The 72,089-nt window shown below is 43.4% G+C and overlaps 1 protein-coding gene across 1 annotated transcript; it reads right to left on the reverse strand.

Moving 5' to 3' along the window:
• Positions 1-23,313: 23,313 nt before the first annotated feature.
• INKA2 (inka box actin regulator 2) lies at positions 23,314-51,127 on the reverse strand. The gene is made up of 2 exons (XM_083617552.1): positions 50,221-51,127; positions 23,314-25,266 (listed from the first exon to the last, which is right to left on the reverse strand). Exons 1-2 carry the CDS (start codon positions 50,287-50,289, stop codon positions 24,220-24,222), a joined length of 1,116 nt encoding a protein of 371 aa, XP_083473678.1. The 5' UTR covers positions 50,290-51,127; the 3' UTR covers positions 23,314-24,219.
• Between the last annotated feature and the right edge of the window lie 20,962 nt (positions 51,128-72,089).

Consider the following 72,089-nt stretch of genomic DNA (forward strand, 5'->3'; position numbering starts at 1 on the left):
GCTACTGTTCTTGGTTGTGTTGTATGTTGCTGGTTCGTAAGAAGCAGTTGCCAATCTAGTCAACTTCTGTATATGGAATGGGGAGTGCAAGGAATGCCATCTTGTACTTTACTTCAGGCAGCAAAATTTCTTAGGTCAGCCCTATTATGCCCTTTAGTACAGCAAATGTTCCTTTGGATTGTCTTGTTGGTGGTGGTGTTCTCTTGAAGGTTGTTTCCTACACAGCCAACTTCTCAATTGACATCTTCTTGGTTATTTTTGGGCCTTGTGGCCTCAAATGCTTATAATGAGGAGGACACAAGTGACAGTGAACTTAAAACCTTTGCTTGAGCGGATGCAAAAAACCCCAAAGAAATTTAAGAGAAGGCCCAAGCAGAAAATTGGGGGGGGGGATAACTTCCCACCAAGAAGGATTTTGCCCTGGTGTAACTTTTCTTGCTCTCAACAAATGGCTGCCAGCTCCATTGTATAAATAATAGCATCCATCCCCCGTCCACCCTGCTTTTGCAGCTTAATCATCCCATTTTCCCTTTTAATATTAATTAAACATTCCTTGGGGATTGTTTGCATCCTAATTAAATCGGGAGCTCACGAAAGCTTCAGAAGGAAACAAAGCGAGTATTGGGGGGTGGGGGGAGAAGGAGAATTCCACATTTGCAAAGTCAGCTTGTGATAGCTTGAGAAAAGAAATCAAAGTTATTTGAGTGTGCGCACATGCGCGCGCACACACTTCAACCTTCATCCACTGGAGATACTGCCTGGGCTTTGAGGAATGTGTTTTTGGGTGAAGGAGGGGGAACAAGAGAGAGAAACAGGGGGTCTTAATTTGAGGGTCCAAATGGTTGCCTGCTCCTCTCCCCCCACCTTTCAGTTTGATATCTTTGGCAAAAACCCACGGATGGTATCAAAGGGCCAATTAGCTGGCAGCTGCTGTGGAAGGAGGGAGGGAGGAGGAGAAGACAAAGGGATGTGAAAAGAGACAGATGAATATATATATTCATACTAGGAATGACAATCAGAACGATAGCAGCTGGGAGGTGAGCCCATCCTGTAATAGTAGGTTAGTGAGGAAGTCTCGTCTCGCCTTATGGTGCTACATTAGGGATGAGATATTCATGCCTCCCTGTGTCAGGAGGTTAGGCAGGCGCTATAAACATCGTCTCCAGTTCCTCCAATGTGGCTGCCTAACCTTAGTGTGTGTGCAGTCCAGAGGAATAGTATGTTAAATTTCAGTGTGGGAAATAGCTTCCAGTTCCCCACTGGATTTAAATCCCACAGTGTAACTTAATTTGCCTCCAAGGCTTAATTTGAACAAAGGATCTGCAGGGGTCCACACCACAAGGTCAAAGCCACTAGGAGACTCTAGTGCCTCTGAGCATATGCCAAGTGCATTTTCTCTCTTTGAGTCAGCTGTGCAAACAAGTGATCCTCAGGCATGATGGTCCCATCTGATTCTACTCATGTGTGGGACTCGGCATCAACAGAGCTACAGAGAATTGAGGGGAGAGTTTCCTATATAGAGGGTTGCAGTTTTCAGGCAGACTGGGTGAAATCTGGCTGCCTCTCACCACTTTAGGTGAGGGGGGGCAATTGGGGAGACAGAATCCATCTGTGGAGATATCTCCCAAAAGAGGCATGCCTGGTACCAATAACATTTTTAAAAATATGATTATTTGCACCAGGCATTTGCAACCTTTCTATTCTCCCAGGCTTTAAAACCATTTTAACTAATTCAATATTGTTTTCAATTGGTATCGTAATGCTGTTTGAAGATCAGATTGCATGGTTTCATTGATATATTTGTACTCTTTGTAAGCTGCCCTGGAAACATTGCTGAAGGGTGATAGGAAAACTAGCAAACAAACAAACAAACAAACAAACAATTGTCTCCATTGGTTCTTCACCTATGGGCTGAACTATTTCCTACAGAGATTCTTCCCACGGAAGAAGAGTTATGCCCTGGTAGCTTTCCTTGCATAGTTTCTGCCCCAGGTGTCCATGAGGTTGAAGGATGGTGTTCCCCACCATGTTATATTAGAGTGAATGTCCAAAATCTGGTTAATGCTGATATTTATATGAGAATGCTGTGCATTTCGGAAAACCTTTGTGAATTCCTGCAAAGAGATATACATTTGCCTCCTTTTCAGACATATGCAAGTGAATGTCAATAATCTCAGTGCGATAGTCATCCCTGCATTTCTCAATTTCCTCACGTTTATGCAATTTATCCACGATGCTCAACATTCATCAAATTTAAGACAATCACAACAACTCTGTAAACAACAAAGGAAAGAACAAAGGACATGTTCAGTGCACTAATGATATGCTTAAAATACAAGCAAATCGTTTCAGGTTTGGTGAATAAAGTGAAAAGCCATCCTTCATTTTGAACCTTGATGAACAGAAGGAAATTCCCCCCAAAGCAGGAAATGGAAATTAGTCACAATAGTCTATTGGACAGTTTGAGTCACTCAGGGCCAATCAAAACACTCCTCACGTCTCTCAAGCCTCGTTGATCATTGGTATCATAGGGATCTACTGAGAAGTGCATCTCAAATTATGCAAAGTACTTAAATCCAATGAGAGGGTGTCCTCCACCCTGCTTCTACAATATAGTTAACTGAGCAAGAAATAGAGCAATAAATAAATGCAGTGCCTTTTTGTTGTTGCCGTTGCCTGAAGGTCATTGCAACTCTTTGTGCACAAGTTTGTGTTGATGGGAATTTTCAACATACCAAAGATTGTGTTTATCCAAGCTCTATGAAAAGCTACAGAAAATTCAAGATGTGGGCTTGAATCAGTCACACACCAAAAACCCATTAGTAGAATGGGTGGTTTATATGGAAACAGTTCATGGACGATCTGATTTGTAGCAAGTTATGTTTTTACATAGAAAAAACATGTTTTGGTTTTATGTTTTGAGTTTTTTTCTTTTTCCAACTGTCTTCCTGGCTCTCTGAGGTCATTCCCACCTGCTCCCTTAAGAGCCTCTAGAGAACTGACTTCTTCCCCTTCCACATCCTCAATATATGTATCTCTCCCGCCTCCGCTGCCACTTATTTTCCCACACACAGCTGAACGTTATTCACGCAGTGAAGTCAAGCAAGAAAGCATACTTTGTCTCAACGGGAGCAGCCGCACGGCAGCACCCACGAGAATATTTTAGGATCCCACATGAGTCAGTGGGAGAAAAGTTCCTGTGAAGTGGAAGAATAAACAAATACCATGGCTATGAGCAAACATTTGACTTGCAGAAAGTTCTGAAGCTGATATTTCAGGAGCATCTGTATGCCATCAACATTTTACAGATGAAAATTGGGACACAAAAATGTCACCCATAAAACCTTTCTCATCAGTCCAAAGAGCATAAACCACTGAGCCTCTTGGGCTTGCCGATCAGAAGGTCGGCAGTTCGAATCCCCATGACGGAGTGAGCTCCCATTGCTTGGTCCCAGCTCCTGCCAACCTAGCAGTTCGAAAGCACGCCAAAAAGTGCAAGTAGATAAATAGATAGCGCTCCAGCGGGAAGGTAAATGGTGTTTCCATGCGCTGCTCTGGTTTCGTCAGAAGCGGCTTAGTCAGGCTGGCCACATGACCCGGAAAAACTGTCTGTGGATAAACGCCGGCTCCCTCGGCCTGTAAAGCGAGATGAGCACCACAACCCCAGAGTCACCTGCGAATGGACTTAATTGTCAGGGGTCCTTTACTTTACCTTTTACCACCATACCACCTGCAACACTGACCTACAATGCTGAGCAATCTCTACTTACCGGATGCTGCAGTTAATTTGCAATAGTCTTGGTTACAAATTCTGGTAGTTACCGTACTCCTTTTAAAGCCCTAAACTATCAATGACCCTCCAGATATTGTTGGGCTTCATGCTCCCATCAATCCCTGATAGTTCTCTTCTGCCTCATGTAGATGTTTCTGTTTTGGCAGACATTTGACCTGCCAAATTGTAGAAGTTCTAACTTTTCCTGGTTTTTTAAATAGTCTTTATATGCTGCCACTTGTCGCCATTATGACTGTTGTCTTGGGCTGCATACAAAGCATACATTTAAGGCACATAGCTTCCCAAAATGAATCCTGGGAGCTATTGTTTACACCTCACAGAACTGCAGTTCTCGGCACCTTAACAAACCACAGTTTCCTGGATACTTTGGGGAAAGCCATGCACTTTAAATGTGCTTCAAATGTATGGCAGCCCTGTTTAGGGAAGTTTTTAATGTTTGATGTTTTATCGCATAGCCAAGTAAGATTGTCTTCCATAAACACCGGTGTTAACAATGAGTCTGTAAGTGACTGTGGAGGCCAATTCTGGATCCACACGTCCTTCCACCAAAGGGACATTGGTTTCTGGGCGGGAATTGATCATGGTGTGGATTTGCCTAGCGTGCCTTCCTCTTAGCATGTTTCTCCCTTGCGTCCTGAGTTTGAGTGTCTTCAAAGCCCATGACACCTTTGGTAAAGGCTGTTCTCCAACTGGAGCGCTCGCAGGCCAGTGTTTCCCAGTTGTCTGTGTTTATAGTACATTTTTTAAGATTTGCCTTGAGACAGTCTTTAAACCTCTTTTGTTAACCATCAGCATTACGCTTTCCATTTTTGAGTTCAGAATAGAGTAGTTGCTTAGGAAATGTAGGGTGTGTGTAAAAGATATAAGCAAAGGTTTGGATCATAAGTTGTCACAAGTGCAACTCCACCGAACAACTGTAGGTTGCTCTTGCAAGAGTGTTGTTGAGCATTCCATAGTTGCTTGTCTTGGATCCTCCCTGTTCTCACCCAGCAAAAGTCTCGGGTGGGTTTGCTCCCGCAATGAGCCTTGTCAAGGCAGTCTGCACATTTTCTATATAGTTTTATTCCCAAGGCAATTATCTGGAGCTGCTGCTGCTGTACCACCTGTTTTCCCTTTCCTTGTGCAATCAAAATGGTAATTATTAGCAATCTCCATGTGTGAGTGATAGAAGGGAACTCAACCTCCTGTGAGCAAGGGTGCCTAGAGGCTCAGTTGTCAGATTCTTTCTGCTTGCACCACAGGGGCTCACATAGCAGAGGGCACTGCAATGCCTCTGGCAGACTGCTTCTGTCCTGTGTGAGGCAGGCTTGGGCCCAGTGACACTGAGGCCATGTTTCCTTGCCTTCGTGAATGTATTGGCTCCACCCATACCTGGCTGAGGTGGGAACGTTATTGAGATCTAGTTCCATAAAAGGTGGTAACAGTGGTGTTGCAATGGGGTGGTTGCTTGGAGTGTGGTTTCTTGCCATTGTTTTTCAAAGTTTTCCTTTTCTCTGGAACTTTTGTGTGAGGAGTGCATAGGATCCCATTGTTACTTTGAGGTGACAAAAGCTGGTTGCTGGCTTGCTTGGACCATAGGATTGCCTGGCCAGTTGTTTTTGCTGCTATATTGCATTGTTATATCACTTCCATAAGTTTTGTTAGCCACCTCAGTTTTTTTTAAAAATAAAATAGAAATATTTTAATTAAAATATATTATTATTTCTTATTTCCACTTTTTATATTTCACCTCTCTTCCCAGTGGGAGCATCTCATTCTCCACTGTGTTTATCTTTATTTCCCCCCTCCTGGTCTGAGTTCCACAAAGCAGGATCAAATGTGGGTATTTTGATTCACTTGTCATTGTTTTGAAGATGCTGATTCATTGCCAAGCTGAGTCACATCCAATTAGCCTTGTGACATCAAGTCACAGTTTAAAATAAATCAGTAGTAGCAACAGACTTGCTGGGAACATAATCCCTACCAAGAGCGATAGAGAATTTCCCTATATCTGCTGGAGTGCTCAGAAAGGAAGACATAAGATATGTTTGCACAAGAACTGGTGTCTGTGTGGTGGGGAGTAAATGACATATTACTGGCCTTAGGCATTTTGGTGTCATTGGTAAAATGTTGAAATTGAACCATCTCAAGTTCTCCTTTGTTTCCTCTTTCTTGCTCAAAGAAACTACCTCGTCCCTATGTCCCACTTTCAGGTCAACTTTCAGGCCATTTGTGTCTCAAGTTTGTGTGTCAAGTGCCTCTAGGTATGTGGCTTCCCCATAACTATGGCTTCCCCATAACTATGGGATATTCTTCTCCCAGAAAAGCTCCAAAACCTGCATTGATTGAGATGTACACCAGTAACTCATGGAGATTCTGGTTGCTTAGGGCCCTGCACTGCTCTCTGGAAATTAGTTTTCCACAATTGGCTGAGAGTGGTGGTTCTAAACAGCAGCTAGTAAGTGCTTTATTATCCAGCAAAAAAAGCCTCCCATTGTTAATGTCCTTCTATTCTGTTTTCTTAGAAGTAATTCCAGCTTAGTAAAGGTCCCCTGTAGTGTTTTTCAGTAATAATAAATAATAATAATAAAATTTTATTTATATCCCGCCCTCCCCAGCCAAAGCTGGGCTCAGAGCAGCTAACAACAATAAAAGTAACACAGTTTACATAAAATCACAATCAATTAATTGAAATACATTCTAAAATCAATTCAGAAACAAATTAATGGCAACCATTGGGCTAGAGTTCTGTGAGGATTACCAAAGGAGGGGGTCAGACTGTGCCTTGGCCAAAGGCCTGGTGGAACAGCTCTGTCTTGCAGGCCCTGAGGAAAGATGTCAAATCCCACAGGGCCCTAGTCTCTTGTGACAGAGCGTTCCACCAGATCGGGGCCACAGCCGAAAAAGCCCTGGCTCTGGTTGAGGCCAGCCTAACCTCCCTGTGACCTGGGACCTCCAAGATGTTTTGTTTCTTTCTTGCAGGTTCTGTTGGTTTATTACTTCCTGCTCAGAGCAATAACAGCCCCATCAGAAATTCCCTCCATGTGTTCCCAGACAGATGGAGTATACTGGGGAGGGGGGAGGGTACACATGCTGAACCCCCATTCCCAATGCTGGCATCCCCATTGATTCTGTCCTCTTGGCTTCCCCACATTCATGAGAAAGTTTGAAATAAGAACTATGCATGTTCGGCTGTAAGAGGCTTGGATTTTGTCTTACACGTGGAAGGAAGAAGCTCTGATTCCTTTTCTTTCCTTTCCTTTTCTTTTCTTCTCTTCTGTTCTGTTCTCTTCTCTTTTTTCCCCCTTTCCTTTTCTTTTATGATAATGCTATTTCACAATTGATTGGGATGAAATCAGTAATTAAAGCACTTCCTTCTCCAGTGGAGAAGGAGAGAACAAAAGCTGAGTAATTAATGTACAAACAGAAGGCTATCCACCAGCACTACTGCAGTTGTGCTGAACAGGAAGCAATAACAAAGCAAAAACTGACACTGGACAAGCTGGCATTATAAACTGGATTATAAACCATTGTTGAAAAAAGATGGGGGCACAGAGAAGATACTGATATGAAACAGGTTGGCAACAACTTCTGTAAAAAGTGAGTGAACAAATTATGGCAATGCAAATGAAACAAGAAATGTGATAGCAAACCTTGGCTATTGTTCCTCAAGAAATTATTATGAGTGGCTGTAAAAATATTTTTTCATGAAAATCATGATACAGAAACTCCTTATTGTCTGCAAAGTATCTGACAGCCTCCTTGATTATATACAATACTGAACTCAGAAAAGTAGTTCAAGAAGGGTGTAAACAATGAGAAAGAACTGCAAAAACAACATCAGTCTTTCAGAATTCGCATACAGTATACCTGTATACCTGTATACCTGATGCACATGCTATGAGAAGCTATGAGAAAGCAGCACAGCTGAGGAGGATCAATTTAAAAAAACAGCTACTCTTGGAGATGTAAGGGAAGTAGCAAAATGCATTACATAAATCTCTAGTGGACAGTAGCTTTGCCTAATGGAGTGGACAGGCTGATAATAGGATTTGCATGCTCAGCTTCATTGCTCTCTCTGCTTCAGGGGATGGTTTTTCTGTGGCTAAAATGGTCAAAAGATAGTAAATCCAAGGTAATGGGTAGGTTAGGACAACAAATGGTGATCAGCACACAATCACCATTTGCGGATTCCTCCCTTGAAAGCTTATTCTGTGGAAGATCACAGTATGGTTCATAAGTCTGAAGACCAAGTATCCAGTCAGTAGTGATTAATTCTTAGTGGAGGGACTGTATGGTAATGGAAAGAGCAGAAATACATATCATGAACATGCTTTTAATGAAAAGGCTAGTGTCAGGCTGTTTTTATTGTAATTATCGGTATACTGTAATTTATTTTTTATAAATGTTTATATTTTTGTGTGTTTTTATCAGTTTATTTTTATCTGTAAGTTGCCCTGAGTCCCATCAGAGAAAAAAGTGGGCTTTGTATAAACAAACAAACAAACAAAATGAACAGCAAGATTACAAAGCTCACCTCTAAAGCAAGTAAGACAATAGGGCTAAATCAGTTCATAGGTTAAAGGTTTGGACTTTGGGGGGTTGAAGTTGCAAAAAAGACTAGAAAGAAGTAGGGTTTTTTTGGGGGGGGAACACAGCATAATACCTGAGGGAAAACAATAATGCAGTATTTGGTGTGATGGTGGGGCACTTGTGTGTGTGTGAGAGAGAGAAAGAAATATGGTGTGGAGCGTCAGGAATAAAATAGTGAGCAAATGGTGTCAATACCAGGGGAAAGTTGGTGTGAGGGCACACTATGAGTCAATAAATGTTGAGAAGATTGGATAACATATTTGGAGAACATATTTGTGGCTAAAATGGAAATTATTCCATATTCATTTTTTATGCAAGCCTATTCCCCTTTCACGGCCACTTGTCCTATTTTATGCCATTTGCTTTTATAAAAATAAATGACAAGGCTGCTCTTCTTTTAAGCCTGGCTAGTGAGGATTTTAGATCGATCACCGACAAATGATACAACACGCTGTGTTTCTGTTAGGAAATACTCTGGAGCAAACAAAAAAGCCTAATTAAGCAAGACAGATTGTCATGTTAGTTACCCTTTGGTTCCAGATGTTGCATTAGTGATGTTGATCTGATGTCACATGTGCATCAAAGCCTTATGGGAATGTCCAACAGGACCGGCTTGCTCATGTAGATAATGTGACTTGCATAGAGCACTCTCACCTTCGTTTCTGCTGCAGTGGGGTGATTGTAGGACCCAAATACACGTGATGCTACATGCGTCACTGACGATCACATCCATGTTTATTGTTTATTTAGCAGCAAGGGAGGAGAGGATGGATTTTCATCAAGACTATAATGTGCAGATAGGGGAGGTTTATCCCTTCCCTCACCAGTCACACTGCCATGGAAAATGGCAATGAGCAATTGGGAAAGCTCCCACTGTTGTCAATTGCAGTACAGTGGTACCTCGGGTTAAGAACTTAATTCGTTCTGGAGGTCCATTCTTAACCTGAAACTGTTCTTAACCTGAGGTACCACTTTAGCTAATGGGGCCTCCCGCTGCCGTTGTGCCGCCGCCACGCGATTTCTGTTCTCATTCTGAAGCAAAGTTCTTAACCCGAAGTACTATTTCTGGGTTAGCGGAATCTGTAACCTGAAGCATCTGTAACCTGAAGTGTCTGTAACCTGAGGTACCACTGTATTGGGAGGATGAGGGAAGTACCCAACATGTTGCTCTCCAGGCTCCATCAGCCCAAGTCAGGACAGCTCTGGGTTAAACTTTCCTCCCCTGTGCACTGCAGTGTAACGAAACCCAATGAAATGTGTCCTCCTTATTATTAAACAGACAAAACGTGATTGCCAGTGAAACACTCAGCATCACGTGTAGACCCTCAGAAGGCTACGTGAGGATAAGCTCCAATTCTCCTGCATTTGCTTGATATCCTTCTTTCGTATCCAGCTTTGCCAAATGGTCATTTCAACGTTACCTGCGTATTTAATACGTAAACTATTTTGACCTCCCTTTTCTGCCGAGGCGCAGTGGTTTTTCTGCTTTAGTGATCAAAGCACAGTGATGTGCAGCTTTACATGAAATGTTACGCTGGCAGAATGTAGAGCCCATTACAATCTTGTTCCTTGGGAGCAAACATGTTAGCTGGCACAAGCTGTCGTCTGCGGCGTAAAGAATTATTGGGTTGGAAGCAAGGAGAAGCAGTCCTTGCCCTACATGCTACTAGAGGAAAACTCAGCCATACACAAACCTCGCATGATGACTACCAGGCTGCCCGTCCTCCTGCCCAATGCTTTCAGGTTTTATAAGTCATAACACTGCCTTCGGGAACAACTACTTCTAGGAATGTAAAAGGAGCTTTGCTGGGCCACACCAAGGATACATTTAGACCAGCATTATATTTCCAACAGTGGACAGACAGATGCTTTGGGATACATACAAGCAGAGCATCAAGGCAGCCTCCCTCCCCACAAAGGCAAAACTATGTTTTAAAATTAAGCTGTATAATTCCTCTTTTAAAGTCATGCAAGCTAGCATTGCCACATCTAGTGGCAATGGATTTCTCTACTTTCACAACCTCCTTTACCTCAGCTGCTTCCACTCTGCTTCGCTCAAAGCGCAGACTTCGGAGATCCTAAGCATTAAGGCTCTAAGAAGTTTCTTCCTTAGTGTGAATCCTTTCTTTCCTCCTGTACCTCTTTTTTGCCCCTTCACCATAACAACAACTAGGTTATGGGGACCTCTCTCAGTGAGGCTCAGTTTAAGGCATTAGTAGTAGCATATAAAGACCTAAATGACTTTCGATCCAAGCACCTTAAGGTGCAAATCCCTCAATATCAACTATGTTGGTCTCCACGATCAGCAGGGGACCCTCTATTGGTGGTACCACCACTGGGTGCTGCCTGGTTGGTGGTGACCCATAACAGGGCCTACTTGGTGGTGGTTCCCTGATTATGGAATGCTCCCTGATGAGATGTGTCTTGTTTCATTATAAACATTTTTTTTGGGGGGGGGGAATTAAGCATTCCTGTTCACCCAGGCATTTGGTGGCTGAATGACAATGTTCCTGGCAACCTTGAAATCATTAGCCATGAGGTTATGTGTCTATTTTTTTATGATGTGTTTAATATTTTAGGTTTTTAAGTAAAATATAAATACAATTAAAATATCTAAGTTTTAGTTGCATTGTTTTTGGTTATTTGATGCCCTGGTCTCCTTCTGGGTTGAAATGCTAATGCTAATAATAATAATATGGCATGACCCAGAATGGATTTTTTTAAAGTATCGCCACAAGCTTTGATGCTGAATGAGACTGCTGGCATTCCCACCATGTAAGCAGAAGTCAACTGGAATGCAGGGTGGAGAGCAGTGAAAAGAAGCAAGGAACTCGCTATGGCAAGAGTTAAATTCTGATGAAGTCCTACTTCTTTATATGCCAGAGAGCATGCAAAGCAAATTAATGGAATTGCTCAGTCTGGTGTAGTGCATGAATCCATTCTCCGCTAATGCATAAAGTAAAAAATAAAAAGTAGAGCATAGTACATGGCGTGCCAGAGGGGATGGGCTGTGCTTTACTGATCCTAAAAAGACATCTGAGAACTCATGAGCATGAGCTTGCTCCAGAGCAAGAACTAAAAGAAGAATAAATAAATAAAAGAAACAAAACAAAACCTTTTAGTGTCCCTGTGTCTGTGCAGATGCCGATGGAGATAATGGAGCAACTGCAGCCCAAAGAAGTAAAAAGCCACAGAAGCATTAAAAATCTCCATCTTGCAAATTGCTGGCTTCTTAAAAATGAGTTTAATGTAGTGCAGGCAATCCTGGATTTTGACCAAAGAGCAGGAGTATGGCAGTAGTATTGGTTGGTACTTAAGCATCCTGTCCTGTGCCAGTTGTGGTCAATGTGCAGAATCACCTGGCTGCCTACTAGCTACCGAACAGTGTTCAAGGTTCTGTTACCAAAATATATAACCTAGAACAAGTTAGGATCAGGATAGTGAGGCATCTGATCAAGACTTGTATTTTAAAATGAGCTTAAAAATATATATATATTTGCAGATGCTTGTGTGTTTTAATGCCAGGCAGAAGACCAGCTGTCTAAAAGACTGGCAGATGTTTATCTTCCTGTTCAAGGGCCCCACTGATCTATAGCAGTATTTCAGGGTTGTAAAAGGAAATTAGAGGCTGGGAGCAAAAGGTCACACTGACCATACAAATTACAGAATACAATCAAGCTGCAAAAACACAATTAAGAGTTGGTAAATAGTAAGAATTATTGTGCCTCCCATTAAACTTGAGCCACATTTTCATAAGGTTAAAAGGGCAAGAGCTAATAGAAACAGCAGCTGGCTAGGGAAAGAGGCTTCTCTCTGAAGCTGCTTTGAAGCTTCAGAGAACTTAGAGAACTTAGCTTTTACTAAGTTCCTTTTTACTTTGAAAAGGCCTTTGCTTCTAAAAATCTACATATGTTATGTATGAAATATATTGGCTTAAATGTAATTATGCAAAGGATTTAGAAAGTAAGAAATGTTAGATTCTTATCTTAGATTCTTATTTCATAGATGGTGTGTGAGAAGGTGAACCCAAGATCTCTTTAAGATAAAAATTAAAAAACCATGCACCATCTGTTTTAGCCATCTGTTTTGCAGTGAATAGGGCAATAGGGCAAAAGGTGAAATGTTAATTAAGGTGCCTTATAGAGGCAAATGTAAGATATATGACTACTTATTTGCCATTTATAGATAGAAGGAAATATAGCTCTTTGTCTCCCATAAAAGGCAATAGGAAATGGGTGTATCTTTTATGATTGGTTCTAGCAAACAGCCAATAGGAATTTCAACCAGGCTGATTGGACAGAGGCAGCCAAAGGAGGAGCAAGGGGGCTGAGCTGAGGAAATATAAGTGCTGACCATCAGGGCTGGAGAGGGCAGAGCTTTGGTAACCATATACCACTGTGTCTCTCATTTATTTGTCTGACAAATAAATTATTATTTTAATTTCTCTATTGCTGCGTTGAATATTTCATTCCAGCTAAGCGTTAACCACAAGCAGGGTGCTACAATATATGTTAGGCTGCTTTTCTTTGTACAGAACCAGTCGATCTTTCTGACCATTGGAGAAGGCCCATGTGGTTGTATTGTGTCTGGCAGATTACTATCTAAAAACAACTCAGAAACGGGCCTTTTCCACAGTGGCACCAGCTCTCTCAAACACCCTCTCCTGTGCAGTCCAAGAGGCATCAACTGTGACATGTTTTAGATGCTTTAAAAAAATTGTTTCTTTATTCAAATATCTTAATGTTTTGATTGTACTGCTCAGAATTTTGCTTTCTGGATTTTTACTGAGATATCGGCAGTGTGTATTTTATTTATATGCTTTTTATAATTGCAGGTATATGCAGGTTAATTCTGTGTCCAAGGTGGCTGTCTATCAGCTCTACCTGGTACACAGGCTGAGACCCTACCTGCCCACGGACTGTCTCACCAGAGTGGTGCATGCTCTAGTCATCTCCCGCTTGGACTACTGCAATGCACTCTATGTGGGGCTACCTTTGAAGGTGACTCAGAAACTTCAATTAATCCAGAATGCGGCAGCTAGACTGGTGACTGGGAGTGGCTGCCGGGACCACATAACACCGGTCCTGAGAGATCTGCATTGGCTCCCAGTACGTTTCCGAGCACAATTCAAAGTGTTGGTGCTGACCTTTAAAGCCATAAACGGCCTCGGTCCTGTAGTCCTGTATACCTGAAGGAGCGTCTCCACCCCCATCGTTCAGCCCAGACACTGAGATCAAGCGCCGAGGGCCTTCTGGCGGTTCCCTCATTGCGAGAAGTGAGGTTAAAGGGAACCAGACAGAGGGCCTTCTCAGTAGTGGTGCCCGCCCTGTGGAACGCCCTCCCTTCAGATGTGAAGGAAATAAGCAGCTATCTTATCTTTAAAAGACATCTGAAGGCAGCCCTGTTTAGGGAAGTTATCAATATCTAATGCTGTATTGTTTTTAACACTCGATTGGGAGCCGCCCAGAGTGGCTGGGGAAACCCAGCCAGATGGGCGGGGTATAAATAATAAATTATTATTATTATTATTATTATTATTATTATTATTATTATTACAGTGGTACCTCGGGTTAAACACTTAATTCGTTCCAGAGGTCTGTACTTAACCTGAAACTGTTCTTAACCTGAAGCACCACTTTAACTAATGGGGCCTCCTGCTGCCACCGCACCGCCAGAGCACGATTTCTGTTCTCAACCTGAAGCAAAGTTCTTAACCTGAAGCACTATTTCTGGGTTAGTGGAGTTTGTAACCTGAAGTGTATGTTACCTGAAGTGTATGTAACCCGAGGTACCACTGTATTATTATTACTTCACAAGCAGCTTCATTTTTTAATTTTAAGTCATCTATCAGCTAATTAAATAAATAAATAATAAAGTAATATTGCCTGCTAATGCAGACACTGTTGTTTGTACACACATAGTTGCACACCCCTCTCTATCTTCTACCCAGAGGCCAGCAAGAAGCACTTTTGGGGGGCAGGGGGGCAGTGCTGTCATGTAAGAGCACGGTGCCCAAAAATGTGCACTTTGGAGCACCGCACAAGATTGCAGCCCCCCCCCCCCCGCAAATTGCTTTTTCGGTGTGGGATTGCGGCCCCCAAAATAACCACCATGCTCTTGCATGAAGAAACAGGATGTCCTGGTTGAGGGGTATGGAAGTACTAGACAGAACTGTTGCAGCTGCATTCAGCCAGCCCTCAGCAACCCTATCATTTTGTTTTGCCAGAAAGGACATTTTACCATTAAACCTGCGTGTGCCTGTTGAATTGGGTGAGTTTTTGTCCTCCTTTGTTCGCTGTTGCTGATGACCAGTTCTGCCATTGCCTCTGTAACAGAATATAGCTCCTTCTGATCCAGGGGCTGATAATATGCCCCGAGACTAAATGGGAAGGTGTCAGAGTTAATAAGGCAAAAAGGCAAATCAGGATAGAACTGCTGAGCCTTTTAAGTTCACATTTTGCTAGCCTTTGACTCAAGGGGAAATCCCCAAGAGGGCACTGTCACCTGAGAAGATCTCTCAGTTTGCTTAAGTGCCTCCGACTAACCATTAAAGTCAATGCAGCATTGCATAAAAGCAAAGTGCTGGCCTTGTGTGACCTGTGAAGGAAAAGCAGGAAGCCATGCCAGGCTGGTAATTACTGCATTTTATTGACTTGAAAAAAGGATAAAAAGGTCTGATTGAATGAGGCTTCCGTTGTCTCACAATGTCACCCATAAAAATTGAACAAGCAAGAAAAAGCACAACTTTCCCTTTCCTTCAGCCAGAGTTTGCTTGAGGAGTTCCATTACAGTGGAAGAAAAATAATTTTGTGTGAAATTGATTTGCAGATTACTATTCCTTTTTTAAATTTAATGTTATTATTCCAAGTCTTCAGGAGACCATATGTCTTAACATCAGATTCTGGATGTTGGAGGAGTCTCTAGCTTCAATGGGATTGGTATGGAAAATAAAGAGACTTTTATGTGTCCAATTGATCCAACATGCCCTGTAAGAAACACATTCTCTCAGACCTTGTGTGTGGAACATGGGATATGCCAGCCGAACCCACCTGCCTCCTCCTTTCCCCCTATACTTGAGTGAGGCAGAAAGGCAGACCTGCCCTCTCTTTTTCTGATTAGCTCTATCATGCCCACATTGCAATTGCCAAGAGAAGCCATTTGCATTCACAAGTCTCCCAGGCACATTGTGCCGTTCAATTCAGTGGCCAGAGCTGTGCAGTTAAGTAGCTAGGCTGGGAAGAAATGCCATGTGGTAATAAGCATATTTCATTTCTTCCCCAATCCTCAATTTGAAACACCTCCAGCTGTGTAAGAGCTAGTGATATGGACAGGTTCCAAGATTTGCCTTGTAGCTGGTATTTTTTTGGGGGGGGGAGGGGAATCTGATCTGATTCTGAAACCCTCTGGGGTCTGTCTGCTTTGATCTGTGATTTGGGTTCTGAGCCACTCTGTATAAAATGAAGCCTTGTTCCCACCCCGCACCCTACACTCACTCTTTTGGGGAATAAAAACAGTTATAGTTTTTCCCCTTTTGCTAGAAGTAGCTGAAATTTTCAGGCATGGGAGACCTTTCAGAGTGGATTAAGCCTTCAAAATTGCAAGTTGATGAGCTTTTTGGGGTGAGCAGAGGGAGCAACGGGAATCACTTTCCTTCATAATCCATATTAGGGTAATACATTAGACAAATGAAAAATTATAAATCCATATTAGTATCATGTATTTGAATGGAGAGAAGTAGATATTTCTTGTTTGCTCTTTCTTCCCTTAAAATCAATCCTATACTGAAGAGGCATTTCTGTGAGTTCAATCTATATTATCAGCCCCATTATCCCCCACATTACGCTCTGGCCCCCAGTAGGCAGCCCTGTTAAGGGAAGCTTTTAATGTTTAATAGACTATTGTATTTTAATATTCTGTTGGAAGAGTGGCTGGGGAAACAGTATTATTATAAATGATGATGATGATGATGATGATGATGATGATGATTACATGGGCTTAACAGACTCATGCAACAGCAGCTATTGCATTGCGTTAAAGTGTGTATAAAAGAGCATCACAGTTTTCACTATAATGAAAGATATAAAGTTTTATATGACTGATTCCTCCATCACCCTCACATCACTTTGTCTATAATTCAGCATGTTGTCTATTCCTGGAGCAGAGCATTGTTCAGCATATATTTGCTGGACCTTTTGTTTCCATTTGAAACCAAATTGAATAGCATTGCAGCTGTAGTTGCACTGCATTACTCCTGTGTGCAAAATTCACTGCAAATGCAGCCACCACTCCTGTCTGGCACCTTAATGCTCACATGTGTTCTATGACAGCAGATGCATCATTTCATCATGAACAGCAGAAATGGCTTTGATGGCATTTATTCTGATTTGCATCTTCTAATTCTGGCGAGAGGCTATGAGAGTAAAATGATGGGCTTGTAAAACTATGGCCAGCTGGCAATCCTACAAGGAGATATAAATTAAATTAATGAGAGGTGGCTCATGGGCCATACGTTGCCTCTATTTAGCAATATCTGCGAAGCACTATATTTTTCATTGTCACACAGAGTCTCCATTTTGCACAAGTAAAACGGCAGCGATATTCTTTCTGCCCCCTGCAAAAAAAAATTCCTAGGGCTTTATGTATCTGGGGAACCTGGCTGTTGACGTTCTAGTTGCCATCTGCAAAGCCTCCTTCTTGCTATCCTGAGACTGAGTCACAGCAGAGCTGCTGTTCCTTGAGGCGTAATCCATAGGGAAGGCCTACGGAAGCTGCCCATATAGTTACTATATTAGGACTGCTTCCAAGGCAACTCCCAGCACTGATGTTTCTCCATGGCTGATACAGCTGAAGAAAGGAGAAGAAATACTTACTTCTGCCGTGCACTTTAGCTTACAGTGTTAGGTTCAAATAAACCAGGAACAAATCTCCACTGGTGCATCCAAGGTTGGGTAAATCACTGTCTCTAAGTCTTGCAGAGTTGTTGTGAGGAGAAATAAGATAAGAACTGGAAAGATATGTGCCTGCCAATGACTGGTCCATCCTAAAAGTCAACTGATGAGTCAAAACCACAGCAGCTGGCTCTGGATTTCTGATGGATGGAATATGATGACAAGAAATGACAGTCTAGAAGGAAAGGGGTGAATTTTGATGAAAAGAGATAGTACTGTATTTCATTACAAGCTCCCAGAGACTGAATTCAAATCCAAATCCCCACCCTCCACCACCTGCCTCAGGATAAAATCGATGGCCACAGGCTGATTGATTAATATTGTGTTTCTCCAACTGCAGAGTTGACAGGACAGAAAGCTGGTGGTGTCACAGTCACTGTGCTAGGACAATTCCAGGCCACGTGGACGGATTACTCCTGGCATTTATATAAATGTATGCCCCACCTTTTATAAATATCTATCCCACCTTGACCTAAGGAGGTTAAGATGTCATTCATGGTTCTCCCCCCTTTCAGTTTATGTTCACAATAACACTGTGAAGTGGGCTAGGATGAGAGGCTGGCCCAAGGCCCCCAAGTGAGTGGGGATTTGAACTCTGGTCTTTATACTTTATACTATGGCACTATAAATCATGAAATGACCCTGGTGTGATAGAAAAGGGGCAAGAAGTCCTCTGAATGATTCCTTCCTGACCAGAGTATTCTGAACCCATTCACACAACCAGATCGCATGTGGAGAAAATGTTTAGCAATTCCTGGATCTATCATTTGGTCTGCAGGCACCTCTGTGAAGCGTGCCTTGTTCACTCTTGCAGTCTGATTGTGGCACACTGTGCTTGGGATTATATGTGTTCATTTGAAGGCAGCTATTGTGTGGCAGGAGGTGCCAGTTTTGGGAGAGGTTCATAATGTTTCTCTGGGCCCCTGTAATCTTGCGATCCTAGAATTTTATTTGGGTGGGCATCATCAATATTAAAGGGATGTTCAAGCTCTTTTTATCATTTGTTCTTGTGGCAGCAAAAATAGGGGGGATTCTAATACACCCGGAGGCCTGAGGTTCATTTATTATTCCTCACATAAACTGTGTGAAATAAGCCAGGGGTGGGGGAATGTGCTGTAATTAACGGGGTGGGGTGAGAGGTAATGGTGCTATTGTGTCGTGTGCTTTGCATTTACAAATCCTAACCAAGATGCAGGAATCTGATGGTGCCTCATTAAATACTTCTGTCAGGCTAATTAGGCACGTCCCTTCCCCAACAATGCAAAATCATTTTATGGAAATAGCATCAGGCAAGGGAAAAGCCCTTTATTATTATTTCAGGGAAAGTCACGAAGGCAGTGAGACAGCAATTAATGATGCCTTCAAAATATTAAATAGGGGGCCCCCAGCCGAAATCGATCAAGACGGTCTGTGAGTTGAGATTAGATGGAATTTGCAGCCAAGCCTGTGCTTTCACATTGTTCCCCTTCCTCGTTTGTCTCTCAGTCTGCACAACATTGTCAGTACTGACTCCCCTCTTGCAAGGCTTCTGCCAACTGTCTGACCCAGACTCTGCCAAAAACTATAGCTGTGACTCACAAATAATTCCTCCAGTATAAGCTCCATTAATTTCAGCAGTCCTTAACCCTTCTTTTAGCTTGAGTTATTAGATTCCATCTCAAATTGCGATTCCCATCAATTTCAGGCTTGATTTTTGTGACCCCAAAATTGGACTTGAGCATGTGGCAAATTTAAAGGGTGTTACAGCAGCCCATCTCCGATTCCAGCCAGTTCAATTTTCTATGTGGGATGAGGTCAGAGGGGAACATTCTTAAAATCCTTATAATAGACTTTTCTTGGTCCTGTAGTGAAGCAGACAGATGGCTGCTTCGGTTCACAACCATCTATGATGTGCTGTGAAGTCGCACCTTGCTTTGGGGTTCATGAGAATTGGCTGTAGGTTGGCCAATTAAGAGGAGTGCTGTGCTCAGGTAAAAGTGACATCTGGAATTGTCTACTTACTACTGTCCTAAATTCTGTGCAATACCCTTCCACCTTCCCTTCATTGTGTCACTATCCAAGACCAGCCCAAGATACTGTGCTTCCTGAAGAGAAGCACAAGATCATGCCTCTCCCCATTCCAAGTACAGAACACAACCTGGCTGGCAGCTGAATCTTACCTCAGTACTCAGTGAACAGACAACATTATCCACTGTACCCGAGGGCCACAGGGCATACATGGCAGGACACATGGTGTATTAAATTCTAGTGTCTGACAGAAAGAAGCAGCCAGGGAGCTCTAGAGGAATGGCCAGGGGGCCTGCTACCACTGCCCTCATTTTCCCCCCACACCTGCTGCCTGAGGCAGCTGCCTCATTTTACCTAATGTTAGGGCAGGCGCTGTCGCCAGCTGTCCCTTGAGAACTAGTAGGGGGGAAATGCTTCACTCAAGGATTGTGGGAAATACTTCACTCAAGGATTGTGTTGTGTATGATGTTCATGGCGCAAGGTCTTGGGTAGAATACTAGAATGGGCACAATACAGAGGCGAGTGCACACCTCAGAAAATTATGACTCTAGTCTAGACCACAGTGAGCCTCGAGTCCCATCAGATTAAAGCAGACCACCAACAAACTTCAGACAGTCCTGGTTAACAGGAGTTACCCAGTCAACAGCTGCAGGAGCTGTACAGTATCAAGGGAACAGACGTTCTGTGCAGTGTTGGAGCCGACGTGCGGGATGCTTGTGAACTTCTTCCCTCACAAGCTTTTAATATCTTCCCATAACCAGGGGAAATGTAATCAATATGGCTGTCTGAGGGTCTCTCAACTGCAACCTGGCGCAGGGTAGAGTTTCCATTGGCAATCTTTTCTCTCTCTTATATTCCCCCCTCCCGTGGCCCCACCAATATCACATAAAAGGGAGAGTGTTCTGATGCTTTTCGTGCAGCTGTCAGGGAAAGGCAGGAGAGGCCAAAGGTCTCTTTCTCAGGAGGAGTTCCAGTTGGCTTCCTTGTCAGACAGGAGGGAAACAGTGCTTGCTGACAGCTGTTGTTATGGGGGCTTTTGCCATTTGCGAGGAACCACGTGGCACAGCAAAATCGGCTCACATTACCTTATTTATAAACCCTGGAGTCGCAGGGCCTGCGTGGAGTTCTGTTGGCTGTGTGTGAGCAAGCAGGCAGTGGAGTTTACAACCATGAGAGACAATGACAGAAAGCTGTTTTACATGCCATGGGAGTGGCTCCCCATTTTCTTCATGTTCCGTGTAATGCTCTGGAGGTTTCATCCTCTTATATACAAGGACCCTTTGTCCATAAACGTTGCTTACAGCAGACTTCCCTAACATGGTGTCCTCTGGTCAGTTGATGGACTCCAGCACCCATCAATTCCACCCACGACTGTCTATGATGGAAGCTGTATTTCAACATCATCTGAAGGGCACCATCCTGGGGAAGGTTGCTTCAGTATGTCTCTCAAAGTCCAACAGCCACCAACTGTTAAGTATCTTTCCTGCTCACTTTATATCAGGGGTGGGGAACCAATAGCCCCCCCCCCAGAGGTTGTTGGATTACAACTCCCATCACTGACTTTTAGTTATGCCGGCTGAGACTGCTTTGAGTTGGCAGTCCAGGAACATCTACAGAGCCATAGGTTCCCTGTCTCTGCTCTCTAAACTGCTTGCAGGGTCCGACTACTTGAATCTCCTGGAATTTCACAAAGGCCACCATTTTTTTATTTATTTCACCATTATGTCTGCATATTGGTCTTTTACTGGGACAGGCTCTGCAGTGAGGATTTGCACCTTCAACATGTCTACTTTTGTCCTTCCTTCCTAGCCTTTAAAAAGCAGTTGAAGACATTTATATACTCCATGTTTCAGTAGGTCCACGTCTGGATCATTGTGTATCTCTTCTCTTCCGTTTTTAAAATGATTTTAAGATGGCATGGGACACAGAGTTCACCAATGCTCCATGGATTTATATTGTTGTTGCTGGCATCCATCTGTCTCAAGAGACAAACCACTGCGAAGGCACAGAAATGGCCTCCCCGGGGTGCAAGCCTGGGCAGTGTGTATGGAGGCCCTGGCTGCCCAGATGACAGGACCACCTCCCCTCCACCCGGCCTTGTGGATGTGGTCCAAGGGAAAGCAGAGTGATGCATTTAGGACCAGCTTGACTGCAAGTTGCTGCAAGGTGGTATCCAGCTGTCTTAGGGACTCCTACTTCAGATTTATGTAGGGTTTACTCCTGAGCCTTTTCTTATCCTGAAGATATCCCGCAAGGTAACGGAGGTTTAGGATCAGAGTTTTCCTTCCCCTACATGGGCTACCTTCCCAGGTTGATGAGCCCCATCTGCCCCTCACTTCCCTCTACAGCACATGCAGAAACCACCTTCTTGACCACTGGACCCACTATTGGTCTCATCCGCTCAATCCGCCGGAGTCTGTCTTTGCATGCAGGGGAACTTCCTAATTCACCGAGGGTTTGAAATCCATTATCTAGTCAAAGCTGTTTCTGGGGTGTGGCTGCTGTCGCATGGACAGTTTCTAGCAGCCACAGGTGAGAGCTGAGGGCAAAGGTGGACAAACTACCCCAGAAGGAGCACAATGTGTCCCCCACCAGAGGTACTACCCCCTCCCTTAACTGCTCAAACACTCCTGATTATATACACCCTGAAATATATCTTTAATTAAAGCCGTAATACTCAAATTAAGCACCATGCAGATTTCTGTGATTCTTTCTGCCATAGTTTAGGGTTCAAAAAACAAAAACAAAAAGACTGGGCTGCTCCCCCCACCTCACAGACTCCCCTGTGTCTTTTCCCCATGGATGAAAACACAGGTTGATGAGTTTGAATGGGAAAATGACCAGAGGAGACAAAGTTCAGCAAACTTCTTGTCTTCCCTTCTCCTATTCAGACCTGCAGCCAGTTCGGCCTCCTTTGGGCTGAGGACAGAGAGTGGAAAAAAGAATCATGGAACTTCAGCGAGACATGCACGTTGTGCCTGAGCTAGCAGTCATCCACTTACCTATACTGACCTTAATGCAGCTGGGCATTTTCTTATGAAGTACTTGTACGTAGTAAGAAGACAGTAGGTACAGTAGTCAGTTATTATCAGCATATGGTTATTAACTATTTGGGGCATAGAATGCATTATATATAACGAAATGATGTCCATTAATTTGGGAAAGCAAAGAATGAGAAAGGGTTGCAGTTGTTGGAAAAATGGAAAGTGTATCATGCCTGTGTGCCCATAGTAGATCCTTCACCAGCTTTTGATTCCTTGTAAGGGCAAAAAATAGTGCTTGCCTTGTGCCTATGTTTAATTCATTTGTAAGCGGGGGGGGGGGGGCGGCGGCTCTCAGTTATAGTATCCTGGTGGCTCTTCCAACTTGACTGTTTGTCTTAGTGGAACTGAAACAGGAACATGATTTTATTAGACAGCACTGACATTCTTTTTTAAAAAACCCACGTTTCTGGCCCTCTCATTGCTTAGCAAAGTTTAAAGGAGTACATTAACTGCATAGTACTGTTTGGTTAAAATAAAATCAAGATTAGAACAACTCAAAATGTAGGTGTAAGTTCTGGCACAAACTTCCAGGTTGTATGAGTCAAACTGACCCCTATTATAATCTTAGAAAGAAAATAAACTTTGGTACACCCATTCAGCTTCCCAGGATGTTATGCCTTCATTCTTTTTTCCTAAAGTGTCACAAACCTGCGTTCTGTTTAAGTCATCTGCTCTTCATTTTACAGATGGGGAATGCAGGGCCCAAGAAAATCGGCCAGGTGTTAAGCAGTGGAGTTTGGGAATTCAGGGCCAGTCCCAACATCCAGTGAAACCATCACCACAGACTTACCACCCATTGTCACTTTTTCAGTTTTCTTTCTGAACCCTCAACTTCCTGCCATCAGAGACATGTGACATGCGGCTTCTTCTCCGCCTACAGAACCAAGGCATAATAAGAATTGTTCCACAAGTTTCTCACAACGCACAAACAGCCCCATCAAGCCATACGTGGAGAGAGGAACATCGCTTTATTAATAACAAACTCTTGGGAGAGCTGACCGCCGGAGAACTAATTTCTCACAAGACTAAACTCGTACAGAGTAAGAAATGCAAAATGAAACAATAAAGTCAAGGAAAGGTCTATTGCAACTTGGGACCTCAGTGTGGCATCAGAGTTTAAGGCTTTGAGGGCAAAATGAAGAGGTGAAGCATGTTTGGTAACCCTAAAGTTGCAGCGATGGGTTGGCTACTCACTACATAGCACTCCTTAGACACATTCTAGTACAGTACAGATCATGAGGGGTGAGCCAGAAAAAAAACGCTTTAGAAAAAGAACAGTCAAAACGCAATGTGGTTGTACAAACTTCACTCAAATCATTTCCCACAGCCTCTCTTCTTCTTCTTACAAATCCAACCCTCACTCTTAATTTAATTATCAAGTGCTTATTCATTTGCCCGGAGTGTGATCTAGGATTTAGTGCACACAGGAAAAAAGCAGAGTTAAATTGTAAACACACACACACCAGCTTGCACACACACACATACTGAGACGTAACATTCTCTTGCTACCTGAATCAGAGATGAACTGAAAATGTTTGGCAACCTTGAAGCCTGTGAAAGTGGGAGTCTAGAGGAACAGCTAATTAAGATGCTGCTGTGCCCCCCTCCTTCCCCAAATTGTGAAAGATTCTCTTAAGCATTAGTGTGGGGAGTTTCTGCATACAAACTGACTTCCTTTATCCAATAGATGTTAGTTGGGAAGTGATTTGTGTCAATGTATGGAGATCAACTCCTCCTCCCTTTCCTCACCCCAGTCCATGCACGCCAGATCTCTTTTTCTTCCACCTTTCTCGCTGTTTTATCTCCTGATTGGGGCAGAACAGTGGAGGCAAAGGAGATAACAAGTTCTGGGAGTTCAGACCCATACAGCTGTGTTAAAATCAAACCCTGACTGAGTGTGTTCTATTGTGTTGTGGATCTTCTTGGTGCAATGTTTGGCCTTGGCCTTGCCTGTTTCCTTCTTTTGGCACCTTTCTGCTTTGTCGTGTGAGTTTGCTAGGTTCCCATGGACCGGGAAGTAAAAGGTCCCCTTCTGTTTGCTTGCCTTTTTGGGCCTCTTTAAGATTTCGGCCTCTTTGTCTTCTGTCGGCAGCCAGCAAGGCTTCTCCTTCAGCAACCTGTCTCGATCTGGCCGGACGCTCCTTAAGAACTTCTTAAAGATATTGGCTGTGAGGGAAAACTTCCTGCAAAACTCCTGGGACCTGCTGCTTGACAGGGTTGTCTCGTTTTTCTCCACCTTTTTGTCTATCTCAGGCAAATCCAACCAGTTTCCAACCAAATCAGCAAAGATGTTGTCGCCCAAGATGAGAGGCTGTCGATTCCTGCTCTGAGACATTAGCGAAGAAGTCCAGTCGTTAGTCTCATCAGAGAACTGACATTCCCTGCACCCCGATCTACTCTCAGACCAGCTGTTTGTGTCTTGGGAAAACCAGCTTCTCGTCATGTGCTCACTGGACGACTCAAATGTCCTCGGAGAATGGTACTCTGCCGTGCTCACTGTTGATGAATGTCCGCTCGCATGATAATAGTCCTCACTGCTTATGCTGTTAAGGGAAGAAGCCATGTATCCATGGCTACTGTCTGGCAAAGTAATGCGGTGAAGCGGGCTGGCGGATTGTGACCCCTGAGTAGAGCACGAAAAGGCTGAGGAACTGCAGTCCTGCAAGTAGCTTCTTCCCAGCAGCTTCTCGCCCTGTCTGCTGGCTTCACACCTTGCCCTTGGTGCCTCCTTATTGTTTTGACAATATTGGTGCTGGCCGATTCCAGGAACCTGGCTTGGATTGCTTGAGATCTCCAGCTGTTCCAAAGCTGTCTGGACCTGGAGGAGTTTCAGCTCCTGCAGAGCACCCATCATGCAGTTCATCTGTTCATGTAGCCCGTCTCCAACCTCCTTCATGGAAAGCTGTTAGGAGAGGGGGGAGAAAAAGAGGATTTCAAATTAGTGCAGAAGAAGCCAAATGACAACAGCAGGTCTCACTGAGACAACAGAGAAAGAGAAGTGAACTCTGTTCTCTTCCACTCGTCTGGCTTTATATAGAGATCTATAAATATCATGCATTACTAGGCTGGATTCTTTCTATGTTTTCAGCAGGATACAGAACTGCAAAGAATTTGAAAGCTGTATAATCTGATCTGGTCGTTGGTACAGTTTTTATTCTATCTATCATCTATCTATCTATCATCTATCATCTATCTATCATCTATCTATCTATCTATCTATCTATCTATCTATCTATCTATCATCTCCTATGTTTCAGCCAACCAGCATTTGATTGAATTTCATCAGTTTCATTCTTCTTCAATGTGCACAACAAACTACTTCAGTATTACAAGTCAGCTCCCTGGGCAATTCCCAGATACTGAGTAAGTAGCACATAGTCCTCCACAGAGGCACTGTATGCCCATAATTTTTTTTGCAGAACTGTGATCTTTCGTTTTCTATTTTTCTATGCTGCCCCAGGCTCCTTTCGGAAGAAGTGCAGGATATAAATTCAGGGTTGCTGTTTTTTTAAAAAACTTTTTTTCATATCATGCATGCAATCAAGCATCAAGATTCCTTATAAAAAATTAACCCTATTACCCTGAGAAAGTGGCCTAGTTCTTACAAACAGCAGATGAAGTGGCAAATCTGGCTATGGGCAGTACCATTTCAAACTATGGGCAGGGGCTCCCATGATTATACACTCCATACAAAAAATTCCATGCACAAAGGCGGCTAGTATGTCAGGAGGAAGACATGATGTGCAAAGTTCTGCATCTGCAGGGAATGTTTTTGTATGGAAGAACATTCAGTGATCTGAGCCTGTACCTTAAATGTGAAATGGTGCAGTCCAGATACAGACTTACCACCTTATCTGCTGTTTGCAGAAATGTAAGTCATAGCTTCATATACTTCTGGCTAAGAAATGACAAAAATATATTATCAATGACAGTGATTATTATGACCATCATCAGTAAAGGGGATTATTGCTTTAAATATGCACACAAGTTTATAAACTTAAACAAGAAAAAAGGGGGGGTTCCCCCCGCCCTCTCCTGGGTTGCTTCCAGACTAGACCTATCATTAGCACGGATTTCTTGCTACCTTCCTGCCATGCTAAACACGCCGGCTATTTTCTGCAGCTTCTAAATTCTCCACTCTGCCCTTTCACTGCACGCTTTCCCTTACAGAGAAACCAGATCTGATTCCCAACGCGGCATCATAAAACAAACGGGCCATACTTCCTAACAGCTGCCTGCCACTATACCCTCTTTTTCTATCTTGCACAGAGCTGCAGGGAGAGAAGCTGGAACTCTTTGATGTGCTTAGCTTTTCAACCCGTTTCACGGCTGAACCTGCATCTACATGTCTGTTATCACCATGCGTTGTTCAAAAACTCACTGCATTCTCTTTAAGTGAGGGTTTGGGGGGAGCGTCTCTTGCTCTGCAGCTGCCCCTTTAACACCCATGCGCAAGGCTGGCAGCTCCATTGCCAGGCATTATCTGCCATCATTTCACTACATTAGCTCTGCTGCCTGCCAGTTCGGCTGTTTCCTTGGGAGCAGAGAATGCAAGATCTCGTCAGGATCAGAGAGGCTCGTACCGTGCTGAAACCGCTAAACGCACCCAGAAGCATGCAAGTGCCTCTCCAATAACTAAGGCTCAAAACTGGACCTAGAGAGGCAGCTGAAGAAGAAGCAAGAAACCCAGCTGCCTGCCAGCATATCAGAGCAAGGAGCTGCCAGGCTGAGAGGATGCTTCTCCTAACTTCTGATTAAATTTTAAAAGCCCTCTCCTTCTTGGCTAGCTCATAGCCAAAGCTGCAAAAACCTCTGCCGACTTTCTACACAAGTGATAAGCGTGTTCCTAGAAAAGAAACAGCTCTTCTGTTACCCACATGCAGAACCTCCTGGGAGCCCATCTGTTCTCTAAGCCTCAGAGAAAACTATCACCTTACCTCTTTCCAGATTTGCTGTAATGCCTCTCGTCCTAACCTTTCCCTGCCTTATTAAGGGAAGCCCCCTTTTATCTGGGGCTTTGCAAAGCTGACTTTGGAAACAGCTTGGCCCCTCATTGGACACTTCCCATCAAATCCCCTCGCAGGCCAAGTGGTGTAATCAAGCAACGAGGAGTGACAATGGGTCCTGCAGTAATGACTGGGGCTGACAGGGGAAGCCGGCATATGCTGGATGGCTGTGCTGTTCACTTCATTGATTCAATTAACTCCCCCGTTTTTTGGAGGGGGGAGGAAGGAGGGGTATCGTCACAAAGCACGCCTCATGTGACAAGGACCTATTAGGAATTATTAATATTTCAGGCGCGCTCATTCCCAGCGTCTGTCTCAAGAGAGGGAGATGATAACAAAGGAGCATAAGGGTTGAGTCCAATGGTCCAGATTTGGCACTCTCCCTACTATGGCCTGAGCTTAATTCCTAGCCAGGAAACTTTTCTCTCCTTTCATTTTTTCCAAATTCCAGTGGCAGAATATTTACCCAAATTTTACTTCTACCCCATTCAGCTAAAATATCATATGTAACCAGGCTGGGAACAAGGCCTTTCATTGGAGGTTTTGGGCAACCATTGTCAGTCACGTCAAATGGTCCTGAGCATGACGGACGACTGATTGGGCTCAGTAGAAAGAACTTGTCCAAGAACTATTTGGGTTTTCTTTTATGGGCACAATGAGATGAATACACACACACAGTGGTTTTTTCCAGGGGGTTCTCAAGGGTATGCAGTACCATCACCTGGTTTTCGTTGTTAAAAAGTGTGGCACTTACTATAACAACTTCATGGTGAGTACACACACACCAGTGTGTGTGTGTGTGCATGCGCGTGTGTGTGCGCGCGCACACACACACACACACACACACACAGACTGGATCTAGCAGTGCCAAAAGAGGGCACTGAGTTTTGCAAACATTTTCACACACACCCTTCCAAACGAAGTGTGTAGTTTTGGGGTAACTGTGCTAAGGATGCTCAGAGAGAAGACATGACGTGGTGCACCTGCAGCAGGACAACTGGATGCCTACATCTGCTCCAGCTGCAACAAAACATGCCTCTCCTGTATCGGTCTCTACAGCCACAGCAGGTGCTATAACCTTCCAACAGTTTGACTTCACCCCCCAAAGGTGCAATCCTTTATTGTCTCCCGGGACAGATGGATGCCAGCTTTATAGTTCCACTCTGATGTTACAATTTTTTTTTTTAAAAAAAAACAAACTTCAAACTTCACTTGCATTTTGGCATAAATCCTCAGAGAACGCGCCTGATGCTGCTGGAGGTGCTTTTAGCAGAAGTTATGCAAGGCTTGTTACATAAGGCATCCCGCAGCAAAATGTCTTAAAGCACTAGAGATTCTGTGTGCCATTTTGAGGCAGGGTGTGCTGTGAAGTGAGCTAAAGCATCTCAGTTAAAGCTGCAAGGGAACTCAAAATAATGGCTAATTAACAACGGGTCCCTAAACATGTCTTATTCATTGTTATGCACTTTTAACTAGCTGACTCCAGGAGTAATTGCTTCCAGCTGTTAAGATGAGACATTTAGGACCAGGATTTGGAGGCTCATCTCTTCGCCACAATCCTCCCTGCTTCTCACCATCTCATAAAGCCCAAGGAATGCGGAAATTACTGCTCCTTTTCCTCGCTCTTCTCACTGCTTATTTGCAAATCTGTCCACTTCAGCTTCTTTCCTTTCTCATTGTCCCCCATCTTAAGTTCAGTTCCCCACATTCCAACATCAGTGTGTGGATTTTTTGAAACAAAAACCCTAATAAGTTCAGAAGAGCCTGCTGGATCAGGCCAATGGCCCATCTAGTCCAACAAAGCGGGTTCTCCATCATGGAGAGCACGTGTTGCGATGGGAGCAACCATGACATGCCCTGTTGCTGGGCGGGTTAGTTTGGATGGCCACAAATTTGATTGGGCACCCCCAATGTTGCTGGGGGAAATTGATGGTTGCAATTTTGTTTGATTGATGGGGGTGCTATATAGGTCCCTGTGCGCAGCATTGAGCTTCTTCTTTTCACTGCACACATCAGATTACCCGCCCACCCTCCCTTTATTTAGGGTTTGTTTGCGCTGACCTTGCTATGCCTGTCATGGGGTCGTTTGCTTTGGAGCAGGAGCCCAGTAGGAATTTTACCATTTGGCTGATTGGCTGGTGCCATTTGGGTTTTGCCTACTGTGTAGCAAATCGTCACAACTTGTAAGTTGCGGTTAAGCATTGGTTAATTTTTTGGTTGGTGGAGGGGATGAGGTTGGCTGTGCCTGCCCCTTCAATGCTGCTGCTGCAAGGGTATTCCGTTAAAGGACTCCAGAGGCTTGCCATGCTTTTGTCCGTATCCCGGACAAAGAGCTAGGGCCACGCAAGAGCCCCAGGGAGCATTTGGGGAGAGGTGTGAGCTTGGCACCCAGCTTTATTCTCTCCCCAGAATTGTTTACCCTTACTGACTTCTGCACGGATGTGGTTGTCAGTTCTGTTCCTACCTCCAAGTGGGAACAGATAGTTGCTAACCAATGCCTAAGCAGCCACTCACATACTGTAATTCAATAAAGTTGTGGCCAAAATTATGTCAAAACCCAAAACAAAAATGATGTGTGAACCATGTTTTTATTCAGGGGTGTCTTGGGGGTCCTTGACACACAACCTGTTATCACAGAGACCAACCAAATGCCTTTGGGAAGCCTGTGCACAGTGTGAATGCAGCCCTGAGAAGATTGAGTCCAAGTGTTGTTTATTGTTTGAGAGTTGGGATTTGGATGCTAGAAACAGTCCATGGCCTTTTTGCTATCTTGTTTTGCCCCTTGCCGCCCTGATCTGACCCTATTGCAGAGCCTGACAGTGAGATCCAAAGACATTGGGGTGCAGACATAAACTGAAAGCCCTGGGACCGTTTCTTCTACAACATCTTAGTGGTTATCTTAAGGCAGAGAAGGCAGAATCCATACTTGTGTTGTTCTCACTACCAACTTCTGCAGCCCAGGCCTGAATGCAAAGGTCATAATTAATTGAAGAGCTGGCATTTTTTTATTTAGGTGAGCTTTATATAATCAGACACAATAGTTACATAAAGTGCCCTGAAGATAAACTTCCCATCAAGCCAACTGACAGGTATATAGAGTGGCATCTCCTGAAAAATTTAACGGATTTACTTAACTAAAGGAATTTTCCTGTGCTACTTGCTCTGAAAATCTTACACATGGGAAATGTAAGAACCCTATATTCCATATGCTAGCTAAATATCTTTTGCAGGAACAAAACAAAGTTATGAAAGCAAAGACGCAGAATATTCAGTTCTATACTCCTAAGGTCTATGCTAGTTTTAGACGAGTCCTGGCCCATTTTGTTCTCATTTTGTTCCTAGTTGTGTAATTTTCTGAGGATGAGACCTGAGGCTACACAAACTGCAGAATGGCAATGGACTTAGATATTTGTGTATATAGGAAGAAAGTAGTTTCTACTTAAAAGTTGTTTTTCCGTTGACAAAAAAACCCCAAAACATTTTTCTTGCCTGTTGTTAGCTCTACTGATTTTGGCTTACTTTCAGCTAAGAACCAGAGAAAAGGCACACAAATATGCTAAGCTTTTTTTTTTTTTTTGAATGGCTTACCATAAGTTTTTTTTGTTTGCTTGGCAGCACTCAGTAGTCTTGTAAATGTTTACTGCTTCAACTTTTGATTCACCTTACAACTGTATAAACAAGTTATAGGCTGAGATGAATTCAGGCTCTGGTTTTGAGGTTCTCACGATAAATGGCTGTATTGGAACTGCTTTGCAAATTAATTCCATGAATTTTATGCTATGTGTACTTACAAATCAAATAGGCTGTATCCAAAGCAATTGTGTTTTTGCACGACTGTAGCAATGAATTCTGCTTTGTGCAGTCTAACTTCAGAAGAAATGGGAATGGCAGGAGATGCAAAGGAAATAAAAAGGGAAGAGCTCAAGAGGATGTCATAGTGGAATTAGATGGCAGAGGTAGCCAATACAGTGCCCTTCAAATGTTGTTGGACAGCTCCCATCATCCATGAAGATCAGCCATACTTGCTGGGGCTGATGGGTGTTGAAGTCAAACAACATCTGGAGGACACCAGGTTGGTTACCCCAACAAAGCCTGCACTTGAATATGCAGATACTATCCCATGCCTCCAGAATCAGGTGGGCCTATATTAATCTCAATGTAATATTTATTTAAACAAAACAAAACATGTCCTTTCTGAAGACATAAACACAACTAAGGTTAACATCTTCGTCCATTTCAATTTTCTTTTCCCACCTTAACCAAACAATTCAAGTCTTTGGAAATGAGAACCTCATTTGAAACACTTGGTGTCTTATCTCCCTGCCGATCTATTTGTTTTTGTAAGAGAGCCAGAGTTTGCAATGCTTCCCTGGAATTCAGTGTCAGCCGATCCCCTTGAGACAAATTTGTTTTTGTTTCCAGCTTGTCACCACATCTGTGCTGCCCGGGACCGTGGTAATATTTTGGTACAGATGGAGGAAAAGAGGGATAACACGGCCCAGCTGAACTAGAAGCCAGAAGAAGCTTCTCATAATTGGAAGGAAGACAGATGTCCAGCCCCTGGATGAAAGAGGTGTTGTGAGAGGAAGTTATTGTTAAGTGAAACCCTGGGAACAGGAAAAGGGGGATTGCCATGGCAGCTTTTAATAAAGAGGGGGAGGAAACAGAACCCTCAACGAACAATATTTGGATTATTCGGAAAGGATGCTATAATCAGCACAAAAGGATTTTACAGAAATGACATCAATTCCATGGGGGTGATGTTTCTTGGCAGTGGCGGGGTGGTGCTGCTGCATGGATAAAGTAATTGATGCAGGTGCTGCATTCAAACAAATCTTCCAGTGAAGAAGTATGTATATTGGAATTTGCTAGTAGAAGACAAAAATTAAGAAAACAAAATGGACAATCCACTGCGTCAGCCCCTTTGAAACGAAAAAATGAAGAGAAACATGTCTGAGGACCACCTTGATGATGAGCCTACCCACTCTCTGAATTGGTTTGGTGCATTGTAAGTGCAAACGCAATATCAACAAAAACATAAGACTTGAAGCTGGGTGTTCTCAACTCTGACCCACTCATCATCTATTAGCTTAGTCCACTACTCGGGTTCATTCTAGATGTCATGGACAAACTATGTTTTGACCGTCGTGACTATGCTATGGACCCACTCACATCCTCCTTCCCCCCATGTGTTTGGATTCCCTCTCGCTTCCTGGATTGTTATAGCTATAGCTTGTAGTTGCATTTAAATCATGCAATCTTTGATTAATCTGATTAATTTGGCTCCAGACCAGAATTGGACCAGACAGCCCTACAAATTGAGGACTGCCTTTATACAATAGGAATGACCACCCTATTAAAGGTAAAGGGACCCCTGACCATTAGGTCCAGTTGTGACCGACTCTGGGGTTGCGGCGCTCATCTCACTTTATTGGCCGAGGGAGCCAGCGTACAGCTTCCAGGTCATGTGGCCAGCATGACTAATCCGCTTCTGGCGAACCAGAGCAGCGCACGGAAACACCGTTTACCTTCCCGCTGGAGCGGTACCTATTTATCTACTTGCACTTTGACGTGCTTTCGAACTGCTAGGTTGGCAGGAGCAGGGACCGAACAACGGGAGCTCACCCCATTGTGGGGATTTGAACCGCCGACCTTCTGATCAGCAAGTCCTAGGCTCTGTGGTTTAACCCACAGCGCCACCCGCATCCCTGACCACCCTATTAGGGTTTTAGAATTACATGCATTGAAAATTGTACACATTTTTTAAATAAAAAAGTATGATTCCTGATGCACATTTTTATCAGTTGAAAGCAATTTATTGAACTAACTAATGAAGTGCTGCAACTATATATTTTAGTTAATTTCTAAACCTTTTAAAAGGCAAACATGCACACTTACACTCTTGGGTGCAGATCTGCAGATATCCGGAGGTGTTAAAGTCAGTGATGCTCTCACCCTGCAGCAAGGGTACCTCCTCATTATGTGTGATTAAGCTGATGAGTTGCTTCTGGGTTGCACTAGTGCTAGAAAGTCAGAACTTTCCCCCCTCTCACCTAAATTAATCCTACAATTAAGCTAAAAAATTGTGATGCAGCTCTATGCAGTCCCAGTTTTACATTTCCCTTGGCGTAGATTCACTGAGAAGTTATATCTTGCATGATTTGTGGAGTGTCAACAGAAAAGCTATTTCTTTAATGTGCGTCTCTCGAGTGACTCAGAGCTAACAACTAGTTTCAAACTGTTTGGGACTAAGTGTGCCTTGAGTAATTCTCTGTAGCTTTGTAACAGACCAAAGGGAATTTAGCCAAAGGGTGCTAATCCCATTTCCCTGCATGGTAATCCACAGGAGCTTTTACCTTTTAGTCATATGAGTCAAAGGTAGTTTAAGGTTGGCGCCACATGGATAAGCTACAAGCTGCATTTCCATGACCTAAGGAGGAATGGCGAAGGCAGGGTAGCTGACTCAGCTTTCTTCCTGGCCTTATCCAGACCTTATCTGACTAAGTATGCAAAGCTACTCCCTCTCAACCCTTCACAATGTCTGATACAATTGCCCCTAAGCATACACTAACAAGCAACAATTATTGACTTGTCTAGGTTTCCTGTTCATGGTTTCCTTTTTTTTTTTATAATATATTTATTGAAGTTTTCAAATAAAGCATATATTAGATAAGCACAACTTATCATTGTCCATTTAACATCTCTCAATTGTTACATGGGACTCCCCCACACCTCCCGCATACACTTACATCATTATTAAATTAATTTCAAACAAATTATCATTTAACTCATCTTAATTAATAATCTTAATTTGGTTTGACATATAATTCAGCCTTAAATCTAATTTAATGGTAGACAATTGTCTGCACTGGCATCCAATTCAACACTCAGCCAAATTACAATATTTTTGTAAATAAATCTTAAATTTCCTCCAGTCTTCTTCCATCCTTTCTTCTCCCTGGTCTCGAATTCTGCCGGTCATCTCGGCTAATTGCATGTAGTCCATCAGTTGCATCTGCCATTCTTCCACAGTGGGTAGCTCCTGAGTTTTCCAATTCTTGGCAATTAATATTCTTGCTGCTGTTGTTGCGTACAAAAAGAATGTTCTGTCCTTTTTTAACACACTCTGGCCGACAATACCCAGGAGAAAGGCCTCTGGTTTCTTAGTAAAGGTGTATTTAAACACCTTTTTTAATTCATTATATATCTTCTCCCAAAAGGCCTTCACTCTAGGGCAGGTCCACCAGAGGTGAAAAAATGTTCCTTCATTTTCCTTACATTTCCTCCTGTTCATGGTTTCCAGTCTGATACTGCATTCCCTCCCTGTCTCTCTTTCCAGTGTTGCCTCAGAAGAGGAGGAGTATCAGCACAAGGCTATCTGAATTTTATGAATAAAAAGTAGTGTGGAGTACTCCTGTTAAGAGTTTCAGGTAGCCACGCCCTTTCCAGTATCCTTCATTCCATGTCCTCTCCCCATCAATTTTTCATTCCATCCAAAGCAGTCAGCATTCCATACAACTGAGCATCCTTAGTTCGTAAGCTGCATTGGCACCTTCTCCTAACCTCCCCGCTGGTGTTCCTGAAGGTATTTTGGGTATGGGGTGGTGGGTCTACTTCTACAAACATGGGTCTGCTGATCAATTTCTCTTGTGAGCCGATGGTGGCATTTTGGCTACATATTTGGTCATATTTGGCGAATGAATTATCTGTTAGTATACAGGATGTCAGCATCTTAAAAAGCAGAGACATCACCTTGCCAACAAAGGTCCGTATAGTTAAAGCTATGGTTTTCCCAGTAGTGATGTATGGAAGTGAGAGCTGGACCATAAAGAAGGCTGATCGCCGAAGAATTGATGCTTTTGAATTATGGTGCTGGAGGAGACCTTTGAGAGTCCCATGGACTGCAAGAAGATCAAACATATCCATTCTTAAGGAAATCAGCCCTGAGTGCTCACTGGAAGGACAGATCCTGAAGCTGAGACTCCAATACTTTGGCCACCTCATGAGAAGAGAAGACTCCCTGGAAAAGACCCTGATGTTGGGAAACATGGAGGGCCAAGGAGAAGGGGACGACAGAGGATGAGATGGTTGGATAGTGTTCTCAAAGCTACCAGCATGAGTTTGACTAAACTGCGGGAAGCAGTGGAAGACAGAAGTGCCTGGTGTGCTCTGGTCCATGGGGTCACGAAGAGTTGGACACGACTAAATGACTAAACAACAACAACAACATACAGGATGCCAATAAAGGAGAGTCAACTGTGAGGGAGAAAGAGGTAACTTTACAAGTTTGGTGGTCTAGAACAGAGAGCTGGGGGTGCTGGGAGCCCCAACATCTCCCTAAGGTAGAAGAACGCTGATCATACAGTTTAAAGAATCAGGTTGTGGGCAATGGCTGAGAATTCTGCCTGAGAGCTTGGACTGAACCTTCCTTGGCCATGCAAATCCCAATAACATACACAACATTCATACAATACAAATGAAAACAGAAATAAAACAATGGCAAACCATATAAAAATGTAAAAGCTGAAATTAAACCAGACACGGTTTTGGGTGCTCTGAACAAGCCCGCCTCCTTGTGATCTGAGCAAATCTCTATATGGCAAAAACATCCCTAGGGGGTCTCTAGAGATGGTCCAACAAACATTTCCGATGTGCCGCTTCATAATCTAGCACCACCCAAGCATAAAAATAAGCAATGGCGCATTTATGAACAGTAGCAAACCATTTCTCGCTGAGAGACATTAATCCAAGTGTTTTCAAGAGCAAAGGTCTTTGTGTGTGTTATGTGAGGCTGCATCCACAAGGAAAGAAGCCATTGCCTCTCACTGATCCCATTCTGGGCTGTCAACTTGTGAACCCAATTGCTCTTCAGCTGTGAATTCTGCCAGCAGAGGCAGAGACGGTAATGGGAGGTCAATAGGATAATGCACATTACTATAGCTGCATTTACACACTATTGCCTTGGTGGCTAATTGAGTTAACATCTAAATCTTACTGGAACGCCACCCAGACAGCCTCTCCTCAGGAAGTGTATTTTTCGAGCATGTGAAGTGTACATACAAATTGCTACATGGAAGCCAGTGAGTGTCACAGAAGCCAGGAGGAGGCAGCTGGCATACAAATAAAGGAGCTACGCTTTCTCCATCACAAGGAATGTTCTTCTGTTGTACTGTGATGTACAGGGCAGGGGTGGGCAGAACACTGCCAAGCTCTTGGATTTTCAGTCTCACACCTTCCATCACTGTTTATTTTGATGCAAAATTTGAGCTAAATACAACTCTGGGTGAGAAGGACAAATCCTCACTCTCCAATGTTTTGTAGAGGGGGTGATTTTAAACACGCACACATGCACACAGCCTTCTGCAGCTGCATGTTTTCATTACCTCGCTCTAATTGTAGATTCGATCTGGCACAAGGGCTCTGATGTGGCACTGCTGGCACATTGAATGGCTTTACCTAAGGCAAGTGAACAGTCACTTCTGGATATAACAAATTTTGGGCTATCTACAGCCCATCACTGAGGCAGCAGCTTACTTTGCTGTGCTTAGGTCTTGAGATACCCTAAAACAAGGACGAGGAAAGGTTTTCAGACTTGAGGGCCGCATTCCCTTCTCAACAACCTTCTGGGGGGCCACATGACATTGGTGGGTGGTGCCAGACATAAAAGTGAACAAAGCAATGCATGTAAATTTCACTTTTACATACTAAGGCTAGCTTCTACACAAACCTCTCTATCCTTCGTTTAGGGACGCATGATGCATTATTGACGTTCAAGGACACATTTCAGCCAGGCCAAAACTTTCAAGGAGGGTTCAAAGCAGGGTTAGTAAAGGGTGTGTGGCCTGGGGAGAGATTTGAGGGCCAGACAGCGTGATTTGGAGGGTCACATTGAATCCCTAGGCCTGAAGTTCCCTTCTGCTTCCGCTTCCCTTGCCTTACTTTGTCCCTGAATTCTATGGGCTGGATTGCCCTAGCCAGCCCTGTGCTGTGCAAGGACTTCCAACTGTACCATGGAGTTTCCTCTCCTCCCTCAAAATTCGCTTGGCATGGGGAGGGGGTGGAGAATCACCACAACAAAACGCAGGGATGTACTGTTCCATCTCTGAAGCTGCAATACATGCACAGATATAATGTTTGGAAGAAGAGTGATGTTGACTTCCATCCTGGGATTCTGCCTACCACTTCCACCACCCACACTTGCTCCCGTCTAATCTTCCACTAGACCACTCCTTCCCATTTATTAACACCACAACTAGAGACACTGGCATACCCATCTCTGATTCTGCTTCTGTACTAAACAGACAATAGCTGCTGCCTGTGGCATATTCATGACGTTGTTTTTGGCTACAATTTTCAGAAGGGACTCCTAGGCTGCTGATGCCCAGATTGCACCTTATTCCTGCTCTGCGGTGTTGTATCAACAACAGATGGTGGGCCAACAGGTTATAGGCTAACCGACTTCTACAAATCATAACCAAAAGTATATATAAAAATTATGTACAAGAAATGCATAGTTTAGAATAACGTAAAACCATGAAAACTTTAGGTTTTTCAGTGCCTATTTGTGAAGGGGAAATACTTCTAATTTTGGTGTGGTTTGAAGTGGGGTGGAATCAGATTGATGCGAAAATGGCTGCAGAACACTTTGAATGAATACCTGTGGAACTGACTTGGATTAGAAACAGAGTGATCTGTCTATCCCTACACCTGTGACCAAGAATAGCAATAAGCACAAGATAGAGGCTACCTGTGTCTGAGTGCTTGACCTAGTTAAGAAAGATGATCGTTGCATTTCCATGCCTTTCCTTCACCTGGAAGAGATGTGCCTTCAGTAAAAGGAATACACAGGAGATAGCACTATGTGTGTGGCATATACCAAACCCTTCCCTTGCATGAACAGCCTTTTGTCTCTGAAAGATCATTTTTTATGCAGGCTCCTTGCAAGTAAGTGATACCATCTTTTTCAGAGCCCGTAGATTTATATCAACGCCCAGCTGTGTCTGAGGATGCTGGCAGGCTAACAGCACTCATGCCGCATCAAAATCACGAAAGATTACTATTTGCAAAAGCTGCTCTGGGTTATGCATCCATGGGTGCCTGTGTCTCCCCAGGCCTATGCTGATGTAGGTCTTTGCCACTTCAGTTGAACTGATGAACAGGAAATTGGAAAGATACTGTCTCCAGCTCCCTCCTGGTCATTTGTTTTCTTTATCTGTAAGGCTGAAGAGCGATTTATTCCCTTCAGAGATTTTAAATCCATGGCAAAATTTATGAGCCAGAAATTAGATGAGCAGGATTTTATGTTTGACTATACACAGCTCTGCCATGGTGCTGCTGTCGGGTGAGTTTCAAATGGGATTCTTATATTACGTGAGTGCATGTTATTGTGGCACTAGTGCAATGGGTTAGGGCAGGGATGGAGGATCTGTGGCTCTTCAGATGTTTATTATGTCCATTTTTATTATTTTTATTTAGAAGAATGTATCCTCCAGTTAATCAAAGAATCCTTAAGTGGTGCACATAAAGCAATTTAAATCAATATAAAAATATAACCAGCAGAATTGAAACCAGGTGATTGTAGATGTTGTTGGACTCCAAACTCCAATGACCAGCAATGATCAGGCATGGGGGGAAGTGGGGTCAAACATCTTGGGAGGGAGGTGTCCCACGTTGCCCCTTCCTGCCCTTTGCTTCAGAGCCCTCTTCCCCCAGCCTCCACCCCTTTATATGCTCAATTCTTGCAAAAAAATAGGCAGAATGGAACCATACTGAAGAACAGCACAGTTATCTCTCCATAACAGAGTGCCTATCATTTTGTGAACCCATCAATAAAGTATATCACTGTGTGAAAAAATTACTTTTTTAGCTCTCCAATCTAGGCCCTTAACAAACGATATGTTTACCTGGAGGTAATCTATTCTGTGGTTTATTTATCTGCTTTTGATATATATGTTAGAGGTATGGCCCCTGATCCAGATCACACCATTTCTGATCAAAATACGTAACTCTCCTGCCCCACAACCTGCTAGTTGCTTCCAAAGGCCTTTGGGCTATAAGCATTCTGGATTTTTCCCTTGGGCCATCCTATACATGTCTACTCAGAACTAAGCCCCACAGAGTTCAAAGGGACTGACTCCCAAGTAAGCAAGTACAGTCTTACCTTGGAAGCTGAACAGCCTAGTTCTCGAATGTTTTGGCTCCCGAATGATCAAAACCTGGAAGTGACTGTTCCGGTTTTCGAACATGCTTTTGGAAGCTGAACGTCTGACAGGGCTTCCGTGGTTTCTGATTGGCTGCAGGAGCTTCCTGCAGCCAATCAGAAGCCGCGCTTTGGTTTTCAAACATTTTGGAAGTCAAACGGACTTCCGGAACAGATTCCATTTGACTTCCAAGGTACGACTGTATAGGCTTGCAACCTTATAACTGGTTTTTAACCTGCTTAAAGCTATCTTAACGAAAGTAGCTTGGGTAGCTGTTTTTACTCCTCCCCCCCTTTTTTATTCTGCCTTTCAGTATTTTGGTTTTATTTGTTATTATTATTTTAAAATACTTATAGGAAGTGTTTATGATTAATGCTTACAGACTTACAGAAGAACAGATAAAGAGACGATTCCATGCAATAATAAAATGGGTGGCAAGGGCAAAACCTCCCATAAATCTCATAGTCATAAAGCCAGCACTAATAGACAGCAGCGTATGGCTAGGTGGGACAACGGAGCTCACCTGACCTCCCAACAACAGTCACTGCTGCTTACTAGCAAGGGGGAGGGGGCAAGATAGAGGGGAGGTCAGAGCAGTGCAAATGCACCAGTAGGAGTGCTAGACTGACTCTGCCAGTGTGTTTGTATCACCTCTCCCCTCCCAGTAAGCAGCAGCACCCCAGGTGTCAGGAGGTCAGGTGAGTGTTGCTACCCCACCACGTTGCCTGCTATCGGTAATAAATACACATCCAACACTACATGATAGGTCTTATTTTATTTTTTGCAAGACTATCTGTCCGAAGGAACTCACAGCAGCAGGGAGAATTACTGGCGAATACGCCTGTGAAAATAAGATTTTTATTTTATTTTTAAAAACTTATGTAATCTACACTCCCTCATTAGTCTATCTCCAAGCAAACATTGAGCCAGATTTTTTTGAATGCGGCAAACAGTAGCACAGCTATTAATCTGCAGCAGTGTTATTCTGTCTGCGCCTCCTCCTGCCCCAGGAAGAATACAGGATCCAGTTGGGAGACTGCAGGATTGCCAATGGAAAGTCACTTTTGGGAACCTGGTACAGTGGCTAAAATGGACTGGTTGACCATCCACTGGACTGTTGTCGATCTAGCTGTGCCCTCTCTAATGAATGAAGGTGCCAGCTGAGAGGATCACGAGTTTCAAGCGCTTGTATTTGGGCAATTCAAATTATCTGAATGAAAGCCATCTGGAAAGAAATCTGAGTGCACCAGCGGTTATCAGCTTCCATGGGAAAACCCCCTATCCGGACACGAAAAGGTATTCCATTCATTCAGTTCACATTTATTTTAGGGTAGCTGTGATCATGCAGACGTTTGGCCAGGCTTTGACTGTGAGTTGATGGGAAGCCCAGTTCCAGCATATTTATATACAGAGTGTATTTATACAAGCAATATTTCACACAGCTCAGCACATGTTGGCAAAACTGTGTATCAACAGATGCTTCCTCTCAGCCACTGATCTGCATAGACAATGACTGCTCATGGGACACTCAAAGACGCTGAACGCATTGCAAGGATGTCAGACCGAAATGTACCAGGCTTTGTTCAGGTAATTATGTTGCTCGAGAACAGCAACAGCAAATGTGGAGTAAGCTTAGGGACACTCACACATGCAGTTTGCTACTCCAGAGCACTGCTCCTCAAAAGCCACAGGTATGCGATCATGTGGGCAAAACACAATGTGTAACCCAGGAGCATAGATGCTCAGGAACAATTCCTATGGTTATGGCAACACTTCTGGAGTTACTGCATTCGTGGAAAGTGCTTACGGCTAGATCATGAGCTATGTTTCTGCATGCTTTCTTATGCATGGGAATTATTGCATGGGCAGCGAACAGGTACCAAGATGCATGTAAGTTTCATAGCATGTTTATATAGTTGGTGGTAAGAACACAGCCCAGCATTTGAGGCACGGAAGGCCTGTTTTACTCTTAGCATGTCTCACTCAATAGGATAGCTGTTCCTAGCCCCCGTGTGCATCAGCGGAGCACATGTAAGTACGCTTCCCCCATTCCACCCCATCCTTTTACTGATGTGTTTAGTGATGTTTTCAAGTCACTTCTGGGTTCGGCACCAAGCACGATCACATATCATTCAGACGTGCGTTAATCAGTTGTTTCCTGTACATAACTCTGTGCTCCATACCAGCAATTCCTCACGGGGTGTGAGCTGTTGTTGTTATGGTGGTGTTTATATTTATTTCATTTTGTTTATGAATCACTTCTTATGAGGCACCCTCTGAAGCGATTTACAATATAACATATAGTATATAAAAACAGGTAAAACAATTGCACATATAAAAGCTTGCACCTGGAATAAGAAGTCTGTTCTACAGGGTGCTTAGAGATCAGAAGTTCTAAACCATCACCAGCATTCTATAGAGTAATGATTTGTGAGTCTCTTTGTGTCTGCTTATACATATGTGCAGGGTTTGGTTTGCACCTCAAAAAGCATACTTTGGAAAAAAAGAACCATGTGCCAGTTATAGTTTGGATGTGGAAATCCTATTTCTTTTTTTGTTTCTTCTTTTTTATGTTTAAATTTGTTCATATATTATTCAGCACCAGATTTAGGGCAGTGTGGGCAGTTCCCCTGCAAAGGAACTGAGTCAAGGGGGTGCAAAATTGAGAAGATCCAGAGCTGAGAAGATCCATTTTGGGGCGCCAAATTTTGGCCTCACACAGGCCACCATATTACTCAAGCCCACCCCTGTATTATTTCATCTATATCCATCTTTCTTCCAAGGAGCTCAAGTTCATGAATCTCCTCTTCTGAAACTTTTCCTCACAGCAACCATGTCAAGGTACATTAGTCTGTGAGACAGCGATGGTCCCAAAACCATCCAGCGCGCTTCACATCGATTAGTGGTGATCTGAACTCCGATCTCCCAGATCCTAGCCCAAAACAGTTCCCCATACTATGGTGAACCCAACAAGAAAAAGGAAGGAAGAAAACCTTAAGCTGAGGCTGGCACTAAAGTGAGCTTTTTGACAGAATTAATTTCTCACATTAAGCCCTAACAATGTACGTTGTCATGATTACCAGCATCTATAAAGCAATAGGTTGAAACAGTCATCAAACAAAGCCAAGCTAAGTTCCTATCCTGCTGGCTGTCATTATGTTTCCCCTCCCTTACATTACCAACCATTAACAAGATTTGCTTCCTTAAGTGGGCCAGCCTTACAAGACCTCGCTGCAATCTGACATTTATTCTGCTCCTCTTGACACAGAAAACAAGTGCTTGTTGTGTCTGCATACTGCAGATCAGCATTTTATTCAATGCAAACTGGGAGCGTAAAAATGAACTCCTACTTAAACTGTGAAGAATACCATGTTTATTGTCCCTTTCTGGGGATATAAAAAAGGCTACTTTTGGTTCTGCTGCATTAATAACTCAAGTCATGACCTGGCTGGTAATGAACTAAGTGGTGGAAAAAGTCAGGGTCAACAGATTCAGTTCCCAGCCCCAATGCGTCCAGATGGTTCTAGCTATCTGTTAAATTGCTTGCCTTTTGGAAAAATGAAATTTCATCTATTTTAATTCAAGAGAGTATTGATTTGAAATATTTCACATCAGGAGAATGTAGGATGGCTTCTGTTAGCATAGTTCTCTTGTCCCAGCAAATTTACTTTATTGCTCAGCTAGATGGTATATGAGATCATAAAGATGTGAGCCCAAATCAATGCAGCACCTAAATCAAAGATCAAATCTAAAACCATTTACACATGTGCTAAGGCTGGAGAATACACCCGCAAGCCTTCATTAGGATGCTCAAATTATAGCACATGGCTGGGTCAGACTTCCAGAGCTCTGGCATCACTGGAGAGCAAGAATTTGTCAAGTTTATGCCGTAAGTATATTCAAATAGCACCCTCCCAGCTTACATGCATTCTCCTTATGTGCCTATTCATGAAGCACTGGGGAATAAATAAATAAACAGATTCATACCAAGAAATAGAATAATTGAATTGTAGAGTTGGAAGAGATCACAAGTGTTAACTAGTCCAACCCCCTGCAATTTAGGGATCTCAGCAAAAGCATCCATGACAGATGGCCATCCAACCTCTGCAGGAGATGAAGAGTCCTTGTGACTCATGAGAAGACCCTCCCCAGAGCCCAAAGAAGACGTCAGCAAGGGCAGAGGAAGCCCTGAAGATGCCAGAGGCACAGCAGGGCTTTGTTTAGGCTGCTCAGCCTCCCCGCCTAGCAGCTAACATGTGGGGTAGCTCAGCTGCTGCCACTTTCCCATGCATCCTCCATCTGGCCCCAGAGCTTCAACTGCAGATATTTTGGTCTGGATTGGGAAGAAAGCGGGAGAGCTGGAAAAATAGGCATTTAGCGGCTTTTGGAGGGTGCTCCCCACTGTATGTGATTTCACTTACGTAGCCCGGAACGTAACCCCCATGTAAGTGGGGAGATGCCTTTATATAGAAGGGGAAAAAACTGTTTTGGAGCTGGAGCCTGCAAAATCATATGGTGATTAACCCTGATGCTCAGGGATTGATCTTGCACTTTTGAAAATCAATCCAGTTCTCGAAAAAATTACTTCCAAGTCAATGTGCTTTTGATTCTGTGGTAAGAGTGTCATTCAGTTTCCATTAAAGCTATGGCAAAACTCCCACGGAATGTAATGATTCTGGCTTGCACTCTATGCAAGGCTGCCAATTTTTTTCCTTTTCTTTCCTGGCAGTACTGGGTACAATTTTAGCATTGCGTAACAGGTAAAAAGTCAGTTAGGGACGCTTTTTTTATCACTGCATCTCCGTGCTTCTTGTCTAGCCCTACCTGTCTAGCCTTATAATATTGGTAATCCCATTCTCCAGGCTACATCTGCCACACTTGAGTACTTCTGTGCACCTGTGCTTAACGGACGCATGAGGATATGACTCCAACCTGCGCCCTCTGAACCATGCCAGGCTCCCACGGCTCATGCTCTTGCACTTTGGGGCCAAGGCCTCAGGGTTGGGTGTGGTGCTGCCAGACAGTTATATTGCAGAAGATTTTATCTTTTCAAACGGGCAAACATTTTTCTCCCGTCAATCACAGGGAAATTGAACATAAGCACAGACAGAACCTGAGCAAGTATCCACAAGCCGCTTCAGAATCTTATTTAAATCCTGATAAAATCCATGGGAAACTGCCAGAATTAATTGTGGAGAGCATGGTCTGTTTCATTTTCAAAAAAAGAAAGAAAGATGCTATTTACTTTCCTTGAGTTGTTGAATAATCTAACTATACTTTGAAAACATGCTCTATATGTTTATTAATATACTGCGTGCGGCAGGGGGTTATTGTTTCGTTCTAACTATTTATTTGTGCTTTTATCTTGTATTTTTATCTTGTGAACTACCCTGAGATCTTCGGACGAAGGGCAGTACAGTCGTACCTTGGAAGTAGAATGGAATCCATTCCAGTAGTCTTTTTGACTTCCAAAACTTTCAGAAACCAAATTGTGGCTTCTGATTGGCTGCAGGAAACTCCTGCAGCCAATCAGAAGCCACAGAAGCCCCGTCGGACATTCAGGTTCCAAAAGAACTTTCGCAAACTGGAACAATCACTTCCGGGTTTGCAGCATTCAGGAGCCAATACGTCCAAGTTCCAGGGCGTTCGACAACCAAGGTACAACTGTATATAAATATTACTATCCCCAGCAATTCCAGGTAGAGATGGGCAAGACCTGCCTGAAACCATGAAGAGCAGCTGACAGTCAGTGTTGACAATACTAGGCCAGATGGACCAATGATCCAACCTGATATCGGGCATCCTCCCATGTTCCATATAAATGTGTTTAAGGGAAGTGTTGCGGCTGTGGGCTAGAGCACAGGCTTCACGTGCCAAAGTTCTGGAGTTCAATCCCTGGAGGACTGGGACTGCCCCTTGCCTGAACCCCAGCAGAGCTGCTGAAACTCAGTGTTGACAACACAGAACTAGATGACCAATGGTCTGACTCCGTAAATGGCAGCTTCCTTTGTTCTGAGATGTATTGTGCTGTGTACTTCTAGGAGGCCATTCTGGGAAAAACACTCAGGTTTCTCTTCAAATCATATAAACTAACAGATCATGAATAAAACTCTGAGAATATCAGCTTTCTGTTTAGAAAGGTGATCTGACGTCATGACCACAGGAGAAATTTTGGAAGTGGGGACAACAGCATAATGTCGTCTAGCAAATCAAAAGACGCGTTATATAGAAATGCATCTTCTTTCTAGAGATGTAATCTCAGCCTGGCCAATACAAAGCAACTGGGAGTCTCATTGGGTACAGCTGAGCCCCTCCCACCTTTCTCTTCTCCCATGATGTGGAATACAGAGCCTTTGTCCATCCAACTCCCTTGAAGTCAGCAGTGCCTGTTGTCTACTTGCATGGCTTGCTCATATGAAGGAGTACACTGTACTCAACAGAGGAGCTATTCACAGGTTATCCAAGGTAGATTTACTAAAATCAACTGATTTAGAGTACAGATAGAGTACAGATGGGGTGAATCTGTCACTTTAGTTTTTTCTCTTCCCCTCAGTTTTCCATTCTCAAATTGAGTTCTTCACATTTCCCCAACAGTTTGCAAAAAATAAAATTAAATCAATGACTAATAAATAACAACCTCATGAAAATCCACCAGCACTTTAGTGTGAATTTCTCCCACGAGACACGTATTTGTATGCAATTTTGCCTAATATAAACATTTTTGCAAAGCAATTTTCCATAAAATAATGCGTTCTTGTATATCATTTTCACTTATATATGTATTCTTATGGGTGCTTTAAACTAGTGTATGTGTTTTTTGTACACATCCCTTGGCTGGAGAACTGCATTGCAAAATTCAGAGACGTGTGAATTCTGAAGGAAGGCTGTGCATCAGTTCTCATAATGTGTCAGAAAGTGCAAACTAGGTAGGTTCACCTTTAAATGCAAACTCAATCAAATTTCTCCCCCATTCCTACTCTAGAGTGAGCAGCAACCTGAAACTCATTGATGTACCAATTAATTCCCATGCCAATTGTTCTTTACAATAGTAACATCTATGTCATCCTTCCCGATCCTAATGTTTGGGACAACTCCCTCCAACTACAGCTGTGCCTGCAAGATACTTGCAAGAGTACTCAAGTTCAAGTGTATCTATATGATTCTCATGAGATTGCTCCCAGGGCACAGATCCAGGAAAAAGAGCATCCCTCCTTGAAATTCAAATTTCAGAAGCCCCTTCAGCAAGTTGTAAGATCTTTTTTACTTTATTTTAAATAAAGTGTAAAGTTCATTTCACTGAAGCAGGCACTTAGTGATTAGGCATAAGGATGCACATCTTTTATGGTCCGCAAGCATTAAATTTAGATGATTAAAGTGCTTTGACTGTTTGCGTGTGTTTGCTTTGCATTATTTATACTTTGGATGGTTGTTGTGCACCATGTGCCAAATAACAGATAGAACTTTGAAAATCTAAGTGAATAAAATATTAGCACTTCTGAAACTGCTTGGAATTAGTACTTTTGGTGGTGGAGCAGGGAATCTATATTTCAGGGTCTGCTTACAAAGGCACAATCCTAAAGTGAAGAGTTTCAAGACCCAGGAGGTCTGGGGCAGTGGTGCCTGAGGGCCTGTAGGGTTCAGCAGAAGCCCCACTATGCTGATGGAAGGCAAGATATAGCACAAAAACATGCCGGCAGAACACCATGGGTTCTCAGGATGAGGAGCCGGACCTAAAGGACTGTTTGGTCCATGCAGGGGCCGTACTATTGGTGCATGCTGCCCTCTTTCTGATTTGGGAGCTTTCTGCAGCCAATCGGAAGCCGCGCTTTGGTTTTTGAACATTTTGGAAGTCAAACAGACTTCTGGAACGGATTCTGTTCAACTTCCAAGGTATGACTGTACAGGATTGTAATCCTATATATTCCTACTTGGGGCTTGGACTGGGCTGTAAATGGGACTCTGGCACTTTTGCACACCTCCACTAAAGCATCAATCCCATGCGCATGACACTTGAGCAACATTCTGGCACTTAAAAAGGTCTGCTTTTATGGTTCCAGTTAGAATTAAATCCCTGGCAGATCATGGTCTTAAGACACTGGAGCGCATTATAAATTCCAGTTTGGGCTGGCCCCACTTGGATTTTATTCACTAGTGTTGGTGGTAGTCATCTTTTGGATGTAAAGAAAGCTTTTGTATCCCCAAGCTCTTCATACCATTTTGACTCTTCCATGACCTTTCCCTCTCTCTCTCTCTCTCTCTCTCTCTCTCTCTCTCTCTCTCTCTCTCTCTCAGAACTGCAGTTGCTATTATTTATTCACATGTGACATGAACTTTCTTCTTCTTCTTTTCATAGCCCTGCTGAACAATTCCAGCGCTTTATTTAAAGACATCCCGATGCTTCATTACTAATCCATTAGAACAAAAAACTAGGGCATCAGATAGATGCATCTGCTGGTGGGCAAGCCCAAACATGTCACGGCAAGAAACACTTGTGCCTGAGCCGTGGGGTGGAGGAAGGGCAGAATGTCAGTGCGAGGTGCTCAGTATCGCACTCGTCAATCTCTGCCCAAAGGGCCGTTTACATCTAAGAGAGAGGTAACAACTCTGATCTCTTCTCCTTTTTGGAAGCAGTGCAGTCTAGTAATTAAGGTATTATATGTGGATCTGGGAGATAGGAACTTAAGCCACAACTCCGCCCCACTTTATCACTAGGTGACGACATTTGTTTAGTCTGTAGATGGTAATATGCTGGCGGGGGGGGGGGAGCACACGCTACCTTACAGGGTAGCTGCGAAAGTGGCTAAGAAAAGGGGGTTGTAGAACAATACGCAGATTAGAAGAGTTGCAGAAATAACATTCTTCTTGCATTTCTAAAGAAAATGTGCAGGATTTTGCAAAGCAGCTTGGCTGTGTCCTTAAGGGAGAAAGTCTGGGTAGAAAAAAATTCTAGCTGACTGGCCTGCCTCCAGCACCATAAATTAGATTAAGTGTCTGTGGATGGAACAGGCAGTGACAAGACAGGGAAGGAACTGGAATTGATTGGGTGGGAGTCAGAATGTGCTGCAAGGTATAGTGGTGGATCTCCACTGCCAAGGTAGAAAGAAGGGAGACATGACAAAGCTCTTTGCATCTCATCACTTGAGCATCATCACCTTTACATTGAAATTTACCAGGATTCCAGTTTTCTTTTATTTGTATGCACAGCTAGAGTCATTCAATACGGGTCAATGCAAATCTTTCAGAGTCAGCAGTGGAGGAATTAGGCTGTAAAATGGAAACACGGTCTAGCTGCGCAGTTGGGGAGACTCAGGTTCGAATTGTATGAACTTTGCTGTGGGTCCTCAGTTTTCCGTCTGTAAAATGGGAATAACAATAATGGCAACAGCTATCTGGTGCAGCTGGTGTGATGGGTAATGGACCTCAGATATTTCCAGAATGCCAGGCTCACATTCTATAGATGGAAATTTGATGTGAGGCTCAGCATTTCTTTTTAGGACACTGAACAAGTGGCGTTCGGCATCTTCCAGAACTGGATGTCGCTACTTTGCATGAAAATTAAAACGCTCCAGCAGGGCTATTAGCAAAACTGTACAATACCAAACAAAAAACGGAAGCTTAGCAGAGAAAGCCAATGGGAAATGATTGCCTTGTGGTATGCGCCTGCCTCTGAAGATTTGTAGGCACCCCTATAATTAAAAGAAGTGGCAGGCAACCAGAATGCCTGGAGAGATGATACGGCCACATCTGTGCTCTGGAAAAAAAAAAATGTTTCAGAGCTGGGCTACCAGAGGAGAAAAATTGATGAGTTACATTGGGAAGGAGCCCAAGGGTAAACCTGCCTGACAGGTCCAGGTTAGGAAGGAGAAAATGAATGGAGGTACACAGTTAGGTCTTGGGAGAATGCAGTTTTGATGTGGGTGTGTGCAGCTTTCTATCCAGTTAGATGCTCACACTAACAGCGCAAGAACGTGGGGAAGGAAGACAGTAACAGGTTGTGATGCGATGCCAGTTTATAATCCCTTTCAGGGCTCATGATAAAGGGCTCGGTGTCTGAACTGATTACAAAGTTCACCGCTCCCTGTCACAGTTAAACAAACAGAAGGCGATGCCTTTGCAGGAAGAGCAAAGGAGTGCGGCGTGAGGGGGGTGGCTGTCGGTGCCAGCGCTCCCAGCCAGAAAAGAGAAGAGGTTCCTTCTTTCGTGCTGAGCGTAAGACACAAACACACATAGAGAGAAGGGTTAAACACCTATTACTGTCAATGGGATTTAGCCACCGTGTCAGCGGGAAAAGCTAAACTGTGCAAACAGATCTGGAAACCACTTTCCGTGATGGAGTCGTGGGGGGGCGGGAGAGGACTGTGGAGTCTTCCTCTTTATCCCATCTCATCCCAGGGGCTTGGAAGGAAAGAAAAAATCCCACGTGGGGAAATTGGAGGCCACACAGCTGCAAAGGAAGGACACGGCGAGATCTCTAAACAAAGCCCGGGAAATAAGCGCTGTGCAGGAAGGAGAGCGGGAGAGAGGCAACATTCATTGACTGACACCCCCTAGCTGGGAAGTTGCAACCGGAGCAGGAGACAGATCCGAAAGGCAGACTCTATTTCCTCCTACCCAGTCCCCCAGTCCCTTCTTTTCCCGGGCATTTCTTACCAACTCCTGCTTCAGACGGCGTAGGTAATGATCCATGTTTTTCTTTTCCATCCTCACATCCAAGTCCATCGGGTAGCTCTGGAGTAATTCAGCTGTTGCAGGGATTCCGGCTCTTCCACCATCCAAGTCCGGCCAGGCAATCTTGAGAGGTGTTTTCCTCGCCAGCGCCAACTAATCCAGCGGCCCCTTTAAATGCCCATTGGTCACTCTGGATAAGAATATCGCTCTCTCCAAAAGTAGAAGGTTGGAAGTTTGCCTTCTCTTATTCACCTCACCAAGGAAAACCAGAAGCCCGATCTCCCCTTAGGAAAGAGATAAAAAGTTGAGATGGCACATGCACGCCGCGCGCGCTGAATCTCAGGCTTGCAGCGCGCGGAAAGCCTGCAAACACGGGCTGCAAACAGGCGTGCGCCCCGCGCCTAGTTGCCTCTTGCAGAAGCTGGCAAGAGAATGTGCTCGGTGCGCGAGCAGCGGAGCAGCAGCAGCAAACTGGAGAGCCCGAGAGAGGCAGGAGAGATCTCGACGAGCGGAGCGCGCGGGTCGAGCGTTGCTGGTGATTGGCAGCTCGGAGCCGCTTCGGCAGCAGGCGGCAGAGGCGAGGCTTAAGGAGAGAGCCGGCACCCAAGTTTGCGAGGGTGTCTTCTGTCTGCGCACCGGTAGGGAGATCCCGCCCCAGGGGGTGGGCCTGGCTTCTCAAGTCAGCGCAACCACAGACCCTCTGGGCTGCCTGCTTGGCTCCAGTGCGTTCCAGCTCTGCATGTCGGAACATAAGAAGAGCCTGCTGGATCAGGCCAAGCAATGGGCCATCTAGTTCAGCATCCTGTTCTCCTGTTCTCTCACCCAGTAGATGTTAGCCTTGTCGTCCATGAATTTGTCTAAAGCTCTTTTGAAGCCATCCAAATTGGTTGGTGGCCATTCCTGACTCCTGCTCCATTGTTCCTCTGTGCGCTGTCTGGCGAGAACCTTCCATCATCCCTCTTTCTTGGATCACAATTCTAATTTTATGAGAAAGGGAGAAAAACTTTTCTCTATTCACTTTATCTAACGTTGAGCATAATTTTATAAGCTTCTATCATGTCACCTCTTTGTCGTCTTTTCTCTAAACTAAAAAGCCTCGAACGCTGCAACCTTTCTTCATGGGGAAATTTATTGTTTATTTGATTATTTTCAGTATTTATGTGCTACTTTTCAGGCAGACCTCACAAAGCAGTTTACATAAGATTATTGCAACAGTAAGCACCACTTTTTTTAAAAAAACAAAAAGTTACAATAAAACAGATAAGACAACTTGTTTGTTTAGAAAAAGCCACTAGTGCTGATTCTCCTCTCCCCTCAGGACAAAGCAGTTATTCAGACACCCCAGTGGTGGCAGTTGCAGGGAGGGAGAGGCCACAATGGGAGGTGGATGGTGACAGTCCCTCAAGCTTCTTTCTTCTCTCCGTGATCATTTTGGTGGCCCTTTTAGGAACCTTTTCCAACTCTATGGTATCCTATTGGAGGTGAGATGACCAGAACCGTACACAGTATTCCTAATATGGTTGCACCATAGATTTGTTTGTCTGTGGTGCTCTTCCTTTCTGTTAAAAAGCTATTTAACGTTAGGTAGTTAAACTTAAAATTATTTATTTAACAAACCAACGAAGTTGAATGGAATCCATTCTGGAAGTCCGTTAACTTCCAAAATGTTCGAAAACCAAGATGCAACTTCCGATTGGCTGCAGAAAGCTCCTGCAGCCAATTGGAAGCCGCGTCGGTTGTTTGGGTTCCAAAGAACATTCGCAAACCGGAACACTCACTTCCGGGTTTGCGGCATTCGGGAGCCAAAACGTTTGACTCGCAAGGCATTCGGGATCCAATGTATGACTGTTTAAAGCTTTTTTCTTCTTCACCCCAACAGGTCATTGCCACAGTGAGACATATGTATGGAGGGAGCTATCACAGCCTCATATGTCTGTTCACCCATTAACTAAATCCACACCGTTGGCCCACAAAATCACCCCCATAGTCTGGCCATCTCAGTGCTCGAACTTGCTTGGTGGGCTTCTCGGCTAGTGCATAATTCCAAGCATAGTTGCACCGTTATTGCATCATGAATTCATCCTTCCAGTATTTTGCTATTAGCCCACTTGCTTCTCTATTCCACCAGCCACCACAGAATGAGGGTCCACCACATGGAACAAGGTTGGGTGCCTTACACAGGCAGGGCCAACACTTGGCGTGCACTGCAGCTTCAAGTGACGACTTGTGCACATCTTAGGAGAAGCAGGTTTCAGGACAGGCCTACCCATGTTAGGGGATCTCCAGTACCTTAAAGCTGAACTGAAAATAGGAGCACTCGGGTGTTTGTGTTCCTTTGTTGGTGGAAAAAATAAAAAAGTATCAGAGGGCAGAGCCAAGGGGATAGAACATATTTTGGTTTTGTTTGGGAGACTGAGTTAATTAGTGGCTATCTTCCATTTGTTATTAGCAGGACTGTATGCACTTTGCACACAAACACACACACACACTCCAGACTTTGAGCCAAACAATCAAAAATTCCGCCCTTCTGCTTCCAAGTGGTTTTCAAACACTTTGATTGTGGGACTGGGAGAGCAAAGGGCAATAGGAGCACGGGTCTTGGTAAAACAGCAGTGGGAGACAGGCAAATGCCAGCCCTGTGGCTGTGGGACCCCTGCTTAGGTACCTGAGATGTCTCAACACGCATCGTCCTTGTGTTCTCAAGCTTTGTTTTTCCTGTTAGAATAATTGATTTAAAAAAAATATTTAAATAGGTTCGGACATGCGTGGACACCATTTAATTCCTCATCACTCAGTTGATCAGCCTTTTATGGATCTGATGAAGTGCACTTGAGCCCGTCAAACCTTATGTCATAATAAATTTGTTCGTCTTTAAGGTGCCACAATATTTTTGTTTTTTAAGCTGCAAAGGACAAACATGGCTACTCTTCTGGAAACTGCTTGACCCTTGCTCACTTGTAGCTTAACGCATAAGCAGACCACTGTTGATCTGGCAGAAGGAAGGAAAACAGGCCACTGTTTGAGGCAATGTGAAGTGATTAGGTGCAAGGTCTGTGTAATCTACAGTAGCTGATCACATAGCAGCCCAGATTACTATTTTACCAAGACATTTTTACTTAAAAACATAGAATTTTCTCTGGGAATTTCCCATTCCCCTCACTGCAACTCTTATCCAAGTTTGCACTCCACATACCCCAAGGGCTGGAGACATTTTTTGAGAAGTCTGCCTTTTTATGATCTGTTAAGGGAGGGAGAGAAGCACACACACACACACCCCACGCCCGCCAGCCCAACCACCTTTCCAGCAAGTGTTTTCTTTACCAGCTGCTTCCAAACAGAAGCATGCTGAGTGAAAGCTGCCTTTCCCTGGGTCACGGAAAAATAGATTTTGATATCCAAGCTGTCTCTTTGGCCCTTTCCTCTTAAATCTTAACAGCAACGATAACTCATTGATTTACAGCATGATATGCTCTGCAGAGACTGTTGCCACAGTTGAACAATATTCAATCATTGGTGCTTCAGTGGAAGGTAATATTTGTTTTCGGGTACTCTGTAAAGCTTTCCCTCCCCCTGATATATGGAGTTCATTGCAAGATGGATAGGGCAGAACAAGAGTACAGTTGCAATTTCATAAATCGCAAGGCGTGTGATCCAGGGGAAAACAACCTTTTTTTCATTTTTTGTTGAAATAGTTTTAAAACATCACGAGCCAGATGCAAGATTCCATATGTGAAATTTAACACAAATGCATCCTAATGTTTAACTTTGCCCATAAATCTCTCCAGTGTCCCTTTTGATGGGAAGAAACCCAGTGATGATTAACATACAAAAGGAAAAGCTCAGTACTAGTAGGCAAGCTAATAGGCACTGCTCTAGGAGTTGGCTCATTCTAGAATGACGGACACTTCTTTTAATGTGCAACTCCAGCAAACCGCCCAGTATGGCTGTATGTTTGAGCTACCTGTTTGAATGGGGGCAGCTGAGACATTTGCGACTCTTGAGAAGGTCTACCTTTGAGAAGCAACACCTGGGAATTTTCATACATTGTTTTATTTCTCAAGGGCATGCAGTTTCTTTCATTGCCTTTGTCTGGCCAACATATGGATTATGTTCCTGCTAATATTACTGCGTTTCAAAGAAGCAGCTGCTCTTTGAAACAGCTCTGTAGTTTATAGAGGGGATAAGAGCGAATGCTGACACAGACACCACCAAGAGATGGTATAAAAGAGTAAATTTTCCACCTTTTGGAGTAGTGAGCTTTTTACATGTGCAAGTTCCATAATAGCATGTTTACACATGGGACGTGCGCTGAAAGATTCTGAAAATGTTTTAACCAGTAACATTTCCAAGCCTCCATGTAATATATGTTTAAATCTGTGCTGGGTGAAGTCATATCTCGCATAAAGGGCAGTCGGCAGAAAAGAGTGCTAGCCTCCATGCATGTGAATTATTATTTTTTTTAAATTAAGTTACTATGAATGCTTTTCATAAGTGAGTCTGTACCTTTTTATCTCTTAACTTGAACATGTGAATATGTTCAATACTGTGTAAGCTTGCGAGCTCTGCAAGTAAGGAAGCAACACATATATAAATATTAAAAGGGTTGACTTAATACATTCGTATATTTGTAGCTGGTGTGTTACGTTAGCTTACAGATTGGTGGGATGGGGAACATTTAAATTGGCAAAAACCATAGCTCAGTGGCAGAGTGCATGCAGAATGTCCCAGGTTCAATTCTCCAGGAAGGGCTGGGAAAGAATCTTGTCTGTAACCCTTGGAAGCCCCTCTCTCTGGCTATTATATTTTGTTACATATTCCATATGGAAGACAGCCCTGTCTTAACCTTCCAGATTTCTTCTCATTTATTAATTCCAAAAATATACCTTCCGTGCTAGTGATGTATAAAAATCTGGAGAGAGCTTTAAGGAAATCTCAACATTGTGCTTTTCATGAACTGCCCAAGAAGCAACATATAAGCACCAGTTTTTAAATTCAAGCAATAAGCCTTTATTATAGGAAAGTGGCTATTTAATTAAGAAGTGGTGCTCCAGTGTTTTCTAGCCTCTGTGAACAGATGCAGCCTGAAACATGGAAGTTGTCCCAATGAACTCAGTGACACCTACTTGCAATTACATGTACTTGGCCTGATACCTTTATTGTGACACTATTTAAAATGAAGTCCAAACTCCAAAGCCTTATAGCGAGACTTCCCCTTGGCTCCTGCTTAATTCATCACTAATCTTTTCACATCACCCCTTTATCATATTTTTTTAGCCCTTTTGATTTTTTTTTTTAATTTTAGAATTTCCATTATCTGAAACCAAATCTCTTGATTGCACAAGACTTTGTATAACTCTGAGCTGTAAGCTTCATATATCACTGGAAGGATCTTTTTTTTAAAAAAAAAACAAACAAATGAAGTCCCCTAGGGTTCCTTCCACCTTGCAAGTGGGAGATTTGCCAGTCTCAACTGTTGTCTAAAAATCTAAGCCAAGAAGCCACGGCCTCACTGCACACTTTTATCGTGAAATCTGTCTGCTCTTCTTGGCCAGCTGGACTCTCCCTATAGACTGTACAGATTAGGATATATATTTTCCTGGCTTTGCAAGGCTATTAAATGTCACATGGCAGCTTTGAAAAGCCACTTGCTTTCAGAAGACGCACACACATCACGACATTATATTAAGTAGATGAATGGAAAAATCTGTTTTCTGGTACAGGTTTCCAATACTGAAACCAATAGTGTTAAAAAGACTGAACCCACCATCCTGCCAATATTTTGTGTTGGAGGGTGACTTTGTATGCATGCATGGCTATGTATTCTATTTTACAGACCTCAGTTTGAAGGCATCCCTATATCTGAAGGACTGTTTGGTCAAAGTCCAGTTTAAAGATAAAGAACTAGAGAACTATCAAGCAGAGGCCACATGGTACCCATAAACCTGGACAGCAAAGGACCTAAAGTCACTCTGTCACTATGCTGAGATGCATTGTGTTTCTATTTAAATAATGACAATTCTTTCTAAATTTGCATAGCCTATGCACATTTCATGTATATCTACATCCTCTTTGGTCCTCTTTTTTTGTGATACTGTTAAGTGCCTCCACCTTAATAGTTTGTGTTCCAGGCTTTACAGAGCAGCCAACATGGAAGGTTGAAGGCAACTGAATGTTAGCCTCCAAGCCAAAGGATTACCTTTTCAAGCGTCTTCACTGTTCAGAAAGGGGGTGGAGCCTAGAAGGGGTGAGTCTGTCCAAAGAGGGATAAAAAGCTTCATTTGAGGGATACATGCTTCCACTTGACTCATCCCTAGAAAGCACAGGTCTGAGTGATTTTCTGTTTGTCCTGAACTTTTTGCCTTTGCTCTGCTGCTTTCCCTCAGAAAACCCACTCTTTAGTGCTAAATTGGAACAAACCGCAATCCACGGAAAATCCGACCGCCATTTGCTCTGATTCAGTACTAAACCGTGGTCTTGTCTGGGGAGGGGAGGGGTAGGAAGCAGTGGGGCAAATGGGGGTGTGGATAAGCCCTGTGTTCCAAACTAGAATGGAAAAAGCTATCTGCTTGGAGCTCTCCAAGGTCCAGCAACTTCAATCCAACCCAACCCACCTGACGAAACCACCCTCACATGTCCATGGGTAGGAAAAGACATCGAGAGATCATTGACTTCTGTGTATCCTAAGGGTCCATCAGCCATGACCACAAGTAGCAAGTGCGAGAGTATGATTTCCAAAATGACCCACAGCTCAGAAAAAGTACCCTAGCAGTGAGCAAGAGGGAGACCATCTTGTCTTCTATGTTGCCCCAATAAATGTGTTTATAAAGCACACCAGCCTTTTTAAAAATAAAAATCAGATGCTTCAAAAAGTATATGTGTTCTTTCAAGTGTTAAAATCTGCATTGAGCAAATATTAAGCTGTCCAGCATGTTCACAAATGCCCACAGGAAATGGCTTCACCTGGCAACTGGCAAGAGCATCGTTCTGAGGCCCTCATGCATAATTTGCAGAACCAGTGAGCTGTGTGATCCATGAGCAGGAAAAACATTTTCCTCCTTTGCTTTTGTTTGATTTGGTTTGGGACGCAGACGCCGGGGTTAGTGTTGATTCAACCCAGATCACGCCTGCTAGAACTGCAGAGGGGAAAGAGCAATCTTTGTGTCAATTCATAACAGCTGCTGTCCCCCAACCCCAAATTATCGTAGTACTTTTTAGCACCACTTCCTTTCATCTGGTATCCTTTAGCACATCTCCAGTGTCCTCGGCTGCAGCAGACCCTGAGTCATCAGATGAACACTGATTATACAATGCTCTTCATAAACCTATCCATCTCAGTTTTAAAACTTGTGAGAATGACTATTCCTGGGAGACAATGCCACATTTTTCAAAGTGTTCTTTTCACCTAGCATGACTCAGCTATTTCTATCGGAATAAAGTGCATCTCTCAGCTGCTAGAAGTGTTGTTTTGCATTTTTGTGCCTTCTGATTCATTGCACAGCCTTCCCAGGGCTCTCATTTGTTAAGTTGCCAGCAGTTAAGTTGCCAGCACTCTGGGTGTGTGTCCAGGATAGATCGTGTGTACACAAATTAAAACTTTTAATGTGCTTTTGCTTATATAATTGCTTCCACACTAGTCCACTTTCCTTGGAACTGCCATCCTTCATTCAATCTTTAGGGAGCATCCACTTGAGGTTGTTGCCAGCCTGTTGCATTTAAGTGTTTCTTACATTTTTCCAGGGCATTTGTGGTGATGGTCGTGAGGAGGGCTTAATAGGATGCAGATTGCAGCATCAGCATGTCTAGTGTAGACAAGCAATGTGACCCAGGATTTTGTGGCTCTGGTGACTTTACATAAGTCCTTTTAGACGGTTCCAGTGATTGCTGATGAGCATGAGTTTGTTGTACATCTCTTGGAGACTATTGCAATGGAGCAGTATATAAATTGCCTTAATTACCGTATTTTTCGCCCTATAGGACGCACTTTCCCCCCTCCAAAAATGAAGGGAAAATGTGTGTGCGTCCTATGGGGCGAATGCAGGCTTTCGCTGAAGCCTGGAGAACGAGAGGCGTTGGTGCACACCGACCCCTCTCGGTCTCCAGGCTTCGGGCAGATGTCCGCAAGCCTTGTGCGCCCGGCGGGAGTTCCCGCGGGCTCGCAAGGCTTGCAGGCAACAGCCTGCAGCCCGAAGCACAGGGCGCGCTCCGGAGCGCGCCCCGTGCTTCGGGCAGATGTCTGCAAGCCTTGCGCACCCGGCGGGAGTTCCCACCGGGCGCGCAAGGCTTGCGGATAGCAGCCTGTTCTGGGGGCTGGGGGCGGGGGAAGCTCGGGCTTCCCCCGCCCCAGCCCCGTGGCTGGGGAGGGGGGAAAATAATTTTTATTTATTTATTTCCCCCCCCCCCAAATGAGGTGCGCCCTATGGGCCAGTGCGCCCTATAGGGTGAAAAATATGGTAATTAATTAAATGTCTGGTAGGAGATTAGCAAGGAATAGCTTTGCTAATAGAGTCCAAAGGACACATTGGACCTCTCAGCCAGAGGTTTCCCAGTTTTAGTGAAGTAGCACTAGAAATGTAAAGAAAAATATGACCCCCTATACTCAAGTCCTCTGAGTATGATCCCACAGCTTCTTGTAGGAGTGAGGTAGTCCTTAAGGTACCCAAGTCCGAAGCTATATAGATTCCAAACTGTTAAGGCTGTGCAGCTGAGAAAAGCTACCAAGAGATGACAAAATACTAACCATAATTTCTATAGTTCAGTGTTATGTCTCCTGATCTATTTTGGCTGCCACAATCTGACTAGTGATTTAATTAACTGAGTAATTATGAATCCATTTTCCCATGGTCCTATGAAATAACAACAACAACCCACAAGTGCAAATTGGCTGACCATGTTAATGCAAACAAGTTGACCTTCTTTAATGTTTTGGAAAAATTTAACCAAGTCATTTTTTTTAAAGAGCACCATCAGAACTTTACTGCTTTGGGAGAATTTTGCTCGTTGATGTTTGCCTTGGAAATAAAGATGTTCTGTTTCACTACGGAATTCATTCTGCTTTAATTGTTTTGAGAAATGTTCAGGATGTAACCTGGTGGGAACCACATGGCCTTAATCCAATTCTGTTGCATGCATGTAATCATTAGTAGGCCATGAATTAGTAGGCACATCCACCTCTACACCAGAAGTTCTATGGGACCACCAAGACTAGTATTGCAAGACCACACCCTGTGGACAGAAACCTCATTCTGCTCATGGATCTCCTTTGACTTTCCTGTGAGCAGCGTTTTCCCCTGGAAAGGTGGCTAATAAAGTATAGGAAAGTAAAAACCAGAAGTTCAGATATCAGAGACCCTGATAGATCAAGTCAAAGTCAAAATATTCTTATGTGCCAGGCATTTGGGGTCAAGCAGCGAGTCCACTGTCTGTTCTCAGTACTTTTGGGCTGCTTTTTATGTACAGTGGTACCTTGGGTTAAGAACTTAAGTTGTTCTGGAGGTCTGTTCTTAACCTAAAACTGTTCTTAACCTGAGGTACCACTTTAGCTAATGGAGCCTCCCGCTGCCGCCGTACCACCACAGCACAATTTCTGTTCTCATCCTGAAGCAAAGTTCTTAACCCGAGGTACTATTTCTGGGTTAGCGGAGTCTGTAACCTGAAGCGTCTGTAACCTGAAGCATCTGTAACCTGAGGTACCACTGTATTTTTGTAAAAACTGATAGTTTAATTCTGGAAACCGCTCCACTATAAGTGACAAAGGGGGTCAAGAAATTTTGATAATGAATAAAAATAATTATAAAATGTAGCATTTACTGATGTGAACACCGTCACTTCCCATTTGGTTGTGTTACATTGACAATATTTTTATTCTATAGTGATAAGATGTAGATTCATGGGCAGGGCAATCTGAGGTAGGCAGGAGAGAAGGAATCTGAGGTGCAGGAATCACCAAATATAAATTTCTGCTGGGTTTGTGGTGGCAGAAGAGGGGAGGTCAAAGGCATTTCTCCTTTTCTTAACCTCTTATTTCCCTTTGATTTTGTTTGGGGTGGGGGACACCTTTACTCCCATACAAATATTCGCATACAATTCATACAAATATGCGAATACCAGATAAAGACATTTATAAACTATGTGCAACATTTTCGGCATTATTTATCATGTTACCTAGATTTATCTACATTTATCTGTGTGTTCTTTTGTGTGTAAAACTTAAGGATTATGAAGCCTATCCCCCCCCCCCCGACTATTTATATAAACAAAATTATCACAAGATATTTTCTGTGCTTTCCCTTTATTACTGATATTTTAATGATAATTGGTTTTTCCTATAGATTGTATAATGGCTATTAATGACATCTGACGCTATAAATAATGTTCATTGTTCTTATTGGTGGTGCCCCTGAAGAATTTTAATTTGAAACGTGTTGGGCCAATAAATTCTTTATTCTTGGGCACTCTTGAGATTTCATCCCCTCCCTTTCCCCTGCTGTCAATGGAAGAGGCACATTGCAAATGGAGGCACTACACCATTTTTATACCATCATCTCTAACAGCTCCTTATATTAGTCCTGCTGGGAAAAATGAAACACTTTGCCAATTGTCAGAGAAACTGGGATGTTAAGTGCTGCCCTAAAGCCTTGTCAACTGATGGGCAAATTACAGTGCCTTTCTCATAAAGAAAATGGATGCCAGAGATGCTCTGAGACATTCGTTTTGATGATGAATATGGAGGACACGTTCATGTCAGACTCAATGGCCTCTTTTCATTCTAGTGCTTTGATTCTGGAGAAGTAAAAATAGTCACCATGGAGATATTAAAACACACACACACTTATATACTGCTGCCCTGTAAATGAATCCTAGATGACACCAAAGAGGACTCAGTAGTTTCAAGCTAAGATTCAGGGGAGTAGGAGATGATTATCTCATTTAAAAAAGAGAAATGCCTATCAATAACTTAAACCAAAGACATATGAAAGGGATGCTATCGGATGAGGAAATCATTTGGGAATGGCAGAGATCCAGGGCCCTTGCCCTCAGCAGCTCTGCAGTTCCAAAAGCAACATATTTCAAAGCGAAGACAATTGTGGGCACCACTAATAATAATAATAATAATAATAATAATAATAATAATAATAATAATAATAATTTATTTATACCCCGCCCATCTGGCTGGGTTTCCCCAGCCACTCTGGGCGGCTTCCAACAAAACATTAAAATACAATAATTCATCAGATATTAAAAGCTTCCCTAAACAGGGTTGCCTTCAGATGTCTTCTATTTATTTAAAGCACCCCCCCCCCAGCAACATGGGAGCTGTAGATTAAGGCTGCTGGGAATTGTAGTTCTGTGAAGGACAAACTATAGTTCCCAGGATTTTTTTAAGGGTGTGTGTGCTGGAGTCTGCTTCCCCAGCACGTTCACTTCAGGTAACACACTGGCAGCGCAACCCCATGCCTCTAGCAAGATTGCACTTTTGACTCACCATCTGGTGAAGGGAGGGTTCAATTCAGCTCAGTATGTGTGTGTTCTTCTGCTGGGAACAAGCACATCAAAAGTGCATTGCAGGGCTGTTCAAAAGCCCTTTCGCAAACACCCCTAGGCTGCTCTTCGCAGAGGTTGCCTATCTCTCCTTCGCACCCAGTGCCCCCCAGCTTACAGCCCTGGAGGGCTGCAGGTGGCTCAACATGGGGTGACAATATCTTCAGAGGCATCAAAATCAGTGTATTCTGGAATGCTTCGGTCTGCCATCTAGATTCAAAATGGCGCCCGCTCATCAAAACATGGATAAAAACGGGCTCCTCCAAAAACAGGAACCATCATGTCAAACTCGGTGATGATATGCATAGAATGCATAGAAAATAGGCAGACTGATAGACAAACCACTTTCAAAAATATATGGTAGGCAGTGTGTGTGTGAGTATCCAGCAAGGGTTAAAAGCCTGGGGAAATAGCAATTAAAGGAATCTAATCACCTATCTAGAACATCAAACCATAGGTCAACACTGGAAAACTGCAAATTATTTCATTTTGGAACATACGATGCAAAAGGTCTGGTATACAGCCTTAATGGGGGGAAATCACTCAGTGTTTAAAAAGACTCAAATAAACAGTTTCAGACAACTTTGTCAACACTTGGTATTGTTTTATTCAATATATAAAGGTGCTGATGGCCTGGGAGACCCACCATCTACATATAGCGTATGAAAAGAAAGGCAAAATAAACATTGTGACCTGATATCGTTTAAGTAGTATAAAAGATAAAACATGGTGTAGGTTATTTGATACTTGGGGGCTGGGATTTTTAGAGGGGTGATTGATTTAATTTTCCTTGGAGACCATTGTAAGAGTGATACATGTAAAGTTAGTTCTGTGACTATTATATCATGTATTTATAATGGAAGAAACTCTCTCTCTATATATACATATATATATAAAGGTGGGGGGGAGAATGCATTATTTTTATCATTATCATCGCCTTCCACACACACACATCTCAGGCAAGGTGATGCACAAAATGCAATAAAAGAGCTAAAATGGTTTTGAAACAACACAGAAAAAAACAACGGATAAATTTTAAAGCAATACAAAATAGACGCCTATGATGGAGACCTAGCCAAACACCTGGGAAAGCTTGTTGAAGGAAAAATGTCTTCAGTTGTTTCTGAAAAGTACAGATACTGGCTGCCTGCCTATCTTGACAGGAATACTGTAACTCTGGAATACTCTGAATTACTGTGGATCTTCCTCTTGTTGCTGAATTCTGAATGAAATGCAATTTTAAACTCTTCAAAGGCAGCTCCACATGTTACACAGTAAACTGGAAGTTTAAACGTGGATAACGGAAGACGCACTATCTCTCTCCAGGTAAGTATCTCTGCCCTGGTAAGGATTCAGAAGATGTGAGGGATTGAACCTGATATCTTCTGCCTTCAAAGTGGATGCTCTGCCCCTGGGCTACGACCCTTCCCCATACTTTAAAGGTAGTGGCCTCAGCAGCTTGATCAAGGTCACAAGAGAGACAGCAGCAGGAAAGCTAACCTTCATCCCAGCGTGTGCACAAGTCCAGTCAAGTAACCTGATCTGAGCTCCTGCATGCTTTCTGCAGCCTTCCTGTGTCAATATGTTGCCTAATTGACTTTAATGGAGCTCTCTGCTCATGTAGATTTGTGTAAGCATAGATCAGACAGATGGGCTTGGGGAATCAGCAAGGACGCAGCAACAACCCCATTGCTGTCCCCTTTCACTGTGGAACAGAGAAAAGAATCTCTGCTTTGTTTACATGTCTGATTATTTTATTTTAAAAGCATGCAAAACAGTCTCAGGGTTGGCACATTTCCACTAAATATGAGTATTTTGGCAGCATTCATAAATACTTGGTGTTTTTGGTAGAAATATGAACCCTGTATTCCATTGTGGAATAAAGTTTACGCCGTTCATTCTTTTTAAGCTTTCTATAATTATTAAGGTTATTCCAGGTTGCCACCAGAGTATTATTGGTGGGAGGAACCAGCTGGGGAACTACTAAGGGGAAAAGGCTCAGAGCCCAGGGTACTGGTGGTGGGACAGCGATGAGTGGTCAGACGGAGAAGTCTGGGAAGAGGAAGTGTTGGAAGTGGAAGAGATAACAGGGTTCAGTGAGCTGGGAGAGTCGGCGGCAGAGAGAAGTCCAGAATCAGATGCAGAGGCTGAAGCAGGTGACTGGGAGGAAGGAGGTTGAGGCAGAGATGAGTCAGGCTGGTGAAGAGTCATGTGCTGCGACAAGCTCATCTCCCATCTTGTGCCCCAGAACCAAGAGAGGCATGAAAAGGACAGAGGACAAATTGGCTGCACACAGGCACAGTCTCCTATTGTTTGGGGAAAGCCCTGAACGGGAGGGGACTTAGATGACTGTGAGGAGGAGTGGACTTTCAGTCTCGGCAACTGATTTCATGGAGAAAGACCCACCAGGAATGAGCTGCTGTGGTCTTTAGGCCAAGTCTGTGGAGACCGTGTTTTTGCTAATCAAGAGTTAACTCCAACTTTGAATGGTGTGATTTACTGCTGGCTCATTCTTTGTACTGCCTTGTAGTCCAGCATTTTTCTGGTTATTCCGGTGCTGTGGTTGTGATGGTGCAAGGAGACATTTGGCAATACAAAAGGGAGTGTGTGAAGACTGGCACATGAAAACTGTGCCTGGGTCCCTCATTTATAGGGAAGGGGAGATGGAGAGGGTCCAGGAGCACACACTGTCTTGAACATGATGGGGAATAGAGTAGAGGATGGGGGCAATGGGGTTTGAAACTGTAAATAGCAACCTTCGCAACCATTTACAGAGGTTGTACATTTTTTTAAAAAAACCCAACAACAACCCAGTAAGTACATTGATGAGACAGAATATGCAATGTTTTGTGAACAGAAATATAATTGGGATAATACGAGATGCAGCATACAAGAAAAGGCACATAGTCAAAAAATGGGAGCAGAAATTTAATTGCATTATAAATTGCTACTAAAGGCTAAAATGTCTCAGGGTAACATTTTCAAAAGGTGAAGACTCTAAAGCAGATACAAAAACAGGCTCATCAACCCTCAGGATTGATACTTAGGTTACGCAGAATAAAAGAAATCAGCAATAAAAAGAGCCATAGGGAGGTAGCGAGGAGAGAGAATAATGGTCTGGCATGATGGCTATGCACTTATGAATTTCTTCTCCACTGCAAATGGTCTGTTTGGACACGAGAGCCCTACAGTCCTGGATTTCATGCAATCTAAAAGATTGATCTTAGTTGGCTTGATTGGCTTGAGATGTTTTATTCTGTACGAAAGAATGAAATCTCTCAAGAGTACCCAAATCGTAAATGGCATAATTATGACTGGCAGGGTCTACAAAACTAGGAGTATATTTTTCAATCTTTTGAAGCAACAAATATGAGACTATTTCTATTCCGCCTTTTTGCCTGACAGGAACTCTAGGGTGCTTACAGAGAAGAACAAGAACCACTAAAAACATAGAAAGAACAATTGTTGGGGGGGACAAAACACTGATAGCATTAAAACTATCCATCATCTATCTATATCTATCTATCTTTCATCTAATATTTAAAACATACAATCACAACAAACACAGCACGGTACCAGCCCTTTCATCAAATGCTAGAGTTGGAACAAGAATGTCTTCGCTTGCCAGCGAAAGGACAGTAAGGAGGGAGGCAGTTTAGCCTCTCTAGGGAGGGAGTTCCAAAGTTGACTGGGAGAAGCCACCACCAAGAAGCCCCTCTCTTGCATCTCTACCAAGCGTGCCTGTGAAGGTGGTGGGAGCGAGAGAAGAGAATCCCCTGAATATTTCAAAACATGGACAGGTTTGTATGAGGAAAGACAGTCTTTTGGGTAGCTTGGATGTAAGACATGTAGGGCTTTATAGGTCATAACCCGCATTTGAATTGTGCATGGTAGTCGGTGGAGCAGTTGTAGCAAGAGTCATCTACTCCTTATAACCAGCCCTGGTTAACAATCTGGCTGGAGAACGTTGAGCCTGTTGAAGTTTCTGAGCATTTTTCAAAGGCAGCCCCACGTTGAGCTCATTACAGGAATCCAAATGGGGTGTTACAAAGGCATCTGTCATTGTGGCCATTAAGGATGCCATCTTGACACCCTTAAAAGGTAAAGGTAAAGGTACCCCTGCCCACACGGGCCAGTCGTGACCGACTCTAGGGTTGTGCGCTCATCTCACTCAAGAGGCCGGGAGCCGGCGCCGTCCGAAGACACTTCCGGGTCACGTGGCCAGCGTGACGAAGCTGCTCTGGCGAGCCAGCACCAGCGCAGCACACAGAAACGCCGTTTACCTTCCCGCTATAAAGCGGTACCTATTTATCTACTTGCACTTAGGGGTGCTTTTGAACTGCTAGGTGGGCAGGAGCTGGGACCGAACGACAGGAGCTCACCCCGCCATGGGGATTCGAACCGCCACCCTTACGATCAGCAAGTCCTAGGCACTGAGGTTTTACCCACAGCGCCACCCGCGTCCCTTTGACACCCTTATTTAGTGTTAATTTAATAAAACAGTTGTGTTACTATACAGGCCTCCTCCTGTTCAGTGGAATCTGTATCACTACTTCTGTTCTGGGGTGCCAACAGAATTTTCTAGGCCTACTATATGTGGATTGGGTCCTTCAACCACTCACAAATGAGGACACAAGATTTGCATAGGCTTTGTATCATATGCAATTTGTATCTTCTTTTGCAGATGGAGTGGAGGGTTCAAAAACAAATAAGCGTCCGCACACATAATAAAATATCTGACAGAAAAAAATGTGAAAAGCTAGAACTTTCCCCATAATTGCATTTCCAGTCATAAACTGTAGAATTTCTGCCTGCTACACAGTTGTTAAAGGCTCCAGCATATCATAGGTGACTTGTCAGGAGGTCCTGTAAACATGTGACTATAGTTCCACTGGGATGCTCTGCTTGGTTTCGAAGAGGCCAACAGCACTTCCAGACTGCCACATGAAGGCTTGGCCACAATACTGTGTGCCTGGTAGACTAGGGATTTGTTCTACATCGGATGTGGGGAACCTTTGTCTCCTCAAATGTTGCTGAACTACAACTCCCATTGGACCCAGCAAGCATGACTCATGGCCAGGCAAGACAGGAGTTGTAGTTCAGCAACATCCAGTAGACCTAAAGTTCCCACACCTGTTCTACATTAACAGAATTTTAAAGACACTTCAACCTCGTGGTTTTTAAAAATAATAACAAAAAACCTTAAAGAGGATTTAAAGATACACAGCCTCACGCAATTAGTCTTGATTTAAATGACAGTTATGAAACTAGACTGGTGAGTCCTCAAACATGAAACACCGTGGCTAAGGATTTCAAAGCCATCTACTAGAGGATTTGAATGCATAAGTTGAGGGACCTGTGCTTTTAAATCCCCAGAGCTGGTGTGCAAATATCAACCTGTATGAGTGCTACATGGATACTAGCAATGGAGGCAAAATCTAATGGAGCATATTCATCCTCCTATTAAATCATGGATGCATGCTACGCTTCGGGAATGTCTTGGAATTGTTGGTGCTGAAGGCATATATATATATATATATAGAAAATTGTTACCCGCTATCCATTATAAAATAATCCTAAAGTGGGGGACAATGCCAATACAATACAAATAAAACACAATAAAACCATACAGTTGTCCATCAGTAAACAATAAAACAGGGACAGAGCTACCCTCCCAGACTGGATCTGAAGGTTGCATTAGGCAGAGGTGACCCTCCACCCAGCAATCCCAAATCAGCTGGCCTCTTGCCAGCTGCCAAATGTGTGAGTGGGCAAGAATCCATTCACGGCATCCTCTGCCAGTGGGAACAGTGAAAACAGCAAAAATGGGAAACTGCAAGCGCAGGTGCAGGGCTGAGTTGGCCCAGGATCTCCTGGATCCCAGGCTAGCCTGCCAGTCATTGTACAATAGCATCAAGCCTGAATCTGATTGTCTTGCTTCCCTTTTGTTGTAACTGCCAAGAGAAGCAGTTCACCTGAGTAGGTAACAGAGGATACTGTGTTACACCTCTCAGTTCACGTGTGATGTTAGTAACGCCAGGTAGACAAGAGGTAGCATCTGGAAAGACTGCTTCTGGTGTTGCTGGAGCAGTTTATGAGGTCAGAAATATGCATATGTGCCCTAGCTGAATATACCCTGTTTTATTTCTGACAGGCCAACTGTGAGCATAAACAGGCATTAAACAACAAAACAGGTTAAAGCATATTTCACTTCTGCTTTTCTCACAGCTTGTAGTATTTTATGGAAGTGGAACGAATCAGTCCGAATAAGTTATGCAAATCAGACAGATTAATTTTGTACATAATGCATGATTAGGGCACTTGGAGTGCATATTATGCAAATGGTGTCAACTGCGTTTGAGGGGTTAGGGTTTGGCAAACCCTATTTAAGGAGGAAGCAATTACTTGAACAACCCCCTCTACGAAGCTTGCAGGGTTGCCAAGTTGACATCCGTGACACCTCCAACAGAATATCAGTTACTAAATTAGCTGTAATATCACATGTCTGTGAGAGGAATGATTATCTTTCCCAATGCTTGCTCTGGCTGTCACTTTTCTATTGGTGTGTCACTATTTCCACTGCAGACACAAATCCATAGGCAGAAATATCTTGGTTTGATTTTTTAAACTATTTCCTCAAACAAGTCTCGCCCAAAAGTCAAAGCCAAATTTGCTTTTTATGCGGTTTTGAAGTGCCAGATTATTATGACAACTTGCAAAAGTGGAACCAATTATCTTTATTGCTGCTTAACAGAACACACAATATATATATATATCCCAAGCTAATGTAATCCATACTTAATTTTGCAGTTAGCAACCCTGAATGGCTAATTCTATAAAATGCCACAATGAAATGAAAGAATGGCCTGAAGATACAAACAGTTACTTTCAACAGTCTAATGGGTAAAGATGGCTTAGGTTGCCTCCAATCCAACTGGAGAAGCCAGGGACAGAAAATAGGACTTCTTGCGTGCATTGATTACTTCTAAGTAAGTATATACTGCATAGCAGCCAAAATCTACCAAATTTCTAATCAAATTATTTTAAAAACACAAACAGTATAACTGGTATACATTTGGCCTCATATAACTCCCTGAATGGTATCTGACTAAGTTTTACTAGGGACGCGGGTGGCACTGTGGGTTAAACCACAGAGTCTAGGACTTGCTGATCAGAAGGTCGGCAGTTCGAATTCCCGCATGGGGTGAGCTCCCGTTGCTCTGTCCCTGCTCCTGCCAACCTAGCAGTTCGAAAGCACGTCAAAGTGCCAAGTAGATAAATAGGTACCGCTCTGGCGGGAAGGTAAACAGCATTTCCGTGCACTGCTCTGGTTCGCCAGCAGCAGCTTAGTCATGCTGGCCACATGACTCGGAAGCTGTACGCCGGCTCCCTCAGCCAATAAAGCGAGATGAGCGCCGCAACCCCAGAGTCGGCCACGACTGGACCTAATGGTCAGGGGTCCCTTTACCTTTTACTAAGTTTTACTCAGAGTAGACCTACTGAAATTGTCATGTTCATTCATTTCAGTGGGTCTGTTCAGAATAAAACTCCATATATAGCCAAAATGGCACCACTCATGCGCAAGATGAAGGTATTAGCAAGCTTGGATGAACTCCAAGATTTGTAGGTACTCAACAAATCAGGGAGGATAACCCCTATGAGGGACCCCAAAACAGCCTAATGAATACAGAATATACTCTTGTGGTCACACAATGCTGAGTGCCTATTGTGGAGCAAGAAAGCGGGAGGAGAAATGCAGCGGAGTGCCCTGGAAATGGGCACAGCTGGCTGGCACCCTGAACAGGTGCATTCCACGCTGCAGCGTTTTATTGCAGGTTTCTCTTGTCTGCTAACCAAGAGCAAAGGGTTCCCCCCTCCCTGCAATCACTGATATGAATGGCAGCTGCATTTCAGAATCACTTAAAACCCACCTCCTTGCTTTTGAAGCCATAGCACAATTTCCCTAGCTAACAGATCACACTGTTTGCATCAGTGTTAAATTACGTATCGGGCTGTATGTAACACTGTATGCCAAATAGGCAAGGTTATTTATCGCATTGCCTTGGAGCAGAATGAACAGAGGTTGTTTTCATAAAGAACACTATAAATCGGGTCTGCTACCCTGAGGGATCACGCCCTTTTGCTAAAAGGTATAACTAATCATTTCAGCTGCTCAGAGAGGGTTTCTCCCTCCCCGCTCCATTTGTGGAATTTCAATTACAGGGGAGTGCTTTTATGTCCCAGTCATACATGACTGCAGTTACTCCTGACCAGGAAAATTTGCAAATCAAATGTTCCTTGTAGTTTACTGAAGGGATATATGTGTTCGCCCTTTTTTGGCAGATGCAGCAGAATATAAGGGTATGTTTTCTGAACACTTTCACCTCATGTTCCACATAAAAAACGGATCTTATGCCAAACTGAGAACTTGACAGGAATGAATGAATGAATGAACAACGGATGTTCTGGTAGCAGCAAATGTTTTTTGTTTGTTGGTTGGTTATTCCTGGAAATGAAACCAACTATTAATTTCAAAAGCACTTTGACAGACTTGTGACGCTAAGCTAGACCAGAGCCCAAGAGATTTGTAGTTCATGCACGCCACATACGAAGGCAATTCTGCAAGCAGCACGGACTAACATAAGAATGTAAGAGAAGTCCTGGTTGTTGTTGTTGTTTAGTCGTTTGTTAGTTAGTTGTTGTACGACTCTTCGTGACCCCATGGAGCAGAGCACGCCAGGCACTCCTGTCTTCCACTGCCTCCCGCAGTTTGGTCAAACTCATGTTGGTAGCTTCGAGAACACTGTCCAACCATCTCGTCCTCTGTCGTCCCCTTCTCCTTGTGCCCTCCATCTTTCCCAACATCAGGGTCTTTTCCAGGGAGTCTTCTCTTCTCATGAGGTGGCCAAAGTATTGGAGCCTCAGCTTCAGGATCTGGTAGCTCAGGCCAAAGGACTGCCCAGTCTAGAGTCCTGCTTTCTGCAGCAACAAGTTAAATTCTTATGGGAAGCACACAAGCAGGACATGACCGGAACAGCCCTCTTCTGCTGTTGATCCCTAAAAACTGGTATTATTTCAGAGGTATGTGGCCTTTGATCCTAGAGTTCGCACATAGCCATTATGACATGGGCTGTGCAGCTCCATCCATGGAGGTGATAACATGAAGGCATATGCACACTTACCTGGGATTAAGCCGTGCTGTACTGAATGGGACTTACTACTGAACAGACAGGTATGGATTGCATTGTTAAGAACTTAGGTCTGTTACGTTTTTTCCTCCACAGCCAATACCAGGACCACCACCAACAAAAGATATAGGGAGACAAGAATTGTGCCTGACAAAAATTTTCTTTCTTCACTTCTCAGCTCACCCATAACTTTAAATATGAGCTGACATCACAGAGCGGCTGCTCATTACATTAAGTGAAACAGGAGAAAGAAACTGCACAAACCCCAAAACAGCTGTTTCAAACTTTTCTGTTAACAAGATTGGATAGTTTATGGGGAAAGGAGGCTATATAGATTTTTCCTAGGAGTGCACTTGTGTTTCACTCTCTGGAAAAACAGGTTGCACATATTAATTAAAAAAACCAAGCAAAATTGTTTTTTTAATCTACTGTACATCCATATTCAATGTGCACAACAAAATTGTAAGTTAAATTGTAATTTTAAATAAGTTTTAAAAAGGTATACCTTACAAAAAGAACCCTTTCTCTTCCCTGTTCATGACATGGTTGCCCAAGGCATACAGTCTATGCTATGTCAATTTCACTTGTATAAATATATCCAAATCAAAAGGAATGCGAAAAAGAAATAAAATATGGAAGAAGTGTCCACTGCTAACAACCACCTCCATATACAAGGGGCAAACTACGCAGTACATACCATCGTGTGACACAACTAGAGTTCGTTTAAAAGACCAACTGCACCATCCTATAACGTGCACACAAAAGTAAGTCTAATTAAAGCTAATGGGACGTGCTCCTACGTATGTGGGTATAGGATTGCAGCCTAACTTAAAACTATGGTTTGACAATTCAGGATCATCAATCTTTTTGTTGTTGTTGAAATTAACTATAGTTTGGCTTCATACCAAGAAGGCTTTTCAAGGAGTGGGGAGGCTTTGAAATCCTGTACAGTGGTACCTCGGGTTAAGTACTTAATTCGTTCGGGAGGTCTGTACATAACCTGAAACTGTTCTTAACCTGAAGCACCACTTTAGCTAATGGGGCCTCCTGCTGCTGCCGCACCGCCAGAGCCAGATTTCTGTTCTCATCCTGAAGCAAAGTTTTTAACCTGAAGCTCTATTTCTG

The sequence above is a fragment of the Podarcis filfolensis genome (genome assembly GCF_964270895.1).
Source record: "Podarcis filfolensis genome assembly, chromosome: 6".
NCBI classification, from domain to species: Eukaryota; Metazoa; Chordata; class Lepidosauria; order Squamata; family Lacertidae; genus Podarcis; species Podarcis filfolensis.

Excerpts from the sequence above, each read along its gene's own strand:
- INKA2 (XM_083617552.1), bottom strand. The coding sequence starts at position 50,289 with ATGGACTTGGATGTGAGGATGGAAAAGAAAAACATGGATCATTACCTA. Across the intron at positions 25,267-50,220 it reads GCCGTCTGAAGCAGGAGTTG|CTTTCCATGAAGGAGGTTGG; the intron begins GTAAGAAATGCC and ends CTCTCCTAACAG.